Source organism: Muscardinus avellanarius, assembly GCF_963383645.1.
Source record: "Muscardinus avellanarius genome assembly, chromosome: 17".
Lineage (NCBI taxonomy): Eukaryota > Metazoa > Chordata > Mammalia > Rodentia > Gliridae > Muscardinus > Muscardinus avellanarius.
Window position 1 is genome coordinate 60,174,788 of NC_137803.1, and position 72,089 is coordinate 60,246,876.

The window sequence follows — 72,089 nt, forward strand, 5'->3', positions numbered from 1 at the left end:
TCCACTATTTTTGTTTTATTTGGGCTCGTATTTACTTATTTCCTTTTTAAAAATATAAGCACACACTTATTTATATATTTATATATTATGCCACATAAAATGTGCAAATGATATTTTATTTGCTTGCTCTCTTTGGTACATATTTTAATAGTTTAAAAATGGCTATTTCTTCCACTTCCTTTCTTTCTTTCTTCTTCCTTTCCTCCTTCCTTCCTTCCTTCCTTCCTTCCTTTCTTTCTTTCTTTCTTTCTTCGTTCTTTTTTTATTACTAGAGATTGAGCCCAGAGGCATTTTTTCCTACTTCCGAGCTCCGTCCCCAGATCTATTTTTTATTCTTTATTTTGAAACAGGGTCTAAGTTATGAAGGACCTCACTAAGTAGCTGAGGCTGGCCGAGAACCTGCAATCCTCCTGTCTCAGCCTCCCAAATGCTGGGATTATAAATGTGCACCACCACAACTGGTTTTTATTTTCTTTCTTGGTAAATTCTGAATGAGACAATTTCTCCTCAATTCTTATGTGTTTATTAGTAGTTCATATCTCTTGTGGGAATAGTTTACACTTTCTGAAATATTGCATCCTTCTCTTAAGACTATGCACGTGACCACCTACAAGAAAGTACGTCTCTTCCTTCTAACAAGAAAGGAGACCAGGAGGAACGAGAAAGCGGCGTGGCATTTGGATAGCTGTATTCTTGAGCGAATACTAGCAGAGAGTTTTTTGAATGTATATTTGTGAATGTGTAACTCATGACAGAAATTTTAAAAATAATAATAGTAGCAATTACTGCTTATTAAGAATCTACTGTAGCCAGGCATGGTGGTCACCTTTGTAATCCCAGCATTTGGGAGGCTGAGACAGGAGGATCACAGTTTGAAGACAACCTCAGCTACTACTTAGTGAGGGCTCATGCAACTCACTGAGACCTGTTTCAAAATAAAAGAATAAAAAATAGGGCTGGGGGTGATACAAGGAGGTAGAAAGCCCCTGGGTTCCATCCCCAGTACCAAAAAAAAAAAAAAAAAGAAAAAGAAAAAAAGAAAAGAATCTACTCTGTCCCACAAGCTTTGCGTTTAGGCTCTCATTTGATCCTCACAAGGACAATACCAAGTTGGCACATTAAGAAACTCTGGAGTATATTATTTTCCCACGAAGACTATATAAATCTCTTTTATATAGAATCGAGAATTTCCTCGATTTCCAGGGAATCGAGGTCTATATTTGACTGTAAATCCCATACTCATTTCTCTGGGTTGATCTGCTAGTGAATGCAGAGCAGATGGCCAGCACAGACTTCCCTGGAAGGTTGTGATAAGGGCTGGAATTGGACAGTGGAGGTGATTATAGTTTGAAAACAGTGAAACGCTATAAATAGTGAATTGTTACTTAAGCGTGTCCATCAGAGCCTGCGTGTTCAGGATGTTGGTCAATAACATTCAAAAAGTAGTACTAGTTAGCTTAACAAAATTCACCAGGTGCTCATGATGTCCCAGGCCGTGTTCTAAGCCCTTCGCCCAGAGCAACCCACTGACCTTCAGAACAGCCCCATGACGTAAATCCTATTTACAGTGCCCCATTTCTGAAATGAGCAGATCCAGTTACAGGAGAACTTAGCAACAAGTACTTCGGGAAAAATTGTCTCTCTAGTAACTGGCGGCATGGGTTTGAACCCAGGGAGTCTGTTTGCCATGCTTATTGCATACCCGGTCTACTGTACTCGGTTTAAATGAGACAGAGTCAGAATCAGTACATCTGAGCATTTGTAAAGTTTGTCCCTGCACTGAGTATTTTCTGCAAATTAAATGCTTACCTTATTCGAGACTAATTAGTAAAGAAAATGTACATTTTAATTTCAGTTAATTTTTTTTGTTTGTTTGTCTGTTTGAGTGGGGTACTGGGAATTGAACCCAGGAGCATTCTACTACTATATTCTTATAGGGAAATAAGAATATAATAGAAAAAACCACTGTAGTAGATGATCATGTATTGGCTTTGAAAACTAGCAGCGTTTTCTGAATGTATATTCCTAAGTTTGTGTGTGTACATGTATGCATATGTTTCCTGGTCACATCTTCCAAAAGTGATGACCAGCTCCCTGGCATGGATACTGACATGGTTGTTTAGGAATATAAAGGACTTAACAAAAAGAGACCTGTGGCTTGGCTGGCAGTGTGCCTTGGCCCAGAGTCCTGGCCTGCTGACCCCGTGCTGACATCAACATGTCCCCGTCCTGGCAAGATGGGGGTGTGTCCCTGTGGGGCAGAGAAAAGTCTTAACCCAAGCCTTTGATTCTGTATACTAGCTAAGGCTGCTGATGATTAAAAAGATGTATATTTCCGCTGGAGAGACTGGAAAACCGTGCAAATTTCATTTCGACTGAATGGTTGAGTCGGTTTGATGTACGTGTCCAGGTGAGCAAAGATTAACCAATTAGAGAGCTTTCTGAGAGACAAGCGGCTTAGCGACATCTTTCGGGCCGAGTCAGCTTGAGGAGGTGCATTGTGTAGAAAGCGAGCTTTCTCTCTTTTCTCAAGAAGATTTCACTGTTGGTGCCTTTGTTCTGAGTGTGCTTCTGGCCGCTGTCCAAACCCCTGTTCCTAATGAATTGTGCCTTCAGATTTAGGAAGAGCCAGGCTCCTTTGGGGAACTGGGGGAACTGGGCGAATGAGAAGCAGACCCACATTATCCGGCTGCCAGTTCTCACCAAGACCAGCAGGAAAGCCCAGGTCACTGGCTGCCCCGCCCCACGTGGCAAGGGCCAGAATATACTCGTCTGTCGTGGTCAGGAAAGACCTTAGAGTCTGCGTAACTGGAGAGAGATGTGTTGCTTTACAAATCGCTGCCTCTGTCGTGTGTTTGGGAATTAAGGGTGGTTGTTAAAGGTTCATCTGTTTGATTATGAGTGCAAAGTGACTTCCTGCTGACTGATTTAGATTTTGATGGCCCATCTTTGCTGATGCAGTAACTCTGCCAGCAACACTCGAGCACAGCCTGAACCCACTTCAGAGTGTGGCCGACCCGGCCGCAAGCAGGGTGCTCTCTGCCGAGTGTGCCGATCAAAACGCACTGACCTCATCTGCTTCCATCCTGTGAACCTCTCCGTAGGCTTCACAGCATCGGGGTCTGAGCAGGGGAACTGCAGAATACCTCCTCTGCCTAGAAAGCTCTTTTATGCAGTCAGGAAAAAAGTTCCCAGTCCCACTTCATAGATACCTGGGACTCAGGAAGTCCCAGGAATTCTTTTCATTTCACTTTCAACTGAAAGTTCAAGCATAAAACAACAAAGGCTCGCGTGCTGAAGATCAGGATGTGGTCCACTGGGTAGATGCGCGGTCTGCATCTCTTCTGCAGTTCTGTTACTTAACAGATCTATTTTCTACAGCAAACACAGAAGTGCTCCCTGTCTGTTGGTTATCCTTTCTGATGCTTCAGAAACTCCTGATCAGTGGTGGCTAGAAAATATTAAATGGAAAATTCAGAAATAAACAGTTCATAAGCTTTCAATTGCACATCTTTCTGCGTAGCGTGATGAGATTTTATATCATCCCAATGTATGTTACCAAGGATGTGAATCATTCCTTTATCCAGTGTACTCACACTGTATATGCTACCAGCGCAGTAATCACTTAAGGACAATCTTGGTTATCAGATGGACCATCTCAGCATCAGTGTGCTTCTGCCCAAATGGACCTGATTATGAATCGCCCCAAGGGAGCTGGGCGTAGTGGCACATGCTTGTAATCCCAGTAGTTAGGAGGCTGAGACAGGAGGATCACAGGTTTGCGGCCAGCCTCCGCTACTTAATGAGGTACGCCACAACTTAATGAGACCCTATTTCAAAGTAAAAGAATAAAACTGGGCTAGGGGTATAGGTTGGAGGAATAATGCCCCTGGGTTCAATCCCTAGTACCGAAAAAAAAAAAAAAATACCCAGAGGTACAGAAATAGTGACACTGGCAACTTGTATATGTCAAGGGGAAGCTGGGAAATATTGATGCTAAGTGAAAAGATGAAGTTTCTCTAGTTAATAAGGGAAGAAAAAAAATTATATGGAGCTCACTATGATATAGAGTACAAAATATTTTGGAAAAAAGAGACCATATTTAAATAACTTTTCTCAAAGCATATTGTTATGATTGTTTTATTTTATAGTTATTTTTAGTCATTGATCTTTTATTGTGCCTAATTTATAAGTTAAACTTTATTATAAGTATTTATGCAAAGGAAAAAATATGTTTTATATATGGTTCAGTACTACCATGGTTCTAGACATCCATTCAGGCATTTGAATGATCCCCATGGATAAGGGGGCATCTTACTATATTCATGAACTTTACTCTAAGAATTCTCAGATTATTCAAAGATGAATAACAAGTCCAAATGTGCAGTCTTATGCGAATAGGTCACTGTAAACTGCTTCTCTCTCTCTCTCTCCTTATTTTTTAAATATTTTTTGTTTGTTTTTCAATATAACTCCTATTTTTTCCCTCTAAGCATATCTATTTCAGGAAGTGTGGGGAGGGACAGAGCCTGCTGGGAAAAGTGCCTGGCGTGATAATGGCAGCCCCGATGGAAACAAGTCAGGGTTCAGCAGAATTTGAGTTTTACTGTTAAGCTCACGTGAGATTACCTATCCTAACACGATTTGGGCACCTTGTTTTTTCTAAATGTTCTATCCTTTGCACTAAAGCAGGGGAAAATATGATGTCTAGCCTTCTTTTCCTGGGAAAATCCATCACTGCCCTTCGTGCTTTGCCAACACAATCCTTGTTTTACTATTTATTGTAAAAGCTACAGTATTTGTGACTTGAGAAAACTATTGCCCCATCTGGGGTGGGTGTGATTTGACCCCTGTACTGAGCTCTTGGTGTGGGTATGTGCATGGCTGTGGACATATGTGGGTGTGTACGTGTGTGTATGTGCAGTGTGCGTGCTTGTATATGCATTAATTTGAAGTGAAGACGCTGTCAGAGATGTCAGAAATCATTACAAATGTTTATAGGGAATAAATTCTCCAGTTTTATCTCGCAGACCTGTGATAATTTTGGGTTTTCCATTTTGTATTAAAGAACTCATCTACTAATTTTTAAAAAATTATCTAGATTTGCTCAATAGTAAGATTTGAGATCTTTTGGTGCATGCTATTAAACCATTTTTCCCAAATTAATCATTTGCTTATAACTTCCTGAAGAGTAGATGGCTTATTTAAGTTGTAACCTTCCAAAGACTATACTTAGTTTCTTAGTTTATCTGTTAAAACAAGTAGAAAGGGCCAGATATGGTGGTGCATGCCTGTAATCCCAGCATTTGAGAGGCTGAGACAGGAGGATCATGGTTTTCAGACAGCCTCGGGTACTTAGTGAGGCCCTTTGCAACTCAGTGAGACTCTGTTTCAAAATAAAAAATAGGGCTGGGGATATATCTCAGAGGTAGAATGCCCTTGGATTCCATCCCCAGTACTGGAAAAAAAAAAAAAAAAGTAGGGCTGGGGGTATGACTTGGTTGTTTCCATCCCCAGTGCTACAAAAAAAACCCAAAACAAACAAACAAACAAACAAACAAACAAACCCAGTAAAATAGAGGGGTGAGGGGAGTTAGTGGTAGATGAAAAGCCTGTCTATCCCCTCTCCTAATTTTTGTAATACTGGGGATTGAACCTGGGGTCATTCTATCTCCTAGTTACACGCCCAGCCCCATTTTATTTTATTACTTTTTGAAGCAGGGTCTCGCTAGGTTGCTGAGAGTGTGGCTAAATTGCCAAGGCTGATCTTGAACCTGTGGCTTTCCTGTCTGAGCCTCCCAAGTACCAGGATTACAGGCATGCACCACCACAGCGGGTTAAAAGCCTGTTCCTTTAACACATAGAGTTCTGAAATGAAAGACCAAAACAAACAGAAAACTGACCAGAGCTATCATTTGTTTTCTGCAGTTGTTGATGAAGCTTTGTGGGGCACTTTTCAAACGGAACATTTTCTTGCTATCATAGGGAAACAGCACATGCCAGGGTGGGCTCTGATTTCTGTGGCTAACATCTCTATCTCCTACTACCGGAAGCAGAAACACAAATGAAGACTGATGTTGACTAGGCTGAAGATATAAAAGGGAAAAAAGTCAAACGTGTTCGTAGAAAAAACATACACACATAAAGGAATACAAGCAAGGCTACAGATTATCTGAACAAGATCAGTGTGTCGCACCCATGTTGATCTCCTGGTTATGATACTGTAGTATGGTTTTACAAGGTGGTGATGTTGAGGAAACTGGGTTAAAAAATAGGGGATTTCTAATATTTTTACAATTGCACTTGAATCCACAATCATTTCAAAGTAAAAAGTGTAATTTTTAAAAAAGAAAACAATAAGAAATAACTATATGCTGCATTACTTGAAAAATCAAAAGATATTTAGCATCGGTATCTTGAAAAAATTTAATTAAAAGAAGAAGTAGCTTTTTTGTTTTAAATAAAGCACTGGTGTGTTATCATAGCTTCTAAAAAGTAAAGCAGACTTGTATGTTTAGAGGCTGTTAGGTGAATTAAGCTTGACTTAGATTTTGGTGAGAAATATGAAGACAAGGTGATGGTGGGGTTTTTTTTCATCTACTTTTGTGAAAGTTGTGTGTTTTGCCTTATCGGCAACATCTAGGCAGAACTAAGACTTTTATGACTTTGGTTGGAAAAAAATTAAAAAGTTAGATAACCCCATTATCCTTTATGTCTAAACTAAAGAAATTTTGCCAATATAAAGAACGCACATATATCTGTGCTCAGGGATGAGAGCGAGAGGCTTCTGAGGATAACCATTGAGACTTCAGGAAGAAATATGGGTTGAGAGAAAAGGTGATCAGCCAGCTCTGCTGACTACGCCATGAATAAAGAAATTGAGAAAAGCAAATCTATCACCTAACTATGTCTAGGTATCTATGTATTGATTATCCCCAGTACATTACTCAAAGAATATATATTTTTAGCTTTTATGTAGAGATAATATCGAATTTATGTAGAGATGTATCGAATAATTTATGTAGAGATGTAGCGAATAATTTCTACATATAATATTTCACATAGAATATATTAAACATTATATTGGATATAGTTTAAAGAAATAATGTAGAGAGATCCTGTGTGCCTGTAATTCATTTCTCCCAATGGTAACATCTCACCTAACTATACGTCAACAGTGATACAATCCATGGACATTTTTTAGGACAACAGTGTTCTTTTAAAACAAATAAGATTATAGCTTTAAATCATTGAACCAAGTGTTGATTAATTTGCCGACATACTTTCCAAAAAATCATAGCCTATTCCCTGCAGATAACTATTTTTTTAAGTTTGCTTCAAATTTTACAGGTTCTAAAACTTTTTCTGCTTTCTGCCTTTCTCTTATACCTTCTGCCTGTTCTCCCTCTTTTCTTTTTCCTAAGTAAGCGTCCACAGGCTACTCCGATGGTAAGAACTCCTTCAGTTATATTCTGACATACACTCATGCCATTATAAAGCTGTGAGATGGATTATTTGTAGCCAAAATTCCCGAGATCAGATTTTCTATAAATGGAGTAAGTCGGTCCCCTAGGAAAGAATTTTACTCCCAGGTTTTCTAAATCTCTCTCAGCCAAGCCATAAGGATGACTTAACCTTGAGTATTTTGTTGTTACTGCAGTACTGGGAATTCAACCCAGGGCTTTGTACATGCTATGCAAGCATTAACCCACAACCCAGCCCTTTTTTATTTGATTTTAAGACAGAGTCTTGCTAAGTTGCTCAGGCTTACTGCTAACTGTAATCCTGTCTTAGGCTTTCAAGTGGGTGAAATAACATTTGGTTTTGATGTGCAATTTTGTAATATTTAAAGAAAGTGATGATTTGGAAGAAAAAGGGGTTTCCCTTTAAAGTTTTTCTCTTAAGAGAATGATTTGGAAACCTGATGGTACATGCCTGTAATCTCATTACTTGGGAGGCCGAGAAAGGAGAATCGCAGGTTTGAGGTTGTTAGAATTAGATTTTTGGGAAGTTGGCATGGTACTTTACTTCTGCACAGAAAGGCACACACACCATAAAACTGGGGCCGGTACACCATTGGCTAGGGAGAGACCTCACAATCTAAACCAGTTGGCGAGTTTTTTTCTTTGGAACAAAGGAGAAATAGGAAACCTATCCTTCTGATAGCAGAGCAAACAGACACGTGTGCCAGAGAGTTACAAAATGGATTTCTAAGCGACTGTTACAAAATGGGTACTGGTCAGTTTTTATATAACCTTATGACCTTGATAGGAAAGATCATTTTATTTCTTACAAGGCTAGCTAGCATATGGTAACTTAGCAAGATTCTGTTTCAAAAGTAAAAATAAAATGGGTTTGGAGTGTAACTCAGAAGTAGGATGTTCCTGAATTCAATACCCATTATGAGAGAGAGAGTGAGAGGGAGAGGGGGAGGGAGAGGGAGGGAGGGAGGGAGGGAGGGAGGGAGGGAGGGAGAGAGAGAGAGAGAGAGAGAGAGAGAGAGAGAGAGAGAGAGAGAGAGAAGAGAAAGAAAGAAAGAAAGAAAGAAAGAAAGAAAGAAAGAAAGAAAGAAAGAAAGAAATAGGAATGAGTGGTTTGGGGCAGGAGACGTGGGTACCATTTTCATCCAATTCAAACTAAACTTTAAGCTGCCTTTGATCTCCTGGTGGAGATGCCATTCACCCAATGGGAAAAGGAGCCAGCAAGAGTTTGGTGAAGTGTGGGATCTAGGGAGTGGGTGGCCCATGTCAGTGGCAGAACAAGGGAGCCAGCAGGGAATCAAACTCACAGTGCTGTTCGCCAAATGGGGTTCACTGGAAAGTTCCCGCAGGCAACCCTGGTAGTCTGATGAAAAAGAAGTCAGCCTGGAGTGTGTTGCAGAGTGAATTTGACATAAGAAAGTTTTCTGCCTTTGAAACTTCCTGAAGAAGCCAAGGAAGAACAAATAGCAACACCAATTGGGTGAACGTGCACTTTCATGTGAAGCTTGTTTATTCCTTTTTCTTTCTCTTTTAAGATTAGAGATAGGAGAGCTAGGGTCCTTAGCCTGGGCTCTACATCAGAATCAGAGTGTAGGTTAAAATTCAAAACCCCATACATCTCCAGTGGCAATGAAGTCAGGACCTTTGCAGGTGACCAAATTGCCATCTCCTAAGTATCAGAATGGGCCACTGGGAGGTGGGACCTCATCGGGGGCTAGGTGACTGGAGGCGTGCCTCAGAAGGGCTCATCTTCTCTTACTCTTTCCTCTGTCTCCATCATGGCTGCCATGATCTGAGTGGCTTCCTTCCACCAGCCCTTCATCTGATGTTCTGCCTCACCCCAGACCCAGAGCAAAGGAGCCTCCGTAGACTGAGCCCTCAGGAGTCCAGAACCAAACCCTGCTCCTCCAAGCTGTTCTTCCCAGGTGTTTTTGTCGCAGCAACAAAAAGCTAACTAGCACTGGGGCAAGTGTGGCTTACAGAGGTCGAGGAACTGGCTGCAGGTCCTACTCTCTAAAGTAGTAGAGCTAGCGTGGAAACTCAAACAGCCTGACTTAACCGCAGGCCCTTAACCAGGACGGCATCCGTCTCTACACGGCAGTTCCTGAGGCAAGCCCTCCTGGGTGACAGCTCTCCATACATCTCCTGCATGTCCGCCTGTCTGCATTTGGCCAGCAGAGCTACTAACTTTACGTGTTCCAAAACACATAGAGGATGTTTCGAGGATGTTTACACAGCATGGTCTAGAGGATATAGATAATAACTCTCTCCAGAGCAAGTGACAGACATGCGTAGTGCGTAGTTCTCTACCTTCCAGGGTCCTCTATTGCGTCATGACCTGTTGCGCCTGTGGGTGTCATGGGACACTGCATGATCCTGTGTGGAAATGGGAGCCAATTTAAATGCTGCTATCCTGGCTACTGTACCCGTATTCCAGGAGTCTAAGGTCTGTCAGCATCCATGACAGGGTACCTTACCTTCCTTTAGTTCTGCGTTAGAGTAGTGTAAAAGAACTGAACAGAAGAAAGGGAAAAATAGGTGACATCTTCTAGGGAGATGAGTTCATGGCACCTAAATGTGTTAAGTAAAATTCTAGTAGGCTGCTGGCTCGGCTAGGCGCCCACGCTGGGTCCCAGCAGACCAGGCTAAATCGACATAGAGTGGCTCAGGCTAAAGTTCTGAATAGAAAATAAGTTGCTAACTGACCTTCTAAGAAATCAGGAGAGACAACAGCCAAATCCCCAAACAGGCCGGGTTCAATTGGCATGATAATGAAATTCCTTCTGCTTTCATCTATACAAAAGGTAATCTGAATCAACTTAGTGTTAACACTTCGATTATTTTTACATGATTCTCCCTCCCCGTACCCACCTTTCAAGAAGAGCAACTTTGAGGTGATCAATTCACTTTATATTCTGACTCTACTTTTTTAGCCCGTCTCTGTCTATAATACCAACATCTTTGCTCAGCTCATTGGGACACTCATTCTATTTTATGGTGTCAAGCACTGTCTGATTCTGTCACTGCAAATAGGCTAGCTAAAATCTTTAAGTTAAATTGTTTGCACTTTTTTTGGTCTTTTGACACAGTAAAGGCAGAGAAAAGATTAAGCATAGACCAGTGATCCTCCCGGGCTTATTGGCAAAACCCCTGCCTACCTAGCTATTTCATAAAGGAATTTGAACGGGATGTTGGGAAGCTCTGTGTTAGGGTTTGGATATGGAATGGCCCCCAAAGGCTCATGAACTGGATACGTCATCCCCAACACAGAAATGTCAAGAGGTAAAATGATTGGATGATGAGGCTTGGAGGTAAATGCTAGATCAATCCACTTGTTGGATCATTAATTTAAATGGATTGCTGGGCAGTAACTGTAGGGAGGCATGCCGTGGCTTAAGGAACTAGGTCACTGGGAGCATGGTCTTGGAGACTATAACCATCCCTGGTCCTTTTCTCTTTCTGTCTCTACTGTCTCCCAGCTGCCATGAGCTAAGTAGTATTTTTTCCATGATGCCCTTCTGCCATGATGTTTATCTTGGAGCCAGCCAACCATGGACTGAGACCTCTGCAATTGTGAGCCAAAATAAACTCATCCTCTTCTGAGATATTTTGGTCACACTGATATAAAGATGGCTAACACACCCCACTTAGATCAAACATTCAGAGCGGAGATGCCCATTTCCCAACTGTAAGACGTGTCAGTGGCTCAAGGCCCGCCCGAGTCCCTCTCCCGATTTGTCTTAGGCTGCCTTGACCAAGGTCATGCCTGCCTCTAGGGGTCCATGGGGATAGGATGGGGAAAGAAGGGGTAAAGTGGAGGAGTGTATAATATTCTGCTGTCCTTGCTTTAAGACAAGACAACTCTAATCTCAGCTCCAGATTCCTGTAGGAGAGATCCAAGTATCTTTCTTGTTTTGCAAAAGCATCAATTTCAGCTTCTCCCTCTGCTCAGACTACTTTCTTACTTTATGGTGTCGATTCTGAGGGTCCTCTCCGGTCAATTTCCAACACATAATCTTAGTATATAAATCTTAGAGGATGTTGCCTAGGGAACCTGCCAAAGACAGAGCTCTTACAAATCATAATATGAAATAACATATCATACATAAAATGTGCTTATAAAGATTTTTTGTGCTTTAATTCCCAATATTTGGTATCTATAGGCTTAGAGAAGCCATTCAAAATATCATCGATAAGCTCAACAAAATAAGTGGATTTAAATCTTCACAATTACATGAAAGAAATTATACTTTTAAACATTAAAGTTTTGATGATTTCCTAGTTTGTTCATCAAATTGCTTTTTTTCTGACACATTATTAGACTAATAAGTAAAAAATGGAATCGAAAAATCCTTAGCTTATCATAAAATGTTCTGATGGAACTTTTAGCATAATTGAATTTGTTTTCTCTTGAGATACAAATATGGTGAGTGTTTCATAGATTACCTAAATGGAACAGTGGGAAGCGAGTCATGCCACTTAATATGTCCAGAAAAAAAAATGTATTAACCTTTTCTAAAGAGGGATGTGAAAAGCCCATAAGCATTGTTGAAATGTAAACGTTGTAACTGTGTAACCTCTCCAAAATAGACTCGGAGGGGTAAAATGATCGTGAATATAGCACCAACCCACACCCATCTATATTTTCACATTCTATTTGTTCAATTGACTTAAACCAAAGTCCAAAAACATTAAATGAAAAGTTCTAGAAATAAACAATTCATATGCCCTAAATTGTATATCATTGAGTAATCTGATAAAATCCAGTTCTGTCCCAGCCAGAATGTTAAGCATTTCTTTGTCCAGTGTATCCATAGTATACATACTGCCTCCCATTAAACACTCAAGAATTATCTCAATAATCAGACCAAGTGTCAAGGCGTCACAGTATCGGTTTTCAGGTACACCTTATTTTACTTAATAATGGCCTCAAATTTCAAGAATAATGATGATGGAAATTTGAATATGCCAAAGAGAAACCATAAGGTGCTCTATTAAAAGAAAAAGGTGAAAGTTCTTAACTTAATAAGGGGAAAAAAATAATGGTGTGCTGATGTGGCTAAGATCTACAGTAAGAATTAATAAAAAAGAGCATAGTATTAATAGGGTTCAGTTCTAATCCATGGTTCCAAGTATCCACCAATGATCTTAGAACAGGTTTCTTGCGCATAAAAAAAGAACAATTTCTTTACTTCTGAACTTTGAGTAATAAGAAAGTGAAAAAAAGGACAGAAAGAAGGGAAGATGAGTCAGTACCAGGACGATGCTATGACCTTATAGGAAAGAATCAAAACTTCTGTCAGTGATGTCATCAACTTTATTCTAGTAACTTAAGTTTGTACAAACATGACATCTGGTTCATACCTTTCCTGAAGCTAAAGGGTTAACATGATTGTTGATTATTTCTGATTCTAAAACTAAGTGATGAAATAAAATACCCCCCTCCTACTCCCCTATGGACCCCACAATTATAAGTTTTGTCCCCTTTTATAAGAAAATCAGATTTAAAAAAAAATCATGCTGTGGGAGGTTTAATTTTCAAATCATGTAGAAGGGAAGACTGTTTTTTATTACATAAAAGTAACTGTAGCACTGAACTGAAATATTTTAAACACTTATCTTTTGTTTTATGTGAGAAATGCACGTTTCTTGAGAATAAATGCATTGTATTTTCAAGTTTCCTTCTTATCATGCAACCAGTTGAACCAGTTACTTTAATCAAGAGATTCTTGTTCAGTCTAATAATCAACTCAATCATGTAAACAGGCAAGTTAAATGTGTTAAGATCTGCTAAACTTTTTACTTGGTTTTAGTAAATCTCCCACAGATAGCAACAACCTTTAAATCAAAATAAGAAGTCCCATAGATAATAAATACTGCTGATGTAAAAGAGAATTGGTTCAAAACCTTGCATAGCTTATCAGTAGTCAGGTAGAATAAACAGAGTTGCATTGTGCCTCAAACAATTAATGTATTGCTTCATATTTCTGATATCGTATTAGTCTAGTCATTAGAACAAAAATGAGATCATAGATTGAGAAAGCTTCTGCAGAGGAGCAGCAGAAGTTTCATCCATGAAAATGTCCTACAAAGGTGGCACTATAAAGACCTTCATTGTTAGGAGCCAGCTTCCCTAATTTCAGGAAACGCTACATTTTTCAAGTTGGAGATAGTAGGTTTTATTATTTTTACCTAATATCATCGCTACACAATTTTCGAGCAGAGGGAACAAGAGGCAAACATTTCAAAGAGTTGAAATTGGAGTGGTAAAAATGCAGGCAAATTACCTTAAGATCAGAAATCAACTCAAAGTCCAGTACCTTTTGTATGTATGTATGTATGTATGTATGTATGTATGTATGTATGTATGTGAGAGAGAGAGAGAGAAAGAGAGAGAGAGAGAGAGAGAGAGAGAGAGAGAGAGAGAGAGAGAGAGAGAGAAAGAGAAAGAGGGGGAGATTATAGATGATCTTAATAAGACCCTAAAATTCCAAACTATCCTAAGCAAGAAAATATATGTGGGGTGCTACAATGGCTAGAATATGAAAGGTCTTAATCCATGTGATTATGTGATTATACACAGGATAGTGACTGGGTGTCTGAAATGAATTGACTACAGTCAGGATTGTGTTGTAGCCCTAGACAATTCTGAGCATCCAAGTTTAGTGGCATGAACCTGTTGTCCCAGATATTCTGTTGGCCGAGGCAGGAAGATTTTGGAGTTCAGAAATTCAGGGGCAGCCTGCGCAACATAAGGAGACACCCAAAAGGAAATGAAGCTAGGCGTGGTGGTGTGCTGAGACAGGATGATGGCAAGTTCAAGCCAGCCTCAGAAATTTAGACCCTGCCCCTGAGTTTGAGAGAGAGAGAGAGAGAGAGAGAGAGAGAGAGAGAGAGAGAGAGAGAGAGAGAGAGGAGAAGGAAGAGGGGAGAGGGGAGAGGGGAGAGAGAAGGGAGGAGAAGGGAGAAGAGGGGCCAAAGCCATGCTCCCAGTATCCACTTTTTCCAGCTTTGACCCACCTCTGAACCTGGCTGCATTGTTTAGCACACAAGCTTCTCTGAGGGAACATTTTATATTCAAACCATAACAAACTGTGATTTTTGTGGACTCTAGACAAATACCCTCCTTATCGATTTGTAGAAACATCCATTTTATTGATTTCTAGATTTAGAAATGCCTCTTACATTTATTAAATCATAATCCATGTAATGAATGTAATAAAAGGACTTTTCTAGGACAGAAGATCTGTTTTCTTTTTTTTTTTTTTAGGTCATAGTTTTGGGCAGAAAGCTCTTGTGTGTTGATGTGTAGGCATACATCTGGTAATAATTTTGAAATGAAAAGTCAAACTTTGAGAAAACACTCTCTTATGTTTTACATACATCTCTACTTGCTTTCCCTCCAGATTCAACCTCAAATAAACACTGCGCTCTCAGCCAAGGACGAGGGAATCTCTCAGCCAAGGACAAGTAAATCCAGTCTTAGTCATGACTGTTTTGTTTCACCCACACGAAAGAAGCCCACGCTCTTTTCCCTCCATGTTTCGCTCTATTGTTTTTAATCTTTTAGCTTTGGGGAGATTCTGCCCAGCTTCTAAGATTCCCACATGATCCCTGAGCAAAGCCCAGAACTGCCAGAAAAAAAAATATTTTTCCAATAAGCTTCTGAAATTACCTGAGCAGTAAGGGGTTTTAACTATAAAAGCAATCTGGCCTCAAAGAGGTCTGCTTGGGAATTTTATAGCTGCAATGCACACTCACCCATGCTAAGTCCATCCTAAGCATCCAGGCAGACAGACCCTATGTCTACCTGTCCAGAAGCACAGACTGACAGGTCTCTTCAAATTCTTGACATTATATTAGGCACTTTATGAGCATTTCCGTGCATAGTCCTCATCAGAGCATGGCAAATTAAGTGATATCATATCCCCTTAGTGTGTGTCTGTGTAATAGGGGGATGGAACTCAGGAACATTCTACCTCTGAGCTATATGCCCCAGTTCATTTTTGTATTTTATTTTGTTTTTTCTTTAAATTTCTATTTTTATGTGGAACATATTCAAAACAGCATACATTCAGACTGTGCTTGTTCCTTCTCCCCTCCCCCTCTGCTTCCCCTTCCATCCCTCCCAACAATGTGTGTCCAGGCTGACCATGCTACATTCATACTTTTACACATATTCAGATATGGCTCCTTCATTCATCAACCTCAGCCTTCTTCCTCTCCTATCCATCCATTCTAGCTTTGCTGAGGTTTCCCCTCCATTATCTGGAGTCCCTCTGGTATCCCTAATAGTCCCTAGTTTGGGCATATTAGAGAAAACATATGTCCCTTCTCTTTCTGTGCTTGGCTGAGCTCACCTAACATAATGTTCTCCAGGTCTTTCCATCTTCTTGAAAATACATGATTTTCTTCTTTATAGCGGAATAGAATTCCATTGTGTGTATTTCCCATAATTTTGCAATCCATTCATCTGTTGATGGAGACCTAGGACTGTTTTTTTTTCTTTTATTTGTGTTTTTGTTTGTTTGTTTGTTTTATATTTTATTTTGAAACAGGGTCTCACTAAGGTGCTGAGGGCCTGGCTAAGTTGCTGAGTTTGGGCTCCAATCTACAATACTCCTGTTTCGGCCTCCCAAGTACTGGGACTCAGGCCTGTGGCAGCATATCCCCATTTCCAAGAGCATTTGGGGAACTTGATAAGACCACTTTAAGTATTGCATCTCATCCCAAATTCTAAGCTCTAAGATACTTGGAACTTTGTCATCTGTACTGAAGAGGCAATCTCTTGATGGGAGACAAGTTGAGAAGATTTCGAGCTTTTTACCTTCGAAGAAGGATTTGAAGCCTTCCCTGACATGCTTGTTTCACGTGATTCCAATTACAAGACAAAGTCACAGAAACACCCAAAGTGAAACCAAGAACACAACCTATGGCTGAAAAGAAGAAAGACAGTCGCAGAGATGATTCTGGGGTGATATCAGATCGTTGCTCCAAGGAACAGAGTTCTTTTACATTAAAGAAAATATGTTTTAGAATGCCTTTGAATTTCTTTTTTTAAATTTTTTATTGGTGCATTATAGTCATACATCTTAATGGAATACAAGATAGTGGAGGCATACACACACATCACCTAGAATGCCTTTAAATGTTCAAGGCATGTAGCTGGGTTTTGGAAAAATGTTTAAAAAACTCTACGATGGTAAAGCATTAAAACAAATGCATTCAAGACGGAGAAAGGCAAACCTCCCACGTCCTGTTAACTCCCCATCATGCTTGTTTGCACATGCCTGATTTGGGCAGCCAGTTGATTGTATTAGAAAACATTTCAAAATCGATCTGTCCCAGGTGTTTGTTTATGATTCTGTAGTAACCTTTGCTTGTGGATCAGAACTAGTCAGGGGAGCAAGATGTGTGGCATGTATGACGAGCCAGAAGTCTTGAAAACCAAGAAAACTACATTTTTTTTCTTTTTTGATTTGTGCATTGTAATCATACATCTTAATGGAGTACACGATGGTAGATGCCTACATGTGCACATCACCCACTTAGCCCTTCCCCAGTTCCTGCCCCATTGCCTCCCCCCTTCTTCCTCTCAGTTTGGCTTAATGATTGGCTTTGACAAGTTTGAGAATGTACATCGTTTATATTAGGGCGTTTCCCTCTCCCCCTCCCACCCCCTCAGCTAGGTTGCCCTACTTGCTCATCTGTGGTTTCTCCTTCTTCATTCAGAGTTCCTCCTATGACCCTTTTCTCCCTAGCTTTTGAGTATTAGAGCATCTCAGCTCTTATGTTTTGTGACTGACTAATTTCACTTAGCACAATGTTCTCCACCCATTTCCCTGTAAATGACCTAATTTTGTTCTTCTTTATGGCTGTGTAAAATTCCATTGTGTACATATCCCATAATTTTGTAATCTATTCATCTGTCGCTGGACATCATGGCTGATTCCATAGTTTGGCAATGGTGTACTGTGCAGCTATAAATATAGACACACGTGCAAATAACCCAATCAAAAATAGGCAACTGAACTAAATGGAGACTTCACAAAAGAAGAAATTAAAATGGCCAATAAACGTATGAAAAAATGCTCAACGTTATTAGCAATCAGAGATGCAAATCAGAACTACCCTGAGATTTCACCTAACATTCTAGTTGAGATGTCAACTAGAATGGCAATCATTCAAAACACAAACAACAACAGATGCTGGCGAGGATGTGGAGAAGTGGGAACTCTAAGACATTGTTGGTGGGATTGCAAATTAGTGCAACCACTTTGGAAAACTCAGAAGAATAGGAACAAACTTACTACATGATCCAGTAATACTACTTCTGGGTATCTACCCGAAAGAATGGAAAGAAACCCAAGTTTTTTTTAATCCTGAAGTGTTTCAAATAGCTAAGAGGAGGGAAAGGAAATTAGACTCCACTATTATCTCATTTAATCACTTCAACAGTCATAAGGGGATTATCTTCATTTTCCAAGAAAGGAAACTGCTGCTCAGAGGAGAGGACCCCGATGTCCTGTCACATCATAATTTGAGAGTGCAGCTCGGGACTCGGTGAGCCCAATGAACCAGTTCTGGTTTCCACAGGGAAGCCCCGGAGGTTGACAGAAGAATAAGTTCTTTAAAATCCGAGTGTGTTGGACATATCTTTATAATTAATAATGATTATGAATTTTGAGTTATGTTATTTTGGCATAGTGGTTTCACTAATTCCACTGAGAACAAAACCTTTAACATTTCCACTGTTTACCAGGATCATTCTAAGCCTCCTTAGTCCCTTGAAAAAAAAATGAAATTACAAGTTGATCATGTGGAAGAACTTTGTGGCCTTGTATGCTTGCTTTAAATGCAAAATCTTCTTAAAAAATAAAACATATAGCCGGGCATGGTGGCGCACGCTTGTAATCCCCGCGCTTGGGAGGCAGAGACAGGAGGATCGTGCAGGTTCGAAGCCAGCTGCGCACGCAGGCTTAGGAGACCCTGTTTCCAAATAAAAATGTAAAAATAGGTCTGGGAGTGTAACCCGGAGGTAGAAGGGCTTCCAGGAACCTCAGTACCATCAAAACAAAACAAAAAAAAAACAAAAACAAAAGCAAAAAAACCATATATTTGTGACAATTCAAACTCATACTGCAGCAGCCCATAAGTGGTTTAGATTCAGAGACTACAATTTGAAAGAAGCCTTTTTTTTTTTTTTGTAGTGGTACTACCTGAGGATTGAACCCAGGGGTGTTCTACCTCTGAACTATAGCCTGTTTTACTTTGAAATAGCATATTACTAAGTTGCAGAGGTCCTCAGTAAGTTGCTGAGGATGGCCTTGAACTTGTGATCCTCCTGTCTCAGCCTCTCAAGTACTAGGATTACCAAATATGCCATCATACCCAACTTGAGTTTTTGAGCCCTTAGAATAGATTGGCCTTAATTCAGAGAAGGCTTATTAGGTATGAATGACAGAGTGAACATTCATAACCCCTCTTTTGTGATTTTCAAAATGCCAACATTCATTAGCTCCTGATTGATTAGCTTTTCTGCGTCAGGAGGCAAAGGTACCTTGAATTACTGACAGATCATCATACCAAGATCGAAGCCAAACATCACAATTTAGGAGGCAAATCCACAGCATCAGGAGGGCCGGGCAACCCTGTCTAAACGTTTGACAGATTTGGCATTTTTCTCACCAAAAAAATTTAAACATGGACCAGGTTTGCCATCCTAGTACCTGCCTCGCAGATGTGGTCCTTCGCTTCACTGCTAAGAGATTTTTCTCATTGACCTTGGAGAATGAGTCCCATTCGGGGACAGGAGGCCTCTGCAGGGCTCTCAACCACACAACCTCCTTGAAGAGGGATGGCTGCGCTGCCTCCAGGGACCTGGCTGTGAGGCGGCATCATGGAAGCGTGACTGCACCAGCTAAGGACAGCTTCCCCAGGACTGGACAACAAGCAGAGTCCCCACGCTAAACCCTTAGGATGGGAAACACTGGTATGATAGGAATCACTGTCAGAGCAAAACAATTTGACTTTGTTTGTTTGTTTGTTTGTTTGTTTGTTTGTTTGTTTTTGCGGTACTGGAGATGGAACCCAGGGGCATTATACCTCCAAGATATACCCCCCAACCCTAATTTTTAGCTTTTTTTTTCTTCTTGAAACAGGGTCACACTGAGTTGTGAAGGGCCTCACTAAGTAGCTGAGGCTGTCCCTGAACAGTGATCCTCCAGTCTCAGCCTCTCAAATGCTGGGATTATAAGCGTGCACCACCATGTGTAATTTGATATTTATTTATTTATTTATTTTTATTTTTATATTTTTTGGTGGTACTGGGGTTCTTGGAAGCCCTTCTCCCTCCGGGCCACACTCCCAGACCTATTTTATATCTTTTTATTTGGAAACAGGGTCTCTTAAGCCATCAAAGCTGGCTCTGAACCAGCGTGATCCTCCTGTTTCCTCCTCCCAAGTGTGGGGATTACAAGCATGTGCCACCACGCCCGACGTGATATTTATTTTATTTAAGACACAAGACCACAAAAACCAGCCCTGGGTTCTACGATTTTTGCCTCCATGGAGAAAGCCTGGAAATGACATTATCAACCCAGTTTAATTGCACAGATTATAGGTGAGCTATATCTCAATAAAAATTGCAGCTTAGTGCCTCAAATCATATCAGAAGTAAAAAAAATAAAGATTTGAGAGCATTCTTGCTGAAGTAACATTACAGTTGTTTTTCAGCAATCAAACCAATGTAAGTGCCAATTTTTCAGCTTGTATGCCAAAAGGAAGGAGTCGGCCCTTGTCTCACAGAGAGACACTGTTAGCTCCTCTGGAACCTATGAAGCTAACTGTTCCCGTGGAATTCGGTCACTGCAGAAAGGTTGAGAGACTCATACTCTCCAAGTGCCTGAGATTCTTCTGGATATGACTCTGACTTAAATGATAAGAAAAAGTATCTATACAAGTGGAGTCCAAGATGCGAAGACCGTAAGGTAGACATCGTCCCGGTGTGTCTTTTCATTTTCTACGTGTTTCGCAGGTGCTTCTCAAGACTGGATTTACCCAAGGGAGCATAAATAAGTACACAGAACTCTGTATCCAAGAGGAACACATTCCAAGACCCCACCAGTAGATGCCTGAAACCATAGTATTGAACATATCTATATTATGTCTTGTCTGATACCTAGGATAAAGTTTAGTTTATATATTAGGCATAGTAAGATAGTAACAATAAAGAAGAACTATAAGATAAAATAATTACGGTAATATAGTATAAGAAAAGTTATGTGGAGCCAAGTGTGATGGCACATGCCTCGAATCCCAGTACTTGGGAGGCTGAGACAGGAAGATTGCAGGTTTGAGGTCAGCCTCAGAAACTTAACAAGATTCTTAGCAACTTAGTGAGACCCTGTTTCAAACTAAAAAATAAAATAGGGCTGGGGGGTGTAGTTCGGATGTAGAAGAGCCCTGGGTTCAATCCCTGGTAACATACATATATGCATACATACATACATACATACACACACATACATGCATGCACTACATGAATGTAATGTATGGTATCTTACTTTCTCAAAGAGTAGGACAAGCTAGGTGCAGGGGCGCATGCCTGCATTTCCAGTTCTTGGGAAGCTTAGACAGGAGGCTCTCAGGTTCGAAGCCGGTATACAGTAACTTAGTGCAATCCTTTTTCAAACTAAAAAATAAAACAGGGCTGTAGGTTTAGTTCAGAGGCAAGCATGCCTGGGTTCAAGCCCTTACAACAGAGAGAGAGAGAGAGAGAGGGAGAGGGAGAGGGAGAGGAAGAGGCCTCAAACCCACTTACACTACAGCATCCCGGCGAGGAGGCTTCTGAAACCTCTGTAAGAACTGGGTGACATGCATTGGGACCCTGGGTGCTAATTGGCTTCGGCTGAAATTTTTTGAATTTCTCTTTGAGTAAAAGAGCTGGGGATGACCTGGATGGAGTTTAAACACCCGCGGCCCTCTCCGGCATGGGGGATGAGGTGAGTCTCCCACCCCCCTCTTAGCGCACGTCCTCGTCTGTGCTTGAAGGATGGAACAGATGGGACCATCATACTCTTCACCTTTATTCATGAAATATTAATACAAATTTCATTTTTTGTGTAAAAATAATTCCTAAGAACTACATTAAGGATTTTTTCAGGCATTGGAATGTTTTTTTTGGGGGGGAAAGTGCTTGAACCCAGGGGTATCCTACCTCTGAGCTACACCCCTCAGTAAGTAGCTGAAGCTGGCCCTGAACCTGTGATCCTCCTGTCTCAGCCTCCCAAGTACTGGGATTATAAGTATGTGCCACTACACCTGGCTCATTGGAAGATTTTTGAGGGATGCTTTTTTTTTCCAGGAAAAAATAAAAGAATTATTAATTTTAAGCATTGGGCATAACTGAGAACCTCTTAGTTAGGAGCCTCTCCTGCCTCTCCCATGGGGCCTCTTTATTCTCTTAATGTGACAACTTGCTCTCTAGTTCTACTGGCCACGCCTTTGCACCCTGAGAATCTCCTGGGCCTCCGCCCTCCCACTACAGCCTCTGCTGAGTGAAATTCCCCACGTAGGCACCGACCAGCTTTGAGCAGGGGGAACCTGCCGGCATCTTGCTGCAGACCCTCTCCCAGGGTCTTGCTTCCAGGGTTTCTCCGTAGATGTCTAGGGGACCAGCTAGGCAGCATAGAGGAGTTAACATCCCAAGCACGATGTTTGACCAAGAGGGATGGGATCTGAGAGAGAAAGGTGAGCAGCTCTGCAGCACATCTCAGGAGCCTTCCCAGATGGTCCCCAGGCTGGTCCTGGGCATCCTTCATCCCTTTCTACTCCTGTGATCGCTTGCCAAATAAATGCCTGCCTCTGTGCTTGCAGAGATGCCCTGGCTAACGATACCATTTCTAGGCAGCATCTATGTAATACATGTCCATGGCAAATATAAATGTTACTTGGTGAACATATGCACAATGCCCACAAAGTTCTCAGACTACAGTGGGTTGAAGTTTGGATTCCATGCACAAAACAGATTGGCTACTCACCGCAGTGTCTTATGTTACGCCCTTTCTCTCCCCATATCTTTCTCCCCAGAAAGCAGGTATCTTAGCATTTTTATCTTCTCTTGCCTTGTGGTATCCTGTTTTTGTGCGTTACCAGAAAAATAATGTGACTCAAGGGAAGGCTGAAATGGGGCTAGATATGAGCTGCACTGGAGGAACAAGAGAAGTGGGGGGATGGCAAAAACCATCTCATGGCCAGAAGGAGCCAGGTGAGAGGAGATGATGCCTGCAAAGGTACTGACGAGAAGCTTGAAGTAACTGCCCATTCCATACTGCCCCAGTGAAGACCTAGCTCTGGTTGGCTCCGCCAAGATGAGAGGTGAAACCATCTGAAGGAGGGCTATGGGAATGAGATAAGCTCCCGAGTCCCAGCAGATACTTTACAAATACATCCTTTGCATACTTTGCTGTTTTCTTATATCAGGGCTTGGAAATCAATATCCCCAATTATGCAGCTCTGGACTTTGTGCTGGTTATTCGTGGTTGTCAAAGGGGCTGGATTGAGTATGACTTAGAAAATAAGCAGAATACATCTCTGCAAAGGTGTTTCCAGAGATAGCTGGTATGTGGGTCAGTGACCTGTCCTGAACATGGACTGTGCTGCCCAGTAGGCTGAGGGTCCACATGGAACATAAAGGGTTAAGAGAGGGGATGCTCAGTGCGCCCAGGCTTGGCCCTTCTTGACTGGGTATAGATTTTGCTGCTGCTGGTGCTCAAGGGCATGAGATTACACCTTTTTCCTCCCTTCAGTGTGAGAGCACACCACTGTTCCAGGAAGCTTCCATGGTTTCAGCCTCAGACTAGGGCTGTATCTTTGGTCCTTCTTGTTCTGAGTGAGGCTCCAGCCTCTTAGACTTTCCAGCTACAGGTTTCTCTCCCACTGCAGAGGGCCATTTTGAGATAGTGTAGCTTCTGATTGTGTGAAACAGCCTGATAAATCCCCTTTTAAAATTATATACTGATTCTCCTCTCTGGCGAACCCTGGACTCAGACTTCGAGCTGAAAATACTTAGGGCATAACAGATGCAGAAGAGGACTTGCTCCAGAGTTTCCTGTTATTGTTTGAATATAAAGTCCCCCAGAAGACCTCACGTGCTGGCAATGCTGACATGTTCAGAGGTGATTAAGTGAATCAGGGTTCTAACCACGATGGTGGATAAATTCATTAATGGATTAATAATCTGAGTGGGTAAGTGGGGTATGCTGGGGCAGGCAGGTCCTTGGGGGCATAACTATGGGGTCTGTTTGCATCGCTGGCCCTCTCTGGTCTTCCCTGCTGCCATGAGTTAAGGAACTTTACACTCTACCACCGGGATGTTTCTGCCTTGGAATCCCCTGACTATGAACTGAACCTCTGAAACCATGGGCTCAAATCAACTTTTCCTCTTTTGAGTTGCTCTTGTCAGGTATTTTGGTCACAGCGATGATAAGGTAACGGAAACATTCCCCTCTAAACCCAAAGACCACTTCTATAAAAAAGGAACATAATTGGCTTCAGAGGTCTTACTGAAATGTCACTAACTAGCGAAGATTAAACTCATATGACACAGAAGAAGCCTGACACTCAACCACCATACCGAGAAGCTAGAGGGATTCTGCCCTGAGCCATTGTCTTTCCTTTGGGCTTTCCCTTCAATATTGTTAACTACCCCTCTAAATTTGCCTGTATCCCCCACTTGCTTCTTCCCTTTAAGAGGGTATTTAATTCTCTACCCTGTGGCCTTGCTTTTATTTCTCTGTTTTGTGTGGGTCCCAGGAACACATGTACATTAATGAAATTTTGTGATTTTTCTCTGGTTAATCTGCCTATTATCACTTAGCTTCAGCATTTTCAATTACAAAACCATCTGAATTCCATGATTGACTTTCCCTCTTATCACTTCTCCTTGGATTCTTCCTGTTACCACCAAGACTCAGAGCATCTTCTCCTTTAAGTCTCCAGAGACTTCACGCTCCAGGCTCCAGGGCTGTACATGAAGCTGGGGAGACGCCTTCAATGCCCAGGACCTCAGCTGCAGCTTTAGAAGAAACCTGATAATTTTTCTTACTTTCTTCATCCCCAAAAAGTTCATAAAATTACAAACCGTGGAGCAACTGCTTGGTTTTTCTTGAGCACACAGCTCTTCCTAGATGGTAGAGGTCGACCAGAGGGAATGGGAAGCACAGATGATACCTGCAGTCGGGAGAGTCGTCAGGTGAGATGCTGCAGAGACCATGTTCAATGTCATGACTCTAAAATCTTCCTGTGCTTGCTCACAGGTTGCGATTCCTGCCTTCACGGGTGAACGACACACAGTATAGATTCAGGAATACTACCTATCAACCAACACTTTCTCCCCAAAAGACAAATGCAGAAGAAAGACTACAGGGAGTACTGATTACCCACAGGTTTGATTTGGTTTTGTAGGCTGGGATTTGAACCCAGGGCCTCACACATCCTAGGCAAGGGCTCTACTTCTGAGCGAAATCCCAGAACCACAAATATATTTATTTCTACTTAGGGTTATCTGAACTGGAGACAGATACAAAGGACTTTAGATGATCTTGCCTTTAATTTGTTTTGTTTCCGATGTTAAGACCAAGTAAATAAATTCTGAATACAAAGAGAAAACGTATTCGTTAGCATGCATGAATTTTCACTTTCTGATCAATAAATTGTTGTTTCTGGTAATTGTGTTTACAGCAGTCCTAGAAATAAAATTTTCATATGTTTCTTAAAAGGCTTTCAAGACCTGTCAGAAATTACTAGCAAAATTTGGGCTGTTAAAATTACAGGTCGAAGAAAGGCCCATTCTATTTCCTGTCTATGGGGAAATTTTCTTTTTATTTATAACTCATTTGTGCTTATTTCTTGAGGTCTTAGAAGCTACTCAGTTTGTTTCCACATTCTCTCTCAGATTTGAAATTCTCTTGAGTGAAGACAGTAAGTGTCTGAGGCTTGTGGAAAAACTCCTTCTTGTGAGTGGTTCTTAATGAAATAAAAACGATATCCAAATTATGTTCTGTTAGAAGAGAAAGAGAGAGAGAGAGAGAGATGGTATGCTAATCTACCCAAATATAATATACCTAACTTACCACGTGTTGACATACAATTTCAGGATTATTGGACAAACCTTATTGTTTCTCTCTTTCTTAATTATTATTTCTCCCTTTCTTAAGTCTTGGTAGAAAATGTGAGTTAGTAAACGCATGAGCAAAATAATGGCTTATTGTGATTCTAAAATTCCAGGAGGCTGCCTTTCACCTACTCATACAGATCCATCTATTTATACAATCTATTCACATCTACATATAGAAAAATATCTCCAATCTACTGTTTGACACTCAGTTTTCTTCCTGAAATGATTGGAGCAGACATGATTTTTGGAGTATGCCCTCCTTCCTTCTTCCTGGAATTATCACACTTTTTGTACTGGGCTTTTTCTCCTGGCCAGGGCCTCTGCCCAGATGTCCCGGAGCACCCTGGAGTCCAGACATCAGAAGACATCACATGTCCCTACTGATCTCCTGGCCGTGGTTCCATCATCTGTAAATGAAACTAACAATAACAGTAATGGCCAGCTCACAAGTTGCTAGGATTAACAGACACATAATAGCTAAAACTTACTCAGGCATCTTCCTAAGTGCTTTCCAGTAGCTGTCTCATTCCTCAGTAGTGTTCATGTCTCAGATAAGTATTATTATTATCCCCTTTGGCATCTGGGAACACTGATATTTAACATGGTGAGTTAACTTACCCAAGAATAATATATCTAACTTACCTAGCTGGTAAATACTGCAACTGGGATGTGACTTTAGGATGTCTGAGTCTCAAGATGCCCTTATAGTCACTATTCCCATCATAAAGCCGTGTTAATTAAATGTACAGCAGAGTATAGGAAACATAGTCCTTGCTCATTCTGTTTAATAATGGTCTTCATAACTATATGTGCATAGTTATATGTATAGATATACATTTTATATATATATATATATATATATATATATATATTCTTTTTAATACTAGGGATTGAACAACTCAGAGCCATTTAATGTGTATGTGTATGTGTGTGTGTGTGTGTGTGTGTGTGTGTGTGTGTGTATGTGTGTGTTTGTGTATATTCTTATATACCTATAAATAAGATTAGATACTATTTTTTTTTTCTGGTACTGGGGATTGAATCTAGGGCCATTCTACCTCTATGCTAACCCCAAGCCTTGGTTTATTTTTTTAGAAACAAGGTCTTGCTAAGATTTGAGGAGGGTCTCACTAAATTGCTAAATACACAGTTGGTCTTGAACCTGTCATTCTCCTGTCTCAGCCTCCCAAGCACTGGATTACAGGCGTGTGCCACTGGACCCAGCTATCATATCATATTCCTTAGAATTCCACCCATGCAGAACAAAAAGGAGGGCCACACAAACTCCACGGTGCCTTCCCGTCACTCTGGTTGGCTCTCACAGCATCCCGAGCCTTCCAGTGGGCACCGTCTTCTCTCGGATAATTGCTGGCTTACCAGTCTTTCCTACCAGCATGTAAGCCCATTAAGAACTTATTGAGAAGGCATCGCTCTGCTCCGCACCCTGAATGCCTAACAGGTTGGGGAATTCAGGAAGAAGCTGATGAGCGAGGAGCCTTACCAGTGTCTGCGTAAATGAAACAGCTCTCCCTCTCTTTGATCTTTTCTCAGGAGCAAGTAGCTTCCTCCACATTCCTCTTTGAAGTGAGCCTTCTACCCAAGCACTTCTCTGCCATCCTCTCCTGGAGATCAGCGCAATAAACACCATACAAATTGGCACATTTTCCCCTCACCAACCACAAACAAATTCAACACCTAGTAAGTTCTGTATTTTTGTTGTTTTTTTTAAAGAAGTGATATTTAATAATTTTTAATGCTAATGAAAACAAAATCAATCTCTTCAATCTCTTCATCTTAAATACATATGAATAAACTTCAGAATTCACGATCTTGATATCTATACTTCCAAAACAACAGGATTTTTTTATCATGTGTTTTGCAGTTTCTAGTAATATCCTTTATGTTGTTGTTGTTTGCAGTATGAGGATTGAACCCAGAGGTATTCTACCTCTGAGCTATACCCCTACCCCGATTTTTTATTCTTTATTTTGAAACAGAGTCTCACTAAGTTGCAGAGGGCCTCACTAACTCGCTGAGGCTGTCCGCAAACCACAACTCCCCTGTCTCAGCCTCCCAAGTACTGGAATTACAAGCGTGCTTCACCACGCCTGGCTTATCCTCCCATATTCTAAAGAAGAATCTGATTTGACATCATATCTTAGAAAGAGCTTGCAGCTGGGTGTTTCTAACAGATGGAGTTGAGTACTGTCACATTCTCCCAACTCCTTTCAGTATTGTTGAAACAATTCTGAGGTATGCATAACTTCATAGATTTATTATTAGCTCAACTCTTAGTCATTTGAAAGCATGATACTGTTGAGTGTAGTGCAGGCTGGAATTTTAAAAAATGACTCAGAATGAGTCAGGATGCAGCCAAATCACAAAGCCAAGACTTAATTAGAGCGCCCTTGTCTCCTCTCAGGCTACAGGCACTCACCACATTGCTTCTGGCATCGCTGGGCTATGGCGTCAGTGTCCAACACGGTGTCTGCAAAATCAGCTGCCCAAAAGCTACAGGGGTATGGGAAAGAAGATACTAGAACTTTTATTTATGGTTGCCTTAGTAGCTTTTAGCATCACATACTCAGAGAAGGATATGTATGATAGCTTATAATAAATATACACATATTAGAGATGCTCAGAACAGTGATGAGGGTCCCGATTAAAGAACAACAGCAAGGTTTCCATTGATAAAGAATGTCTGAGAGGCTGAGAGTCAGCCAGAGAGCCAGCTGTGTCTTATTGGCCAAATGTGATGTCAATCATTTCCTCCCCAGCCCCTGAAACTCCTTTCTGAGTGGAACATAGGGTTGGAAACACATGACCAGAAGTAAGAGCCCGAAGAGGAAGGGCCACTCACCCAATTTTAGTTTTTGTTTGTTTGCGGTACTGGGGATGGAATGCAGGGGCATTCTACCTTTGAGTTACACCCCCAGCCCTATTTTTTATTCTTTATTTAAAAACAGGGTCTCACTGAGTTGCAAAGGGCCTTGCTAAGTAGCTGAGGCTGGCTTCGAACCTCAATCCTCCTGTGCCAGCCTCCCGAATGCTGGGATTACAAGCGTGCACCACCACGCCCGGCTCTCAATTTTAGATTTTTTCTGAAAGATAACTATGTTTCAGTTTAGTTTCTTTGAAAAGATGGAAGATTTCCTTGGAAAATGACATCAGGTTATCTATGAAAAGAGCAAATCTCTATTTTGAGTCCTAGTCTCTTCATGAAAATTCTGAAATGATCTAAATTCCAAAGAATAATGTTCTCAGGAAACCTCGCCTCTTTTTATTACGCCGTAGCACATGCCGGCGAGGAGAAATGAACTTGAACACCAAATCATCTTGCAATAATAATTCTGAAGACTTTATCTCTATTTGATACAAAGAGAAGGGAGTTGAAGCTTTCCCAGCAGCCCCAGGGAAATGAGAACTAAAGTTGTTTTCCAGTTCTCTTCTGCTGCTAGCCTTGTGGGGGATTAAACCCAGGGCGTTCTACCTCTGAGCTAACACACCCCCCAGCTCTTTTTGATTTTTTGTTTTGCAACAGGATCTCACTAGTTTGCCGAAGGTCTCCCTGAGTTGCAGGGGGAGGTGAATGAGACTTTATGATGGAGATAAGAGGATAGGGTGGAGCCAGCTTGTGCAAATGTCACTGAATGGCTTGCTTTCCTGCTTTCTCTAAAGAAATGGTTGGTTAGAACAGCAGCTAATTGCCGCATCAGTGATTTTCCCCTGAGACTCAGACTCTGGGGCACTTTTATTTCCTTCCTTTTATGCCTGAAATTCTATTATTTAATGCAAAAATTACTAAATAAAGATCTTGACTTTTTTTGTACTTGGGATTAAACCCAGGGGTGCTCTACCTCTAAGCTACATGGTCTCACACAGTCTCACTAAGTTACTGAGGGTCACACTGCGATCCTCCTGTCTCATTTTGCCAAGTCCTGAGATTACAGGCACACACCACTGCTTCAAGCTTTTGATCTTTATTTTTTCAAGCAAAATAAGAAAATTTGAAGATTTTCTTTTCAATAAAAGAGTTCTGGCCCACGTGGAAGTTTCCTAGGGAAATGCAAGTGGCTTTTATTTTAAAATAATCTTTTTTAAAAGGATGGCTCAGTGTCCCACAGTCAGATATTTTGAATCTGGCTTCCACCAGGAAGAGGAAGGAAATCTGCAGTTTAACCCTGAGCAAAAGTAAAGTTACCCGGTAGCCTTGAAGATTTTGAATTGGGACCAGCTAAAATCATGCGTACTGTGAACCACAGAAACCTGGCAATAGTCAGGAAATAAATTCCAAAGGAGGCAGGGATGCATGGGGTGGAGCAAACTGAAGGACACTTCTCTCCTAATCCACTGGACTGCCCACACTTTTCACATGAAATGCCTAGGAACCCAATGGTTGATGGGGTGTGTCCATACAGCGCCTAAGTAGATGCTACAGCCTAAGGCAAAACTTTAAGTAAAGTGATTCAGCAGAAAAGGGGCAAAGATGGCGCCTGGAGGAAGCTACGAAGGCGTGGTTTCCCCATTCATTATGGGTGGGGAGACTGAGCAGTTTTCCCCTTAAAGGAGGTTCCGCACACATGAATGGCTCATGTACTGGCCTGGGATTGGCTGTAAACTACGTGCTAGTGATCTTTATCCCCGATAGGCTAGGCAATTTCCCATGGGAATTCCCCTTGTGGTTTGGTGCCATATATATGATTGCTTGGAGAGAAATAAATGAAATCTTGCTTGACTTGACTCCCGGCTCGTGGGTTTGTGTTTGAGTCGTCGGTACTCATCATCTCTTCGAGCCCCGCCGCTGTTGGGCTGGATTCCCGATAAATGGTAACCAGAGAAACTTATATTCAGCTTAGGGCATGAGGAAATGAGTCTTCATAGAACACTCTGAGAAGAATATTTTCAATAGCCTGCTGGCATTTCCAGGCCATACAATTTGCATTTTATGAATGGATGGAGAGGAATGTGTTGCTTCAGATGGGACATAGCTACGAATTTACCTTTGGGTTCACCTGGCCTCCGCTTGTCCAGATGTTCTTTGCCCTGGAAGGATGATGATACAATTTCAAGTAAAATCAAACTCAGTACTGAGTTTGTGATAAGCACCTTTGAAACTATCTGGGAAACCCCACTATGTTTTTTCCATTTATTTTCGCATACTTAAATCACAACGCAATCCCAAGACCAAAAGATGGTGTGCCTGGCTTGATAGGACAGGATGAGAAGGATACCAAGTCTGTGAAAACTTTCAAGCTTAATATTCTGCTTTTAAAGGTGCAGGGAGTGCATCGCAATATTCAAAACAGCGAGGCTGTATGGAAATAATTCAATCAGATGCCTCTGCCTTTTGATCTTCAGAAGAGACAATCTACATACCCTGTGCCTGAATTATACATTTTATTTTACCTTCCTTCATTTCCTAGGGCTTTGATCTTCCCTCTCTACCTCCTGAAAATCATTTCATATGGGCTGGGGCACAGCCACCTCTGTGGATGTGCAGCTACAGACGCAGACGGGCTGAAGGGCAGAGTGAGGATGGTAGCTCCGAGCAGACATGGCTTTATGTTTTCTGAGAGCAACGCATTAACACACGAACAAGAAAGGTACTGTCCATGAAAGGATGGCTCTAGGGGCTATAGAAGCAGCCTCCCCTGTTCCATAATGCATGGGCCCTTTTATAGCCATGAGCTCTGATTCAGATTTCTAAGCTTCCTTCCACGTCAATAGTTAGAAGCCCCATCACCTATTCTAGAAATAGGCATTTTGTTGTCCCAAGGCTATAAATAGGTTAGCGTTTACGGGGATAAAGAGTAAGATGGGCCCCTCTGAATGACTTTGATGTATATCTACAGTAGCTGAAATGGAAGAAACTACCAGTAGTAACCACACCCCAAGGACTATGTCGATATTCACTCCACATTTTCAGAAATGCAACTTGCCTGCTGATGAGCTAAGGAACTTAGCTGCCCTGTGTCTCCTTCGCTTGACTTCTCTGTCCTCTGAGCCATCTTTGATTCTTCTCTTTGTCTTGTGGAGCAAGGATTTATCGAGCCATTGTTATGAGAAGGTAACAAGGTACCAGTTGTGAGGAACACCACGTGCCCTAATAGCAGTAAGGGAATGGGAGCTGATGCGAGTGCATCCTTACCGCCTCTGCTGTCCCAGGCTACCAGATGAGGTAGATGTGCCTTTTTCCACATGAAGGATGTGGCCGCAGCACGTTCCTAACATCGCAGAGTACACACTGCATCCTTCCTCCCAAGGAGGCAGGCATCACGGGCCACCTACTCGCGCCTCCCCTCCTGCGGGTCTCGGACTCTGCTATGGTTTGATGTGGCTTGTCCCCGAGCTGCCCCATGTGTTGGAAGCTTGATCTCCAGTGTGTCGAGGTTGAGAGGTGCTGGGACATTGGAGAATTGGATCTAATGAGTGGTCCTTGGATCTTAGGTCCTCTAAGGAGGGTGAGTTGCAATAAAGGAGTCTCTCTCCCTCTCTGGTTCCTGTCTCTCCATGTGATCTCTCCCTCTTACTTGTTCTCCTGCCCAAATGATATATTCTCCAAGTCTATGTAAAAGCCAGTGCCATGTCCTCCTTGAGCCTCCAAAAGTCAAGCTAAAAACATCTTTCTTTTATAAAGTAAATGACCTCGGGTATATTGTTATAGAAAATGGACAAATACAGTCTTGTCTTGTTGATTCCACAGAATATTTTAATGTCTCTCTTCCAGTCTCTTTTCTCCCCTTCCATCAGTCCTGCATATGATGACTACAGTGATCTTATGCTGGTATAGTTTGGGTGGAATTTCTTTTCTGGCTTCCCAGTTTCTTGGTGTGGTTGGTCCAATTTATCATTCTAAGAGAAGCTAGGACTAGCCTGTAAGGTTTAACAAACTTTGTATATGATTTTCTATTTTTCTTTTTGTAGTGCTGGCAATAAAACCCTGGGCCTCCTGCATGCTGGGAAAACAATATTTGTTTGCTTTTAATCACATTCTACTTCTCCCTTTCCCATGCCTTTCTTTACATTGATCGCTATCCCAGAAATCCCAACCTCAGCTCTTCTGAAAAGCCTCCCCATGCCAGCTGTGGTGGCATACTTGGGAGGCTAAGACAGGAGAATCATAGGTTTGCAGCCAGCCTCGGCAACTTGGGTACTTCCCAGCTTAGTGAGATCCTGTTTCAAAATAAAAAATAAAAAGGACAGGGATTGTAGCTCGAAGGTAGAATGCCTATGAGTTCAATCCCCAGTAGAAAAAAATATAAGAAAAAATAGGTGTTTGAAAGATACTATTTATCTTAATAGACTTACCCATTCATCATAACTGAAGGGAAGTGTGATACTGTACAGTAATAAAGTCAATAGCATATTTCCTGAAAAGGCAGAGTTTTCCATCATAGCACCTTCATGATAAAAATCACTTGCCTTTTTGCTCAAATATAAATTTATTTTTAAGAAATAAAAAATAGTTAGAGCCAGGCGTGGTGGTGCACGCTTATAATCCCCACACTTGGGTGGCTAATACAGGAGGATCGCACAGGTTCAAAGCCAGCCTCAGCTACTTAGTGAGGCTCTCAGCAACTTAGTGAGACCCTGTTTCCAAATAAAATATAAAAATGGTCTGGGAGTATAGCCCGGAGGTAGGAAGCCTCTGGGTTCTACCCCCAGTACCACCAAAAAAAAAAAAAAAAAAAAAATAGAAAGCCCAGCATGATGGTGCATGCCTGTAATCTCAGTACGTGGAAGGGTGGAACAGGAGGATTACAGGTTTGAGGTCAGTCCCTGAAACTTATGGAGACCCTGTTTCAAAATAAAAAGTGAAAAGCAGTGGTTCTGGAGTGTAGCAGGAGGCAGAAAGTTTTTGGATTCAATCCCCAGTACCATACACATACCACCACCACCACCACCACAACAACAACAACAACAACAAACAAACCAACAACATCAGCCAGATGTGGTAAGAAAGACAAAAAAGAACGAACAAAGGTGGGGACACTGGATTGCTTGAGATTATTACCTATAAATCTCAGAATGGAATGGAAACAGTGAACAGATCCCAGCATGCATCAGTCTCCACTGTGTGAAAGCCCCTTCTGGCCACCCGCGCGAAGCACACCAGCCAGAGTTGGCACCGGCCAGAGTTGTCAGAGATGACAGTGTGCTCCAAGGAGCCGTATGAAGTACTCCAGAAACCCTATTCCTCTGCATATGTTTGTTTTACTTAAGAGGATAGAATTTGCTTTCAAGACTAACCTGGCAGGAAGACCACCATGCACCACTTAAAGAGGGGGACACATTCTGAGAAATGCAGTGTAAGGAGATGCCATCCTTGTGTGAACATCAAGTTCGCTCTCAAGCTGAGGCGGCAGTGTCACTGGACGGGGTCTCGTGTGACCACTGGTGTATCGGCAGGACGGCTGTCCGCTGATGTGTCTGTCTGCAGGCCATTGTGCTGACTGCCAAGTTGCTGGAGCTCTCTAACCTTCGGCCTCCTCATGGCAGTTGGCACTGAGAGCCACCTTGCAGGCATCTACAGAAATAGACATCAGTCATATCTCAGTGTCCTTGGGGTGTGGTTCCAATATTCCCCATAGATGCCAAAATCTGTAGATGCTTATGACTCTTACATAAAATGACCTAGTATTCGCATACAGCCTACACACATCCTACTGGGTGTTAGAAGTCATACCTAGATTATTCATTATAACTGACAATAATGATATGTAAATAGCTGTTACACTGTACCATTTAGGGAATAAAGACAAGAAGAAAATCTGTACATGTTCAGCACAGGTGTATGGTTTTATCGTTATTTTCGATCTGTGATTGATGGAATCCACAGGTGCAGAGCCTGTGCACAGAGCGGGCTGCAGAGCCAAGTGTTCTTACTAAGGGCTTTCTTGGTTTCTGGCACTAAGGGAATGTTCGGCAAATATTACCCGTTGGGTGTTGATGACGATGCTAATAGCCATGTCCCTTCGTTCTCAGCTCTGGGTAAGAAAGGATGCTGTTTTCCTGGATTAAGGTACTGAATCTGGGTGCTAGCGTCACTTATAGTTTGTTCCTTTGGCTTCTACAGGCCCCTTGGTCCTGTCTATCAATGTAATATTTTGATCCCTTTGCATCTCTGCCTCTATGGTCTCTGGGTATTGGGCGGTTGTACAGACTATGTAACGTCCAGTGTTATGAATTCTTCATCAAACATAAGTACTTCCTGCCAGGTTTTATAGCACACACTTGTAATCCCAGTACTTGGGAGGCTGAGACAGAAGCATTGCAGGTTTGCAAACAGTCTCTGCAACTTAGTGAGATTCTCTGCAACTTAGTGAGACCCTATTTTAAAATACAAAACAAAATATGACTGGGAGTGAACTCAAAGGTAGAATACCCCTGGGTTTAATCTCCAATACCATAAAAAGTATTTCCTAAAAAATTCCTCATTGGTGGTTATTTTTCATTTTTTTATAATTTTCTACTTTTGATATAAATATTTAATCTTGAATTTAGTAAAGAGATAAAGCTCTCCCTGAGGCTGAGTTGAGACCAAGTATCATGTATTAAAGTACAGACCTCTGCCGGGCGTGGTGGCGCACGCTTGTAATCCCCGCGCTTGGGAGACGGAGACAGGAGGATCATGCTGGTTCAGAGCCAGCCTTGCTGGCTTAAGAGACCCTGTTTCCAAATAAAAAAATATAAAAAAGGTCTGGGAGTGTAGCCAGGAGGTAGTAGAAGGGCTTCCAGGAACCCCAGTACCACCCCCCCAAAAAAAACGTACAGACCCCATATATGAACATCCCTTCAACTGACAATAATGTCAATGCTAAATCGCCATTTTTCTCGGTCTAATTTTATCAGTTTTCTCATCTAGTCTCTAGAAGATTAAGTAGAAATACTCTGAATTTACAGATGAAGACACTGAGTGGCACAGAAGCTAAGTAATTTGCTCAAAGATCACACAGTGGGAAGTTTAAATGTTTACAACCAGATAAGATAGAGGTATTTGCCTCTACCACATGTGCTTACACCTAAGTGTATGTAGCCTCCATTTATAACTGTTAAAATACCTTTACTCTCAGTTACGCTTAGCATTATATTGATTCAATGAACTGCAATTTGATCGATAGTAAAGCATCTATTGTGGTATTTTTCCACTTGATTGTAATTCATTGCCTAACATTTTATTTCAGTTGGTCCCATCAGGTAGCTTGTTAATGATATAATGAGTGACTTAAGTGGGGGATGAAACTATAAATCCTAGAAAGGATTTAAATCAGGCTCTCATCCAGAGAAAAAGAAGTCTATACTTTACCCATGAATTGAATCAAAGATATAGTAAGAGTAACAGTCACAATAGAAATTTGCACAGCTTAAGATGTCCCTAATTAACTTGGGCGCAAACGAATTATCACAGCTCGGAAATTGCCTAATGAAAAACATAACCAATAAAGAATGGGGAAAGTCCATTTCTGTTATTGGAGAGAAAAAGAATGCAGTTATCAACATTCTCGTGCCTTTGTAACCAATACTGAATGAATGGTAAGGCTTCAGACAACTGGACACGCGTGTCGATTAGACAGGAGGAGAGGGGGTGTCAGCCATGTCTCCATCACTATGAATGGAGATAATTAACTCATTTGGGCCTCCACTTGGCGGTTCCAGTCTGTGATCGATTGGTGCCATTGCTTTGGGCCTGCAGCAGCACATCAGGACAGAAGTGCCTGGCAAACCCAAACTTATGATCTCATGAACAGGAATCAAAGCCAGGATTTCAAATCCCTTTCATGGACATGCCCCCAATGACCTAAAGACCTCCCATAGAGCCCACCTCTCAAAGGTCTCAGAGTCTCCCAACAGCACCGCCCTAGAGACTGAGCCTTTGACACACAGACCTTTAGAAGACACTCGTGGTCCAAATACAGCAGAGGCTCTGTCTTCACACAGAAACGCATGGACACAACCCAGCTAAGCAATGGTGGAGAGCAGAGACATTTTCTGAATAGCCAAGTTGTTTCTTTTATATAAATTCAGCCATACAGACAGCCCGAGGCATTGCCATTTTAACTACTCTCTGATTATGTGGGGACCTGGGCTGGTCCAAGGACTGTGGTTACTGAGCTTGCTGGTCCTCATCTTCCCCTATACTCACAGTCGAGTTCTTACTGTGAAAATCTTGTTTGTTTTCCCCTAATGGTCTTAGAGCCCAGTGTGTACCAGGCACTGCCCTGGACACTTTGCTGTGCTGTTGTTTAATTCTTTAAATAACTTTACAACACAGGTGTTACTGTCCTCTTTATGGAGGAAGGAGCTGAAGTTCCCAGAAGTTACTTTACTTAGGGCCATAGAGCTGGCCCTGGCAAAGTGGAGACAGGTATCTAAATCTGCGTTTGCCCACAAGAATTCATTGCCTGCCTGAATACAGGTGGACAGTCACATTTCTTGCATTCTCTGTATAGAGTTCACCTTCTATTTCCTAACTTAAAAAATTAAGCTGGGTGTGGTGGCACACATGTAATCCTATTACTTGGGAAACTGAGACGGGAGGATCTCAAGTTTGAAACCAGTCTTTGTAACTTAGCGAAACTCTCAGCAATTTAGAAAGACTTTTCCATAATAAAAAAAGGGCTGTGGCATAGTTCAGAGTTAGAAAGTCCCTGGGTTCAATCCCCAGAAACACACACACACACACACACACACACACCATCAACAAAATAACAATTTAGAGAGAAACCACAAATATTGCATCCTTTTATTACTCTTTTCTATAATTTCTCCCTTCTGTCTCCCAGCTTTATTGTGTAGGTCTAAGTGGATTCACTGCTACTCTTTGAAAATTTGATAAGGAGTCAGAGGAAATAAATATCTGACTGAGAATGCTCTAATGGCCCTTTAGTTACTTGCAGAGTACAGTTACTCCTGGAAAGGCCATCACTGTGGAGTCCCCTCCTGCGCAGATGTGATGTGCATAACTGGATCCATTAGAGCAGTTTGGTTCCTGAACCCACAGAAGGAAAGCAACCTTGTGTGATGCAGAAACGTTCTTAGAGCCATAAAAATGTTTTCACTACAAAGTAGATATTGTTTCATGAGTCAAAGAACAAGAAAAATGCCATTATTGTAAAACACATGAAAGCTATTGAAAATAGGAGGAGAGTCTACTGTATTTTCTACACATTATTTTGGCTACTAATGTAACTTCATGGTTGGGTCTTTGGGCTGTGTGTGTGTGTGTGTGTGTGTGTGTGTGTGTGTGTGTGTAGTGTGTGATATGTGATACTGAGGATTTAACCCAGAGGCATTCTACCCCCAGGCCTTTTTATTTTATTTATATTTTTTCATTTTCAAACAGAGTTTGTTTGAAAGTTGATAGGGCTTCACTAAGTTGCTAAGGCTGGCCTGAAACCTGAGTTCTTCTTGTCTCAGTCTCCCAAGTCCTGGGATTATAAGCACGTACCAGCATGCCCAGCTAATCTTGCACTCTTAAACTTGCAGAATTCCCTTTTTCTTCTCTCACTTTAGAGTGGGTAAGGTGGTAGGTTGAGGAAGGTTGATATTCTCAGACTCTGTCTGGCACGGTTGCTCCAGTTCTCTTGGTTAGCATTCCCTAAAGGGTGAATGAATGAATTGCTGCCCAGTTTCATGTTTGGCTGCCCCAAAACACATGGTGTATTGGAGTGACAGAGAGAGTGTCAAAGCCCTCCGGGAAATCTAGCTCCTCCGGCTGTCCCTCCTGGTCACTGACAGTGGAGGCCACGGGATCCCGAGACAGAAGCCAGGGGTGAGCGAGGCTGGCTGAGTGCATGCTGGGGGCTCACTCAGGTGGCTTGCCGACTGCGGTGCCCCTGCAGGTCCCCCTACCACACACCGAAGTCAACCCAGTTCCTGCCACCTCTGAGGTCTCCATCTTCTTGTAAAACCAGTTGATTGCATTCCAACAGTTGACAAAATGGGAACCTGAATCTCTTCCTCATTTAGCCAACAAGTGTTGGGACCCAGGCTCTGTGTATTTTCTATTTTCTACAATCTTCCAGTGTAAGTCCAGGGCAGCTGTGTGTGTGGGGTGTGGTGTGGGTGTGTTGTACGTGTTGTACAAACAGATGCAGGAGGGTTCTAATACAGCTTTGGGGGTCACAAAACATTCTCAGGGTGCATTTAAGCTCTGGGAAGTGGACTTCCTTTGCAAACAGGTAACCAAAATAAATCTCCACTTCCAGAGCTGCATATGCCAAGAGGGGGAGGTAGCAAGTTAGCAAAAATTCAGCGGATTACCTTGTACTCCTGTTTCCTAAGGAATGTGTGTTCCGGAAGAGAAAACATTAGCATCCTATCCATCAAAGTAGCAAGTACATTGTTTTATCTCCTTTCCCTAGAAGTTTCAGGAATTTCCACCACATCCTGTGGGAATTGAAACAGCCTTCACAGATAATATGTTGTGTTTTTTTTCCTCTATCTTATCAACCATACATTCTTTATGCATATGCTTGTATCAAGGGAAGAATCGTTATTTAAAATGATATTGTTTGGGAAATCAACAGTTTGACATTGTTTAATATACTCTTTCTTAAAATATTTATAGCCAGAAAAATCCCCCGTGTTTCTTAATAGCTATTTAGACTTCTGATTCATAAACTTAAAATATGATTTACACAGCTGCAGAACTGAATGACTGATGTGTCTGACTGAACATACCGTGATTCAAGATAATGATTGGACACCCCCATCATATGTACACCCGAGCTCTTCTGCATCGACAAGGCAGATCTTGGGCATGTATTAGAAAGAAAGTTGAGGGAATGTTGGTATGGGGATTGCACATTTTAGTCAGGCAAGAGGTGGGTAACAATAGACAGAAAAAGTCTACATACAGTGGTAACAGGGATGTGGAGTCAGCAGAAACTAGTTTGTGCAAGCAAAGAGCAGACGGTATCTGAAGATAAGAGCAAACACTAGCCGTAAAGTCTGTGGATGGCCATGGATAGCCACCTGCCCGGGCGCAGAGTTGAAGGCACGGTGCTCAGACAGACAGAGTCCAAAAGCCTGAAGGCGGATTATTTTCCTCTCTCTTGCCAACTGGTATCATCGTTAGCTAACAATATCCACGGGAGCTCACTAGTTTCAAAACAAGCAACTCCCTTAAAAAAATATCACCACACTGGGCCAGAAGTTATTGTGCATGAACTTTGGGGAGACATACATTTAAACCACAGAAGTAGCCATGCTCAAAATTTAAAAATATGTATTATGGCTGGGCGTGGTGGCGCACGCTTGTAATCCCTGCACTTGGGAGGCTGAGAAAGTAGGATCGCATGGGTTCGAAGCCAGCCTCAGCTACTTAATGAGGCCCTCAGCAACTTAGTGAGACCCTGTTTCCAAAAAAAAAAAAAAAAAAAAGGTTTGGGAATATAGCCCAGAGGTAGAAAGCCTCTGGGTTCTACCCCCAGTACCACCAAAAAAAAAAAAAAAAAGTATTATGTATTATTGAATAGTTCAATATTACAGATTTATTTTTTAATCGTGGAAAAATTGCATAGTATGTTATTGCCTGTCTGGTCATTTCTATCGTCCAGAATGATAAATTTGGGGACTCTACTTAATACATTGTTTGGCATAACAGGCTCAAAAACACTAACTCAGAAAGCCTTTAAAAAAAATATGACTTGTGTTTAATTCTATGGTGGTTTATGGGCAAATAGGGCCCACAATATTTTACAACATTTGTTTTATGAAGCCTCGGTGTTTCTATTCATTTATTTATTCATTCGTTGGTTCTGGGTACTGAGCCCAGTGCTATTCTGCCTCTGAGCTATACCCCCAGTCCTGTTTTATTTTTTAGTTTAAAACATGCTCTCACTAAATTGCTGAGGCTGGCCTGGAGCCTGAAATTCTTCTGTCTCCGCCTCCCAAATACTGGGATTATAGGCCTGCCCACCAAGTCTAGCGTCATCATTTTCTTTTAAATGTTGACTACAAATTACTTTAGGCTGGGCAAGGTTTTTACATTGCTATAAACGTTCCTCTGTTCCCATTCAGTTTAATCTTTGCAGATCCACAGATTTCATCTGCATCTGACTCCTGTTATCTATGTATGTACCATCTATCTCTCCATTTTTACTCTCTGGATCCAAAATCCAAAAGGGCTCAATAAGAGCCGGGCGTGGTGGCGCACGCTTGTAATCCCAGCATTCGGGAGGCTGAGACCGGAGGATCGCGATTCACGGACAGCCTCAGCTACTCAGTGAGGCCCTCTGCAACTCAGTGAGACCCGGTTTCAAAATAAAGAATAAAAAATAGGGCAGGGGGTGTAGCTCGGAGGTCAAATGCCCCTGAGTTCCATCCCCAGACCCGCAAAAAAAAAACAAACAAACAAAGGGGCTCAATAAATGCATAGAATAATCTGACTTTTTCAAAGGTTTACCCATGACTCTGTGTGTGTGTGTGTGTGTGTGTGTGTGTGTGTGTGTGTGTGTGTGTACGAGTATGTGTACGAGTTTGCACCTACAATAAGCCAGTGGCCTGGGAGACCAGTAGGAGATCTTCATTTGGAGTAAGCCAAGCTCCGCAGTCAGCGCCACCTACAGGACTTACCTGTCATAGCACAAAATACAAATCTGGGACTCTTGTTCCTAAAGCAGGAGCAAAGTACTGTTAATGACCCAGCCCCCCCCCCAAAAAATAGACTATTGAACTGAATAGATACTTCTTAAAGGAAGAAACACAAATGGCCAGTAAATCTATGATAAAAAAAAAAGAATCATCAACATCATCAGCAGGGAAATGCATGTCAAAACTATCCTGAGATTCTGCCTAACTCCAGCTAGAATGGCAATCATCAAGAACATAAACAATGGTAAATGCTGGTGAAAATGTGGGAAAATAGGAACTCATATGTACTGTTGGTGGGGTTGCAAATACTAAGTTATTTAATTATAGAATGATTAAAATGTTAAACAAAATTCCAAGCCGCGTGTGATGGCAGACCTCTGTAATCCCAGTCCTTGGGAGGCTGATGCAGGTGGACCACAAGTTCTAGACCAACCTCAGCAACTTAGAGAGACCTGTTTCAAAATAAAAAGCAAACTAGGACTGGGGGGAGGTGGCCTGGCGGTAGAATGCCCTTGGATTTAGTCCTCAGTACAACACATACACAGTTCTTAAAAGGATTCAAAGAAAACATGTAGACAATCAGAAAAACTGAAATAAACTTGCTCAGATTTTCAAAACTGGCCTTTTTTTCCAGAAATCAAATCCTGTCTGCCTAGACAAGACTCACTCATATCATCTCTGTGGCCTAGAATCGTTGGGATTCCTATTAGTTTTCTGCAGTTTAGGTAGTTGTAAAGTACCTGTCCAAGATGATGAGACCACAGTCCCTGTAATCATAGGACCCCGAAGAGTGCACCCACATTCCACTGAAAGGTTCCATGTGTGATGGTGATGATTTGAATGTTCCCCCAAACTCACAGTGAGATTCAGTCCTCATTACAAAGTATTAAGAGATGGGACTAGGCGGGACGTTACGACATGATTCATGAGTAGGTCACAAGTCTCTAACTTCTTGAATGGATTAATGGATGGGTCAGCTGACTAGTTATCTCTAGACAGGGTCTGTTATAAAAGCCAGTTTAGCCCTGCATCTTTTATGAAGCACCTTTTTTTTTCTTTTAACAATTTTTTTATTGAACATAAATAGTATACATTTAAACTATATTTGGTGCCCTCTCCCCCTGCCCCCATTTTCCCTTCCCCCCTCCCACCAATGGTTGTCCAGGTTAACCATGTCTTATTCATAATTTTACACATGTTCAGATGTAGACCCTCATTAATCAAGATCGGCCTTCCTCCTCTCCTATCTTTCCATTCAAACTTTGCTGGTATTTCCCCTCCATCATCTGGAGTCGCACTGGTATCCTTTGTGTTTCCTAGTTTGGGCATATTAGAGGAAACATATGTACCTTCTCCTTCTGTGCTTGGCTGATCTCACTTAACATAATGTTCTCCAGGGCTTTCCATCTTCTTGCAAATGATATAATTTTGTTCTTCTTTATGGCTGAATAGAATTCCATTGTGTGTATTTCCCACAGTTTTGCTATCCATTCATCTGTTGATGGTGGTCTGGGTTGGTTCCATATTTTGGCTATTACAAATTGTGCTGCTATGAACATAGGTATGCATATGTTGCTGTATTTCTCTGACTTCAAACCCTTTGGGAAGATACCCAGGAGTGGTATAGCTGGATCATATGGTGGATCTATTCCCACCTTTCTTAGGAATCTCCACACAGATCTCCATAGTGGTTGAACTAGTTTGCATTCCCACCAACAGTGTAAAAGAGTTCCTCTTTCCCCACATCCTCGCCAGCATTTGTTGTTGTTTGATTTCTTTATGCTTGCTACTCTGACTGGGGTTAGTACCTTTTAGCAGGAGGAAAATGGTGTTCCCATCGACAAGAAAGCCCTTACCAAATGAACCCAGCATCTTAAATCCTTTGAAGATGTACATGTTCAAGACTGGATCCCCAGGGGCATAGCATTGGGAGGTGATGGAAACTTTAAAACGTGGACCTTCCTGGGGCGGGGCACTGACGGCGTGTCTTTGAAGGAGACCGTGGGACCCTGGTCTCTTTCTCTTCCTCTTTATCACTTGTTGGCCTTGAAGTAGGTGGCTTTGTTCTGCCATGAGCTCTCCCATGACATGCACCCTGCACCTGGAGGCCTGAAAGTAGTGAGTCCACCAGTCACAGACTGGAAACCCTGAAACTGTGAGCCAAAATCAGCCTTCTCTCTTATTTAGTTGATTATATCAGCTATTTGTTGTAACAACAAAATTTTGACTAATGCACCAGATGTCACCCCTCCATCCTGGATTTTCCATCCTCAAGAACTATAAAAAAATATCTTTTATTTATAAATTACCCAGTCCTGCTTGGCATGGTGGTGCAAACCTGTAATCCCGGTATTTGGGAAGCTGATACAGAAGGATCACAGAATCAGGGCCAGTCTCAGTAACTTAGCGAGACTCTGAGCAACCTAGAGAGACCCTGTTTCAAATCAAAAAGTAAAAAGGGCTGGGCATGTAGCTCAGAGGTAGAAAGCCACTAGGTCCAATTCCCAATACCAATAAATAAACAAAAATAACCCAGTCCCAGGTATCCTACTTTAGTAATAGAAAAGACTAAGACATCTAGTAACCCTTTATGCCCACTTTTCAACCTTGGGCAGGTTTTTTCAGGACACCCCCCACAGTGACTCCTGTCTGTGTGTGTTGGGATGGCTGGGAAGAGCTGTGCTGCAGTTGAGTGGATGGGCTTGGCCTCCCCAGACCTTGGCGTTTGCCTTCAGGATACCCAGGCAGCTCACGCCTCTTTCCTTAGGGCCTGAGGAGTGCGGACTCTGTGAAGGGTCCAAATAGCCTGAAGCCTATTAAATGCTTTGAATTTTATCAATGTTTTGCACCTTGCTCAAGGTCAAAGGGGCTGGGTCTTTTAACAAAGTCATTTCCTACTTAGTGATGGGAGACAAGGATAAGAGGCACTTGCAAGGAGAGGAGAGGACCTGCTTCGTATTTATCTACACGGTTATGGGAAACTCAGCTTCTCTTCTCTGTTTTCTTTTCTTTCCTCTTCTTTTCATAGTGGAGAGATTGAACCCAGCGGCATTCTAAGGTAAATGTACCCTAACACTTTTTCTTTCTTTCTTTCCTTCCTTCCTTCCTTCCTTCCTTCCTTCCTTCCTTCCTTCTTTCTTTCTTTCTTTTTTTGTGGGTCTGAGGATGGAACTCAGGGGCATTTGACCTCCAAGCTATACCCCTGCCCTGTTCTTTATTCTTTATTTTGAAACCGGGTCTCACTGAGTTGCGGAGGGCCTCACTAATCAGCTGAGGCTAGCCATGAACCACGATCCTCTGATCCTCCGGTCTCAGCCTCCCGAATGCTGGGATTACAAGCGTGCGTCACCACACCCGACTTTTATTTCTTATTTTGAAACAAGATCACACTAGGTTACTGAGGGTCTTGCTAAGTGGCTGAAGCTAGCCTCTAAGCTGCCATCCTACTGTCTCAGTCTTCCAAGTACTGGGATGACAGGCATGCGCCATGAGCCTGCCTTACTCTTAACTTTCTCTGGGGAATTGAAGCACCTGTACAATCGGTAGCGTTACCTTTCACTTTTCAGAGGAGAAAATTGAGAGATTAATGGATTTTCCCACGGGAAACTTGGAGAAACAGAAATTAAATGCTGGTTTATATTTGGACTATAAATCCAGAAAGGAGGGCTGTGTGGGGTCTTGGGCCAAAGACCATAATCAGAGCTCTGGGGAACTGGGAGTAGAGGTGAAATAAGAGGAAGAAAGGTGGTAGGAGATGAAAACTTTACATCTGACCTTCACCTTTGAGCAATGACACCAAATGGCTTATGTCCAAGTGGGATTCATCACTGTGTGGAAGACAGGCTGAGGAGTCAGCCAGACAGCTCAGCATCCTTCCCCAACCATTGGAGCTTTATGAGCTGCAAGGCCAGGGTTTAACACTGCTGAATTTTACACTCTTGCATGCAAAATAACAGCCTTAGGCAAGAATACTTCTTGGGCCTTTGCCAGCACTGTGAAATGGTTGATTACAACAGTGACTCTAAAAAATTCACAAGGTAATTGAGAGCCGCAGCATGTAAGTGAAACTGGCGCGTTCCAAGCGCAGAGTGCCTGGGAGCAAGTTCCGTCCAAAGACTGACTCAGCTCCAACGTGAATCTGCCAAATACCTGGCAAAATGTACTCTTCCTCAGCATCTATTTCCCTGGTCAGAAAACATGGAAGACCAGTGACGCGTGTAGGATGTAATTCCCTGTTAAGCCCTTTAAGGACATCTTTGACATTGGCCCTTTGTGTGACTGAGAGGCAGAAAGGTTACATATGTGTTGTGTCTGTGGATGCCAGAGCCCGGGGGCTAGTTACTGCTCAGCTGTCTGCCCTGGTTAGTGGGAACTTCAGCAGCCCCAGCACCATCAGCCAGTCTCCCCAGTCACGGCAGTTTTTCTCCAACTCCTCACCTTCGCAGTTGATTAAAAAACCTCAGCTGTAGGCTGCTGAATGCAAACCTGCAGCTAAGCATAAAATAAAACCAAAGTCGGCTGGGAGGCGGAGTGAGCGCTTGAGAATCCTGGAACTGGATTGGTGCCAGCTTTAGCTCCATGTGTAGAAATAAGCTCTCCCAGCCAGCCTCCGCCAACATCATATACAGTGTGTGTGTCCATCTACCTACCCTGGGAAAGAAAGAATATACAGTTATTAAATCAACTGATAAGCCCAAAGTTCCAGAGAGACCCTTACTTTCTATTTATTTATTTGTTCATTTATTTATTAGTTTGTTTATATAATACTGGAGATTAAACCCAGGAGCATTATATCTCTGAGCTACACCCCCATATTTCTTTGTATATATTCTTATACAAAGAAAATACTATATATATATATTCTTCTTTGGTGGGATCAGAAGAGAAGGCAGGGAAGACGCAGGTGGGCAGTGTTGGTTACAGAAGCATGTGGAAGTTCTGCTCTAGTTCTTTCTATCTGCCGTAGTTTGCATCTACAGTGCTATCCAAGGCCCAGGTATTAAAGGGTTGACCCTAGCCCATGGGGTTGTTAGGAAATGATGAAAAGTTTAAGAGGTGAGAACCAGCAGGAAGTTCTAGACCCTGGGGGTGTGCCCTTTAAGAACACTGTGGAGCCCAGTCTCCTCCTCTTCCTCTCTTACACCTGCCCATGAGGGGAACCGGTGTCCTCTACTGAGTGCTCTTCCCGTGAGAGCTGCCCTGCTATTGATCCAAGTAATGAGGGCATTGGGACTTGAACGTCCAAAACTGATTCCAAACAAACCTTTCAGCTTTGCAAGTTGGTTGCGCTGGGTATTTTCTTATAGCTGTGGACAGCTGATTAAGTCACCTTTGCTTCTAGTACAAAGCAAGAGCATCGTGAGAGTGAAGATCGCCGCTGTGTGCACATCAAGCAAACCTGCCAAACCAAATACCTGTTGGAACAGAACGTGCTGACGGCCGCAGTGGAGGAGGGAGGCATAGGGTGTGCGGAAGCGCGGCCAGCCTACCGAGACCAGCTGGTACATCAGGTGAAACCACGGGAGCGATGGCCCTAGAGCTGAGGCTGAGAGGCAGCTGGCCACGTGGGTGTTGGGCGTGGTGGACAAGGTGTTCCTGGAAAGGCCGAGAGAATGCAATGCTTCTGGGACTCAGCCTGCCCCTGGAGTCCCATTTTCTGCTAAAATGGACGGGGCTGCTGCCCAGGGTGCAGTTCCCATGCTGAGGAAGGCGCCAGCCCGGGAGGGGGAAGGGCTGGAGGTAGGAGTGGGATGCTTGGCTACATGTGCCTCGAATGGTCAGGTTTCTAATCTATCCACTCTGAGGGACCCTTTTGTTTTTCTAGTTGCCATAATGTTGCCTGGCAGGCAGGAGAGTTCCCTGGCATGGCTGTAGCCCTAGAGCGTACCAGAGAGTATTTGCCCTAAGAGCTGTGTAAATGAAACAGCTTTCCACCTGGGCATGGTGGCGCAGGACTGTAATGGAGGCCGAGACAAGAGGATCTCAGGTTTGAGACCAGCCTCAACAATTTAGTGAGACTCTCCGCAACTTAGTGAGATCCTGTTTCAAATTAAAAAAAAAAAAAAAAGACAAATAAAAGCTGGGGCTGTAGCTCAGAGTTAGAATGTCCCTGGGTGTTTCAATTCATAGCGCCAAAAAGAAAGGAAGAGAGAAGAAACAACTTACTAAGCCAGTTTAACAGGTAGCAAAAGTCTGAAGTGAGCCTACTCAGTTGTGTCCAGAGTAGAGGGAGCTGGACTCTGAGTTAGCAAAGGGAGAGCATCCTGGGTCTTGGGTCAAAGGGAGAGCATCCCGGGTCTTGGGTCAAAGGGAGAGCATCCCGGGTCTTGGGTCAAAGGGAGAGCATCCTGGGTCTTAGGTCAAAGGGAGAGCATCCCGGGTCTTGGGTCAAAGGGAGAGCATCCTGGGTCTTGGGTCAAAGGGAGAGCATCCTGGGTCTTGGGTCAAAGGGGGAGCATCCTCAGGCGGTGCCAGCCCCTCCCGCCTCCTACCTGACCCTCTGCTCTGAGCCTGGGAGGCCGAGGGCCCCGGAGGCGCAGGGGCTCCGACAGCAAGGGGGGGCATCATCAGTTTTCACTTGAACATGGGAGGGTCCTTCAGAGCTGGCAGCCGATGGGAAGGCTGAGCAGCCGCCGGACCTGAATGTACCACATCACCTCGTAGATGCCCCGAGGCCGGGACCTCAGAGTGGACCCCGCTAGACGCTCAGTAAATGTCTGCTACAGGAATGTGGAGTGAGTGAATGAATACATGAATGTCTCCGGCCCTCACAAATGGTCCTGGGGAAGGCCGGGCCCCCACGGGACGGGAGGGGAAGTGCGGGTCCCGGGGTAAGGAACTCCCGCTCAGGGTGGGACCTTGAGTTTAGAGGAATTCCGCAGGGCCGCTTGAACTGTCATTCTCAGGACCGGCTCGGCTTCCCTCAGGGTGGCGATGCTTGGAAAGCAGTTATTACGCTGATCGCTGGCAAATAATTAAGTTGTTTAGAGCTTTAAAAGTTTGTTCTCTGACTAATTAGACTTTATGTCTCTAGCTGTTCACTGAACATTATTCTAAGATTGCGGTATGAGCACCATCCTGCCAGGAGCCCCGGGCTTCACTGGATTGGCATTAGTACCCACTAAGGAACATTTTATGGTGTATGCTGAAAAACTCCCAGGATAAATGAACCTGAGACATATGTGAGAGCCCCATAAAACAAACACCATTGGACTTCCGTCCTGGATGTTTTCACACTCAAAATTAAAATGCTAATATAGCACCCTTTTGCCCAACACATAAAATGCAGCAAGCAGTGTAGAAAAATGTCATCTTTTTATCACCACCTGATGTGCCAGAAAAAAACACACAACTCTAATATATACTGTGTGGCAGCTAAACAGAAATATGTTTTATAGCTCCATCTGTGAACTATCCTTCAGTTGAAATCCCAGGACACTCCTGAAATTTTCAAATATCAGTTGGTCAATGTCATTTAAGAAAGAGTCTTTGAAAATTTACATTTATTTAAAAAACTGATAGTCACCAGACAATAGATGATAGTGATGATAATTCTTTTAAGAAAAAAAAAAACAGCCAAATGAAATGTATTGTATGCTTTAAATGTTAGCCATATGCTATAAAATAGAATCAGCTCTCAATTTATATGACATAATACCCGAGGTAATAAACTTATAAAGAAGAAAGGTTTTATTTTTGAGTACAGTTTGGGAGGTTTCAGTCTGTGGTCCCTTGGCACTGTTACTTCGGGACGGCGGTAGTACAGTATATCCTGGTGAAAACACCTGGCAGAGTCTGGCTAGGCTGCTGAGGAGGGCTTCAGCCTGTGATCCTGCCATCTCAGCATCCCAAGTTTGGATTATGGGGGTGGACCACCTTGCCCAGCTTCCTTAGATTTTTTAAAATTAAGATGGCAAGATTCTGGCCAGTTCAAAGTACCACATTATGATTGAAACCTCCAAAGTCTATTTCCCAACTTTAGCTATGATATTTGAGAATAAATCTTGCTCTTAGAAAATTTGTAGCTCCATTGTAAATGTCATAGAGGAGACCTGCTCAGTTCTTGGCAGCCAGAAAGAAAAGAGAGCGATGGCTGGGACCCTGAGTCCCTTCAGGGTCATGCTCCCATTGGGGAAGAAAGATTCATTTCTCAGCCCATCATGTTTTATATTCTAGGTTATTAATATATATAAATAATGTACATATGCTATTGTTTAGTGGTGGTCCTGGGGAGTGAACCCAGGGGCACTCGACCTCTGAACTACACCCCCAACCTTTTCTTAGTTTTCATGTTGAAACAGTCTTGCTAAGTTACTGTGCACTGGCCTCAAATCTAAAACCTTCCCGTCTCAGCCCATAGATACTGGGATTACAAGCATGTGCCACTGCACCCAGTTTGTTCTAGGTTCTTAAAAATAATCATAGTACTTGGGTGGCTACTATCATATGGGTTAAGGATGCCACAGACGCCTGAATAAATGAATAATACTGTAATTTATAAAATAAAATAAGGAGTCATTAAACACTGCTTGTAAGATGATCCAGTGAAAGTTTTGAAATTATAGTAACATCCTTGGAATAGGTTTTTATCCCTGGGAGTGGCGCCATCACCATCAAAAGGTGGACTGTGCATAGAACACCACCAGGTATCATGGAGATGGGTGCTCATCCCAGCCATACTTCATCAGCATCACCACCTTTATAAAATATACACGGTATTCATGAACTGCTTGAGAGCAGGCTTTATTTTTCAAATAAAGAGCAGTTTATTTTTCAGAACTAGAGCTGGATAATATATTTGAATGTTCAAATCATCACATGGTGGCTTGAGCTGCCACGATCTTGGCTTCTTCATAATAAAACTAATTCTGAACTGAGTGCAGTGGTACAGTCCTATAATCTAGAATTTGGGAGGCTGAGACAGGAGGATCTCGGGTTCATGATCAGCCTGAGGAACTCACCAGGACCCAGTTTAAAAAAAAAAAAGAATAAAAGGGCTGCAGGTGCAGCTCTGAGGTAAAACGCCTGTTCCAATCTCATATAAAAAGTTTCCTGAAGAACTCATTTGAATGATCAGCATTTATGTAACTGAATCAGGAGGGTTGTAAGCCCATCAGTAGATAGATCCATCGTGATAGATTTACCACCAGCCCAGGTGGTAACACAAGTGGGTGGACTGTGGCACAGAAGGTGGGTCCTGGGGGCCTGGCCTTAGGAGTGAGCTTGTGTCTTTGAATCCCTTGCTTTCTGGCCCTCTCTGCTTCTAGTCTCAGGATGTGAGAGCAGAACTGTTCTTTAGTCCTCTCTCTGCTCCCCATTGTCAAGGTCTGAGACCTGAAGACCCTGGCCTCGCATGAACTGAACCCCAAATTTCCAAGAAGACCTTGAGCAAATAAATCTTCCTTTCTTGTTTGTGTGATCGGTTGCTTTGAATTATACCACCCTGAATGTGCCCGATCTCATCTGAATTATAGCAGTGACAATGTTGACTAAGACACTGGCCCTGGATTCAATCCCTGACACCTCCCCCCACACCCAGAAATGCAAGCTAATAGAAAATCAGCATGAGTTAGGGAAACGTGGCACCTGAAATCTGAGGAACTGGATCCCTAGGCTGCCTGGAAAACACAGAAACTCCCCCTGAATCATCCAAAACCCAAGTAATCCGTAATCCACAGGCTGCAGATTAGCCAGAGGCCAGGGGGTGTGGCTGGCATTTCAAAACTTGAGCAGCAAAAGCTACAATTACCACAACCCAGTCTCCCAGGAGGCACAAGAAGAATTGAAGATGTAAAGGAATCTTGAGAGAAGAGATGTTTACTGAGTGAGGTCTTAGGTGTGCCAACGGGTATACATACCTGTCTCTCATAGCAACCTTTCAGGCCAGGTATTATTATTTTCTTGTCTTTCTTTCTTTTTTGTATTTTGTCCCTGGAAATTTAAACCCAGGGTCATTCACACTCCTGCCCTTTTTATTTATTTATTTATTTATTTATTTATTTATTTATTTATTTTTGTTTGTTTGTTTGAAACAGAGTCTCACTAAATTGCCGAGGGTCTCACTAACTTGCTGGGGTTGGCCTCGAATCTGTGATCCTCCTGTTTCAGCCTCCCCAGTCCTGAGACTACAGGCATGCACAACCATACCTGACATATTAACCGATTAAAAACTTCAGCTTGGGAAAGTTCAATAAGTCGCCCAGGGTTAAGCACAGAGCTGAGGTGAAGCAGTACCCTTCTCTTATTGATTACTGAAGAATACAGTACATTCAGCCATCCCATGTCAGCGGGAAAGACCAATCCCTGCGTTCTGGTGAGGGCCTCCTCGGGAGCATGCGCCTGACAGGCAGCAGAGGTTGAAAGACAGAAAAGGCTCAGCCCAGCAGGGTGTGCGTCGCAAGCCTGTGGTCCCAGTACATGGGAAGCTGAGACAGGGGAACACAGGTTCAAGACCTGCCTCAAGAATACTGAAACTCCCAGTAATCTAGTGAGACCTTGTTTAAAATTTTTTAAAAATAATAAAAATTAAAAGTGCTGAGGTGTAGCTTAGGGCCTGGTTTCAATCCCCAGTACCAAAGGAAAAAGAAAGAGAGAGGGAAGTAGAAAGGGAGGGAAGGAGTAAAAGAAAAGGCCCAGCCCGCGAGGAGAGTCAGAGATCGCAGCAGCTCTTCTCCGTTATAGCCAGGAGCCCCCGTGCAAGCCTCATTCTTCCCCGTCTCTATCACCGGGGTCCAATGGTGTCAAAAATAGAAAGACAGCTGCCATGTAGGTGTGCCTAACTTGTGCCAAGTATCCTTCAGGTCTCTAGAGAATCCGAGGCAAACAGGAACTAGAAATAACAAATATATCCAGAGATCAGACCACAGGACTATTTGGAATCAGCTGCAGTCGAAAGAAAAAATTTTTTTTTTTCTGATGTGACATTGGTAAGTCCCCTCATGCCCAAATATGCATCACGTAGACAGTAAATCTGCCCAGTCAATATACACCACCAGGACCCGTGTGGCAGCTTGGAACAGACCCGCCTAGGGAGAGCTGTCCATCATCCACCTACGGCAGAGAAGACGGCGGCAGAGCCACCGTAGACACAGCCCAATCTGATTTGAAGAGCAGGCTGTGTTGATGTGGTCGACACAGTTCTCAGTGAGTCCTGGAGCTTTCTGCCGGCTGCCGCTCGCTGCCGCTCACGCTCTGATTTCAAGGGGAGAAATCACTTTACCTATTGATTTTGTTTATTCCATCTGGCAGGCAAAGGGATTAGCAGGCAACCTGACATTTGCAATTTCACTTCTCATTATGCTAACAATCCCCCCATTGTGTTCGGGAACACTGGAACTGCTTTGTTTTTTATCAGTGTTTTTCTTCTGAGACTGTTTTCACTTCCTAAATACTATTTATTGGTCTCTCTCAAGAAGAGTCTGTTGCATCAAAGTCACCAAGGCCAGTCAAGAGTGTACTTGTATGAAATTTTAAAAAATATTTTGATGATAGGAGACTGAGAGAGAGGATCCCAGGTTCAAGGCCAGCCTCGGAAACTTAGCAAGGCCCTCAGCAACTTATTGAGACCTGTTTCAAATAAATAAAATTGGAGCCAGGCGTGGTGGCGCACGCTTGTAATCCCAGCATTCGGGAGGCTGAGACTGGAGGATCGTGATTCATGGACACCCTCAGTTACTTAGTGAGACCCTTTGAAACTCAGTGAGTCCATGTTTCAAAATAAAAAAAAAATAGGCTTGGGGTGTAGCTCAGAGGTAGAATGCCTCTGGGTTCCATCCCTAGTACAGCAAATAATAGAATAATAATAATAATAATAATAATAATAATAATAATAATAATAATAAAACAAGCAACAACCCAGAGTTAGAAATACCCCTGGGTTACATACATAGTACAAAATAAATAAATTTTAAAAGTATTTTAGCTGGGCATGGTGGTGCATACCTGTAATCCCAGTTCTTGGGAGACTGGGACAAGAAGGAGGATTGCAGGTTCAAGACTAGCCTCAGCAACACAGTATCACTCTCGGCAACCCAGTGAGACCCTGTTTCCAAATATATATATTTGAATGTTTCAAAAAATATATATATATATATACATATATATAATGTATATAATATATATAATGTAATAGCTAGGTGTATAAGCTGTATAGCTCAGAGGTAGAATGCTCTTGGGTTCAATCTCAAACACACACACACACACACACACAGATATAGTGCAGCAATGTTACACAGAACAGTTGTGCCTGACAGAAGGAACAGCCAGGCTGGCGGGCCGCCGGCTGGCTGGGCATTCCTTCTATTTGCTGAGGAATGTCCTCACCAGAAAGCCTCACCCCCTCGTCAGTTAGCTAAGCTGTTCTTCACCCCCATCCCCAACATGGCTACCAAGAGAACCAGCGACAAGCAGTGTCTACTCGTTATTGTAGACAGTGATAAATGCCAGGGAAGAGAAGGCCACGTCCATGTCCGGCATTCCGTGGGGGCCACGTCCTCTCCTCCCGGGCTCCCACCTGGCACAGACGCTTCCCGGCAGCCTCCTGGGCAGCAGCTGTCCGACCACCTAACAGCTGAGGCTTGCCGGCCACTGCTCGTCTGCTACGGCCCGAGGTAACAAGAAGAGCAGTGCCCAGGGGACAGCGCCAAGCAGAACCAACAGACAGCCAGCTACAGCCTCTGGGAGGGAGAGGGGAGGGCTCCCTAGGGTTGCTGAATTCTTGTCAGCGCCTCCGGAAGGGCTGGCCCATTCTGCTTCCTCATGTACTTGTCGGGCTCCTAGATGCTTGTCTTACCCCCTCCACCTGTCAGATTTGAAGCAATTTGTGCCGAGGGTACCACACATTTAATACTGTTTATTAGCTATTTCCCCATGTCAGTCCCTATATGGGGCAAGGGACACTGAACACCAACAAATAGCCCTTGTCCCAAAGAATATTCTAGAGGGTGAAAGAGTCCATAGGCAAATAAATGATGCAATAAAAATGATAATGGGGCAAGAATGAAGTGCTTAGAATCAGAGAGGAAGGAAGTTCAGAGTAGTTGTTTGTTGGATTTTATGGGGATTTGAGCAGTAATGATAAAACTTCTCCCTGGCTGTGTGTGTATTTGGGGCTTTCTGGGGTAGAGAGCACACCAGTGATCATGCATTAAAACTGAAAGTTTCCCCCACATCCATGTGTTAAAAGGGAAAGCATGGTCCCCATTGAAGCAAGATTCAGAGGGGGACTTTTAGGAAATGACTGATCACTAGGGGTCTGACCTCATCAGGGAACTAACCCATTTAATTAATTAAATGGATTAACCCATTGATGGCGGACAGAGTACTAGAAGAAGTAGTTCTGTCTTGGAAGGGTTTATATTTCCCTAGCCCAGTCTCCTCCCATCCATCTCCCTCCCTCTCTCTCTCTCTCTCTCTCTCTCTCTCTCTCTCTCTCTCTCTCTTGCTCTCTCTCTCTCTTCCTCTTTCACTCTCTCCTTCCTTCTCTCCATCCCTCTCTCCTCCTTCCCTTCTTCCTTGCTAGATACCATGGGCTGAGCAACTTACCTTCACTCTGCCCATCCCCCATCCTCCAAAAGTTTCTGCTATGGAACCCCCTGACCACAGACTGAAAAATCTGAAACCGTGCACCAAAACAAATTTTTTCCCTTCTTTTTTTGTGGTACTGGGGAATTAACCCAGGGGCATGCTACCTCTGAACTACATTCCTAGCCCTATTCTTTATTCTTTATTTTGAAACAAGGTCTCACTAAGTTTCAGAGGCCTCACAAGTTGCTGGAGCTATCTGCAAACTTTGATCCTTCTACCTCAGCCTCCTAAGTACTGGGATTACAAGTGTGCATCACCATGCCTGGCTAAATTTTTTTCTCTTCTAAGTGGTTCCTGTCAGGCATTTTGGTCGCAGTGACCAACTCTGACTAACACCCCAGCTGTGTCTTAATAGGAACGCTAAGGTGTCTTAATCAGGGTTCTCCAGAGATACAAAAACAATGATATCTAATAAGGTATTGGCTTATGTAATTACTAAGTCTGAGAATTCCCATGATCTGCCATCAACAAGATGGAGACCAAGAGAGCTGGTGGTATAGACCTGAGCAGTCAGGATTGAGAACTAGGGCACTGGAATCATAGAGGTTCCAGTGTGGGTCTGAAGGCCTATTAACTAAGAGTTTGGCCTCAGGTAAAGATACAGACCCAGTTCAATCATTCAGGTAGCTTTAATCGTACTTTCTTCTGCCTTTTTGTTGTATTCTGGGTCTCAGTGGATTGAAGGGTGCCCACTCACACTGCAGCTGCGGACTTTACGCAGACCAGCCACTTACATGCTGATCTCCTCCAAAGACATTTTAATAGGAAAACCCAGATGTAATGCTCAATCAAATATAGCTGGGTGTGGTAGCACACACTTGTAATCCCAGAATTCAAGAGGCTGAGATGGGAGGATCATGGTTCGTGAACAGCCTCAGCTACTTAGTGAGGCCCTTTGCAACTTAGACCCTGTTTCAAAAAAAAAAAAAAAAAGAATGAAAAAATAGAGCTGGGAGTGTAGCTCAGAGGTAGAATGCCCCTGGGTTCCATCCCCAGTACTGTGAAAAAAAAAAATCTGGACATTTTATGATCTGGTAAAGTTGGCACATAAAATTAGCCATCACTCTAGGAAAGTGCAAGCCCTTGCCCCAGCCTTGCCACTGTGTGACTGTTAATGGAAAATGAAATAGAAACCTGGCCTGGACACTCTCTTCCAGCATATAAAGCCAGAACTGGAGTGTCCCCGAAGCCCACACCTATAATTCCCATACTTGCAAGGTGAGAGGTTGAGGCCAGCCTCAGCAACTTAGTGAGGCCCTCAGCAACTTAGTAAGACCATGTTTCAAAATAAAAAAAAAATAAAGTAAAAAAATAAAATAAAATAGGACTGGAATTGTAGCTCAGAGATAGAGTGCCCCTGGGTTCAAACCCCAGTACCACAAAGAAGGAGAAAGAAAGAAGAGAAAGGAAAAGAAAAGAGCTAAAGGAAGCTTTCTTTTTGTCCATGGTAAGTGCCAAAACCCAGCCTGATTTCCAAATCTGTGGAATGCCAAAGTCTGCAGAGCAGCAAGGGTTTGTCAAGCCCAAGGGTAGCAGGACTGTCAGCCCTAGCTCTATTACACCATTTTGTTGCAGTCACATTAGAATGTTAACAGGGGAGCTGGAAGCCTATGAAATCTCTTTTTATTTTATTGCTGAGCTACAGACCATCCTAGCCCTTTTTATTTTATATTCTGGAACAGGCTTTTGCTAAGTTACCATGTGCTGGCCTTGTGGAATTTATTTTCTGATATATGACAAGCTCTTCCATTTCTGTAGACTACATTCGTCTTAAAACTCATGAGGATGATCATTCAGTTATTTCCTATGTGTGCCAGTCAGCATTCTTGCAGCTATAATCTAAAATATTGATTATGTAACTTAGAAGAAAGAAGTTTTATTTTCTTATGGTTTCAGTTTCAATCCATGGGAGGCTGGGGACTTCAGATCTCAGGGAATACGGGAAGAATCAGAGAAAGGGAAAGCACATGGCTGTGTTCCTCACATCACAGAAGTCAGAAGCAAGAGAGAGAAGAGAGGGAGGAAGAATCATTTATAAAATCTCTAAGGCTGCACCCCAAGAACCCACATCTTGCCAAAGCCTACCAGCCTACTGTTATCCACCGCTTGGGTTACAACCCTCAAGACTCAATTATGTCAGTTCCAAATACCAATTTATGAGCTGTTCAAGGAGCCATTCTATATATAATCATATATTCTACCCCTGGCCCCTGAAGGGCTTGTGCCCAGCTCAGAATACAAAATTCACTTAGTACTCTTCAAGGTTTCCCATAGTCCTGCATCACTGAGGAGTCTAAAGTCTCTTCTGAGACTCAGGGTGAATTCTTGTGTGACCTATCTTGTAAAAGTTAATGGAGATTTTTTAAAAAGCAAGTTACATGCATCCAATATACAATGGCAAGGTGTAAATATTTACATTCCCAAAGGAAGGAATAGGAAGATAGAAAGAAACAGAGCCAGACAGTAACGAAAGCCAGCAGGCCAGCATTTGATCTTGCAGCTCCAGTTCTGGCATCCGGAGCACGAGGTGGTGAGATGCGATCTGCAAGGGCCCTTGGCAGCTGATTGCAATGGGTGCTTTCTTTCTTGTTCTGGCTGGCCCCATGGCTCACAGCTAGCAGCCTTTCCTCATGGTCGTTCCACATTTCTGGCATTTCTAAACCTTGGGGATGTCTTGCAACCTTGATATAACTCTCACTACTTCACAAAGTGCCCCATCGGGGCTTGTTTGCAGGAATCCCAACCCTACCACATGCTACCTGGCTTCCCTTGCCTTCTTTCAAATATGAGGGGAGGCCTCCACAGCCTCCTTCTCTAGCAAAGCCAGCACTACATGGGCTCCAAGATGGGTCGTCAATAGAAAAGGTAGCCGTGCCCTCCTTAATCACTGATGCTGGGGCCCTCTAAGTCACAGCTTCTGAGACTACTCCATTCAAGCCACCACTGGCCCCAACTCCACCTGCCGCCTCCATCATGCCCTTGATGGCCCCAACTCCACCATGGCCACCGTTTCCTCCTTTCAGTCATCTTACTTTCTTCCATGACATCGTCTCTCTGAGCCCAAACTCCGCACCTGCCTTTCCCACCAAACTTTAAACCTACAGAGTCTTTCTGCCTTACTTCCACTCCCAAATTCAGGGATCAGTTTGCTAAATGGAAACATCGACCTTCATAATGCAGTTTGGATATTTTGATGTTTTGCTATTTCCTTTGCTAGTTTATTTACCCATCTTTACATTCAGCCTGGCACAGAGTTTCAGGACATGGCAAAATGTGATAATTTTTTTGCCTAATGTAATGCATGAGGCCTCTACTCCATCGCCCCACAAAGTCTTTTTTTGTCCCTATCATCTCCTGAGCACAGTCTCTAATGTCTGCCTTTCTAGCCATATTCTGCCCCTTCCAGTTTCTCTCACAAACCAGTTCCCAAGAGTCACAAGCCACATGATCAAACCAGGGCATCAGTACCACTCCCAGGACCATGTTTTGATCCAGCCAGCATCCTTGCAGTTATAATCTAAAAGACTGACCATGTAACGTAGAGAAAAGAAGATTTCTTTTCTTACACTCCATGTGAGGCCGGGAACCATGATTTTCAGAATACAGCAGAAAGAAGGAGAATACCGTGGCTGTGCTCACATCACGAAGACCGGAAGCAAGAAAGACTGCAGGGGGAGGAGGAACAAAGTATAATCCCCGATGCCACACCCCCAGGTACCCACCTACACCAGGCCTACCAAACTACCAGATGCCACCCAGATAAATCCATACCGAGTGGATTTATCCACTTCTGGGATTACAGCCCCCAAGACTCAATTATATCAACTCCAAACACCAGTATGAGTTCTTCAAAGGGCCATTTTATGTCTAACTATAACAGAACCTGTGTGCAATTAAGACCTGTAATCATGACTGCTCATGCGAGAAGTACAGTCCTGTGAGCTGACAGCCCGAAGGGGAATAAACACTGAGAGCAGCTTTGGAGTTTTAAATCAGAGAAAGAGAACCAAATTTAGCGAGTTCGGCAGCACACTGGCTCGTAGTGCATACCAAACACATAAACCAAAATTGTGGAGGAGAATAATTCGCGTTTCATTTTGTCAGAATTAAAACATACCGTGAAGTGTCAGCACAAAGCTTGGAGGCACGGTGACATCCTTTACATGTAAACAGCACAGAAACAGATGTACAACCTGGCACTATCCAGCCCAAAAAAGCAATCTGGGGCCTGGTCTGTCTCCCAGCATGAGAATGAGGCTCATCACTGTTGCCGACTAATCTCAGTTGGGTCCTTAGTGTCAGCTCCCGGTCAAATCCTCAGAAAGATGGGGCAAAAGGCAGGTGGAGTTCTGCAGAAGGCTATCTGCAGCAATTCTTTCCCCTCTATGAATTCCCTAAGTTTTTAGGTACGACGCTTGGGAAAGAATTTGAGGTGGACAAAGGCTTCTTGAGCCAATGACAATTTATTACAGGAACCCAGAGAAATTTATACCCTTCACCAGTGAGATTAATAATAGGAGAAAAAAGAAAGGGAAGGGGGGCAATCACAGCAAAACAATAGTAAATTACATATAAACAAAGTAAATGACTAGTCCAGCATTTAGGATATTAACTCCTCCGATATCGCAGCAGGGCAGGTCCAAAGGTAAATTCCAAAGGTAATACAGGCACGCCCAAGGCCCAGGGCTTGGAGAATACGCCTTCTCATGGAATCTTCTTTTGCTTTCTTTTTTGAAGTTTCCATCTATATCCATATGACAAGCATGGGGAGATGTGGCGTCCAGGGAGATGCGATGGGCGTCTCTCAGATCTCATCCGCTTTGCCTTCTGAAGTCTGAAAGCTTACAAAAACTCACAACACAGCTTGGCAAATAAGACACCACAAATAACACTGTGAAGTTCTTGGATTTAGTTGTCAGATGTATTTCCTTGACTGCTGAACACTCTTTTTTAGACAAAAAGCCTATTAGAGGCTTATTGGTCTCTAAGAATCCATTTCCTTATCACAAACCCTCTGCAACCTGCTTCTAACTTTCTAATTCCTTTCTTTCCCAGTCGGGACGTTCTTATGATAAGCTCTTCTTCATGAAAAAGTGCTTTCTTACTCTTACGGTATTTCCTTTCCTTCATACATATATATTTAGAATATCTGTCCTTTATTTTGTCATTTTCATTTCTAGCCATGCGGCATTCTCCCTGTTTCGGGGAACGCTCACGCTGGGCGTGAAGGTCAACAATCTTTCTCCTTGGCTCTATTGTATTTTGGCAACTAAGTTGTTCATCAGTTAAATTGCTTTGAAGTCACACACAAAATTTTATCTTCTCTGTCTCTAGGCAGGATCTCAAGGGTAAACAAAGTTTCCTTAAACTGAGCTATCGGTTACCGGAGTTAATAGCTTAACCTAAGTTAGTGATAGTGAGGGTCAGAGACCCTTTGTAATTGCTGCAGTTGGAATGCTTATCACAGCATCTGAGTTCTGGCCAGTTTTTTCCTTACTATTGAGCAAAGCCAAGGACGTTTATTTCCACGGACTCAATTTCTGATCTCACATCATCAGAGCAATTCGTGTAGAGAGTTAAAAGAATACCAAGAGAATAATAGTTATGAAGGATATCTAAAGTGGGGGATATTTTTGCCAGAGAGACCCTCTTTCTCGGGGCGTTCTGCCGATAAACTATGTGGAGTGGGGGTCTTCAACACATAGATGCCGAGGCAGCAGGATGTCTTGGCACATCACCTTACAGCTTCAGGGCACAAAAGCAGAGGTTGGGGCTGGTGGGAGTCCAGGAAGAATATTCAGTGTCCTAACACCTGGGCAATTCCCTTCTGAAGTGGTTCCAATCCTTTGGGAAAAACAAGCAATCTCCCTGAACCATTCGCAAGACCATCTGAGAGTAAAAGGATTAGGTCTATGCACACGTTCTTTATCTTACTGCACAGCAGAAAAAGCTGAACGACTTTCAGAACTACAACTGCTAAATGACATTAGCCAGTCTCAGACAGTGGAGGGCCATATGTTTTCTCTCATATATGGAAACTAGAGAAGAACTGAGAAACAAGAGAGACTTCAAATAAACGAGGAGAGAGACCAGTAGAATAGTGGGATGGGGTTGGAGGAGAGAAATGAGGAGGGGAAAAGGGAGACTGGGTGAAGAAAAAATTCAAATAATGCTATGCGCATATATGAAGATGTCAATGCCGATTTGAATTATATATGTGGGAGAGGGAGAAAGTGGGGGGATGCGTAAGGAAATACACTAAGTACTCGGTGCTTGCATATCTCCATCACTTTGAACCTCACTATGATACATAATTACATTGCGTCAATAAAAGCATAATAAAAATACTTAAAGGTGACGAAGAGGCTTTAAAATGAATTTTACAAAAGAAAGCTCTGTGAGAGTGAAGAAATCACCTTGAATCTTAATCCTACTTAGCCTCGTTTTGTGTTCTACAAAGAGCAGAATAAAATGACAGCTAAGATTAAACAAACAGTAACTGTGGAGGCCTGACCCTTACCCGTAGAGCCCTGGTTCTCTGCCGGGTGTAACTGGGAAGATCCAGACTGAGGCTCCAGGTGGACCTGAGGGTCTGAGAAGTCACAGTGACTGTCAACTCCTGGAGTCTTTGTGAGCAAGGGGTGCAAAAATGGCCTTTGGGCGGCAGGTCTGCTGGATCCCTTCCATCGATGCCCACTGCTCTCACACTCATTCCTAACTGCTACTTAAAATGATGGAGAAAGCCCCATTTTGAAGAGCTGTGTCCTCCGCCAATCAAGAGTAAATGGAAACTTCATAAAAGAAGATTCAATACAGGTGGACGTAGTTCAAAGAAAATATCTGTTGAACACTTGCGATGCTATGTTAGACAACCAGGGACCCTGTGTTGAAGACACTGCCTTAGCCTGAAGGGACTTAATTTATAAGAGGACCCAGACACCGAAATTCACAATAGCCATCTAATACGTAAAGGCATTCAAGACCAATACGTGAATATGTGGGAGCCCAGAGCCCAGGTCTGGGGTTTGTAGATGCTTCCAGAAGGAGGAAGCCTGAGCTGGGTGATGGGAAAGAAGCCAAACAGACAGAGGGATTGGGAGGTGTGGGCTGTGTGCTGTGGCCGGTGAGAGGAAGTCAAAATAGCTAATAGAGAAAGAGCTGGGTGTTCTCAGAAGCCCTAGTGTGTTCTGAGACCCAGTAGGCACATGCTATTACTGGCTCCTCACTTGTGTAGAAGATGATGCCCAGAAAACTTTAGGACCAAGGCAGGCATCCAAGGGATATTTCTCCTCACTTTTCTGCATTATCTGCCACGGTCTTCTAAAGCCTGCACACTTGCAGCATATCCTTCCTTGTTCTCTCTCCTCCACAGTACCCATGGTGGAAGTTATGCTGTCCACAACCAGCTACGGAGGTACAATTTAAACATGTGTGAACACCTCATGGCAGAGTACGCTTGTCATGCCACCTTGAGTTGGGTTTTTATTGTCTTATCTTGATATTCTCTATGGCAAAGCAGAAAAGGCATGGTGTGCCAGGTGTGTTGATATATACCTATAACCCCAATATTTGGGAGATGGAGACAGGGGGATCCCAGGTTGAAGGCCAGCCTCAGCAACTTGGTGAGACCCTGTTTCAAAAAATAATAATAGGCCGAGTGTGGTGGCGCACGCTTGTAATCCCCGCGCTTGGGAGGCAGAGACAGGAGGATCGCGCAGGTTCGAAGCCAGCCGCGCTCTCTGGCTTAAAAGACCCTGTTTCCAAATCTAAAAAAAAGTGTAAAAATAGGTCTGGGAGTGTAGACCGGAGGTAGAAGGGCTTCCAGGAACCCCAGTACCACCAAAAAATAAATAAATAAATAAATAAATAATAATAATAATAAAAATAATAAAAGTAAAACAGAGCTGGGAGTGTAGCTCCTGGAGGTTGAAGGTTCCTATATTTGACCTCCAATGCCAAAGTAATAATCAAGAAAAAGAAATAAAGAAAAGACACAAGGTGAGTCAGATAACCCTGGGTTTGAGTTTCTCCTCTACCACTCATCAGCCAGGTAGCCTGGCACACAATTCCTTAGCTGTGCACTTTGGTGGTTACCCCTGATTTTTCTGAACTGGCATGAGAATAGCCTACACAGGCAGCTGTTGGCCAGGGAGGGCTCTCAGCAGCTCTGAGTTCCATTGCATTGCCTTCTCCTCGCTTTTCTCCCAGCCAGGTTTATCAAGAGAATAGTATTTCTCTGAGGGGAGCCCATAAAGAGGGCAGGGTGGCATGGGAGGAAGATGCCCTAGGCACTGCATGGGTGAGGTCTGTTGGCCCCATCTCCCATACTTCACCTTCCAAGTCCCACAGAGGTCCATGCCAGGCAGTGCAGGCAGCTCTAGTGGGATTCCCTGCACTTGCAGGAATTGCTTTGAATTGGAGCATCTTCTCTAGATGTTGGTCCCCCTCACACACTACACTCTTTCAACAGCTCACCTTCTCTGCTTCCTGCATGATTTCTTATGGGGTGGTGCACATTTGTACCTTTCCACCCAGAGCAAACATTCCATTTTCTTAGCCCTAATTCTCTAAGCAACTTCCCCAGGACCCCATCAATAAGTTGCATCCCCCACCCTCCTTCAATAAGTGGCGTAGACACTGTCATATTGTGTGTACTCCTCTCTCTGTCTGGCTCCTGCCCTCATCAGAGAATGATAGCACCACTGTCTGTGGCGCTTCTGCCTTGAGTGTCCCCAAGGCCCAATGTGTGAGAGATCGGTGCTATCAGGAGGGGGTGGGACTTCCAGGAGGTCAGGCCTGGTGGGAGGTCTTTGCCAAGGACCTTGGGGAGGCCTCATTCTCCCTTTTGCTTTCTAGCACTGCAGTGAGCAGTTTTGTTCCCATCTACTGCTGCTGTGATGCACTGCTTCACCATAGGCCTAAGCACCAAGACCACCCAGTCGCGAGCTGAGATGATGGAAACTGTGAGCCCAAATACCTTTTCTTTTTATTTTTTTGTGGTATTAGGATTTAAACCCAGGAGAGTTGTACAGCCGAGCTACATTTCCTGTTTTTATTTTGAAACAGGGTCTCACCGAGTTGCTGGGGGCCTCAATAGATCGTCAGGTTTGGCTGTACAGCTGCGACCCTCCCAACACAGTCATCCAAGCATTGGGATTACCGACACGCACCACTGGCTACCCTTTACTTTTTATAAGTTAATTTATCTCAGGTATTTGATATAGTAACAAGAAGCTGACTAACAAATATGAGCAAGGGACCTGGTAGAGGCCTGCAGGGAGAAAACAGAATAGCTTCTGCAGTGCTTTCTTCATTCTCAGTTTTGGTACAGTGACTGCTGCTTCTCCCAGCAGCAAAGCTGAGAAAAATCAAAGTATGCGAACTAAATTTCACAGCAATTGATTTTTGTCAAGCTCACTTTACCTTTAGACTTTGTTTTTGATCTATTAAAATATTTTTGTCATCATGTGTCAAAAGCTTTAGTGATTTTGGGTAATTATTCAGGCCAAGGTAATTTATTTCATAGCAAAGACAATAATACATTCAATATATCAATCCCAAATAACTTTAATACTAGTTGGTTCAGTAGCTACCAGGTCATCAGAGGATCTATGTGCTTTCTGCATACAAAAGATGATGCCGGGCATGGTGGCGCATGCTTGTAATCCCAGCCCTTGGAAGGCCGAGACAGGAGGATCACACAGGTTCGAAGCCAGCCTCAGCTACTGACTGAGGCTCTCAGCAACTTAGTGAGATCCTGTTTCCAAATAAAATATAAAATAGGTCTGGGAGTATAGCCCGAAGGTAGAAAGCCTCTGGGTTCCAACCCCAGTAACACCAAAAAAAAAAAAAAAAGTAAGGATGAAAAACATCTGGAACACAGCTGGGAGGGAGGCATGAAGAAATTTTCTCAAACAACTTTGTATAGGAAATCAACTCAATTTCCAAAGGAAATGAGATGCTAGCGTTGTTTTTGTTTTTGTTTTTGTTTTTTTGCGGTACTAGTGATGGAACCTAGGGGTGTTCTACCTCCGAGCTACATCCGCAGGTCTATTTTTATTCTTTATTTTGAAATAGGGTCTCCCTAAGTTGCAGAGGGCCTCACTAAGTAGCTGAGGCTAGCTGAAAACCTGTGATCCTCCTGTCTCAGAGTCCCAAGTACTGGGATTACAAGCATGAGCCACCATGCCTGGCAAGAGGATCCTTATTATTCAAAACTGAAGACCTTGCTGGGCATGGTGATTCACACCTCTAATCCTAGTACTTAGGAGGTTGAAACAAGAGTATTGCAGGTTCCAGGCCAGCCTCAGCATCTTAGTAAGACCCCCAGCAAGTTGGCAAGACCCTATCTCAAAATGTAAAATGAAAAGGGGGTGGTCAAGGAGCTTGAAGATATAATCTCCTGAGTTCCATCCCCAGTACTATAAAAAAAAAAGAAACAAAAACCAAAGTCCTCAAATAATGGTTTTACTTCAAAGTATTTCCAAGATATTGTATATCACTTTTTAGAGGGAGTACTGGGGATGGACCCTAAGGCATTCTACCTCTGAGTGACACCTCCAGCCTATTTTTTATTCTTTATTTTAAACAGGGTCTCACTGAGTTGCAAAGGGCCTAAGTGGCCGAGGCTGACAGCAAACCACAATCCTCCTGTCTCAGCCTCCCAAGTCCTGGGATTACAAGCGTGTACCACCACGCCAGGCTCAAAACTCTTTTTCTTTAGTCAAGGAATATGCAGATAGCCTGAGAATAAAGAATGTAGCACAAAAAGAGCCTTGGTACATGGATGTCCATGTCAATCAGCTTTCAGGATTTTCAAGGCGACTTGGCTCAGTGCAGGCTCCCCACTAGTTTCTGTAGTTCTCCTCTGCCTAGTTCAACTACTGATTCATGGTCCCAAGACTCTAACAGGGCCAGCTCCTTGAACAAACTGCTTTTTCTTCTCCTTTACTTACGCTCCCATGCCACCCAACCCTGGCTTATTGAACCCAGGGGTGTTCTAACTATAGTCTATACCCTAAGAGTTTTTAAAATTTTATTTTGAAACAGGGTCTTGCTAAGTTGTTGAGAGTCTCACTAAGTTGCTGAGGCTGGCCTCAAACCTGCAATCCTTCTGTCTTAGCCACCCAGGTACTGGGATTATATGAGTGCACCCCCAGACCAGTCTCCTGAGACTCTTGATATAGCCTCTATCTAAGGTTTGGTCCTCCAGAAGCCCACCCCGAGGCCCACGTTTGAGTGTAAGTAGTTTCTTTGGGAGGTGAGCCCAGAAAACGCAATAGGGAGTGGAGAAGTGAGACAGGAAGAAAAAAGAAGCACATACATGCTCCGTGGCTATAAACAACTTACCATTCTCCGTAATTAGAGCATCAATTCATCTGGAGATACAGTCAACAGCTGTCCTGTCTGAGGAAACTGGGGTGCACATGGATTTCTCCCTGGCAATCAGCATTTCCTGTGATGGCTCCAGCATTTCTAGGCTGCTTTGTGATAACGGCAAATTGAGCTCTTTCCACGGTTGAAGATGCTCCGGCAAAGAAACTCGGGCACTTGCAGCTGGACGTCCAGCAAACGGCACTGACAGGGACACAGAGCAGGGCCCTGCAAGCTCTGCAGCCATCATGATGTCTTCCCATTTGCCGGGACTACTCGAAAGGCTTTGCTCAAGCCCAGCTAATGAGGACAAACATATTCCCTTTAAAGTGTCGACTCTGACTGATTATTAGTGGCTTTGCAGGGAATGATTCTGAGGTTATTTTAAAGGTGAACAGGACATAGGCCCTATGCTTGATGAGAAGTCTCTCCTAAAAGAAAGGTGGGTGAAGATGGCGTTGGCTATCTAGCTAGATGTGTATTTTCCCGAATCCTAGACTCACTCCTGAAAGTGGTGAGCAGAAATCCCCTGGGCACTAGTTGAAACAGAAAAAAAATGGCCAAAGAGAAATAGATGGGTGTTCAGGACTGTCTTAGTCTTTTCAGGCTGCTGTAACAAAAACACCATTCTGGGCGGCCTATGAACACAATTATTGATTCTCACAATTGGCGAGGCTAAAATTCACAGATGTAGGTGCTGGCAGATTTGTTGTTTGGTGGGGGTTTATGGCTCACAGATATCTTCTTTCTGTGTCCTCCCTTGGTGGAAGGGTGACCTAACTCTTGGAAGCTCTTTCAAAAGAGTCCTAATCTCACATGACCTAATCACCCCCCAGTTTCTCTTAATACCATCCATCGGTGTTCAGGGTACAATGTGTGAATTCTGAGAAGGCACGAACACTCAGATCATAGTAAGGACTCTGCTGGAGGAATCCTCCCCCCCTTCAAATCAAACACTCTGGTCTCCTTCAGAGCGGTCACGGGGACCACACCCCACAGATCCATCCAAGTCCCATATTACTTCTTTGGCATCATCTGGGCTTAGAGATAGTAGGGACGTTTGCTTAAAGGCAACAGAAAATGAATTAGCCCAAGTAACAAAATTGAACATGAAGATGAGATGTTTCGAGTGACTTTTTAAAAGTTTCTATTGGTGCATTACAGTTTTCCTAGGTTGAATATCAGTTTTGTTTTCTTTAATATGTGCAGGATAGGGAGTAATCGGGATACAGGAGTTATTCCAGATGATGAGGAGAAAGCTCGGGGGAGCTAGGGAGGAGGAGATCCAGGGGTAGGGGTGGAGGAAGACTGAGGTTCATTAATAGAAATACTACCATAGACTATGTGTGTATGTGTAAATATATGCCACGGTCAATCTGGGAGGCAGGGAAAGAGGTGGGGGGCATGAGCATGGATGTTCTTGTCAACATGACTTACATTATGATGTGATTCTACCATGCACCAATAAAGCACAAAAATTAAATATATATATATAATCAGTTAATCCCTTTGGTCATGGAGGAGCCAGTGAGCATTGGCTTCAGGCCCACCGATGTTATCTGTTCTCAGGAAATATGAAGATGAGGGAGGGGCTGCCCAGACCCTCAAAGCCCCACAGAGCAAGAGGCAAGATTAATAAGCTCCTGACCAAGGTCCCACCGGAGGGCAGTACTGAAGGACTCAGACCTTCTCGGCTTTCACCCTGCCCCGCCATTGCCAGCTGGGTGACCCAGAGATGCTCCTTTGGTCCCTTTGCGCATCAGTGTCTCTGCCTCCTCCCTCGCAGGGTTGTTTGACATTTGTGAGCGACGTGAAGCGGAGCGCTGCCCCACTGCGCATGCCCACGCGCAGTGCCTGCGAGGTCGCCCACCAGGATCACATCCTTTCCTACCTGGAGGACCAGGGACATGACAAGGAGGAGCTGGTGTTGGTGATAGGCTCCGCAGAGGAAGAGAATTTTGCCAAATGAAGTAAATGTAGGCTCTCCCAGGCAGAGAGCGAGCCACGGGCGGAGCAGCGGAGGGAGACAGGTCTAGGCAGCGCCTCTGAGCGGGCAGTGGGAGGACTTGGTTTCTGGGGGGAAAATCTCAGACTTTTGGCTAGACAGTAGACATAATAAGAACTGTATTTAATTTAACTTATGTATTTAGTTTTGAACCCATGGGCGTTCTACCTTGGAGCTACAACCCCAGCCATTAGTTGAAACTCACTAAGTGGCCGAGTCTTATTAAGTTGCTGAGGCTGGCCTTGAACCTGCGCTCCTCCTGTTTCAGCCTGTCAAGCACTGTGATTACAGGTGTGCATTGGATAAATTTTTTTACTAAATGTTTTTCTGTCCATAGGCCTTGACAGGCAGGCAACTTAAAGTACAATGTCTGGCCAGCCTCTGTTCTAAGGCATTGTTATTTTAGTTGGCAGGTTGGCCTTTTGCCTTCTTTCTGAGTTGCACACCTACCCTATTTTATTTCTTATTTTGAAACATGGTTTCAACACTTTGCTGAGAGTTTAGCTAAATTGCTGAGTCTGGCCTTAAGCCTGCAATCCTCCCATGTCCTGGGATTATAGGCGTGCACCATTATGCCTGGCTTAAACTTGAGTCTATGAGATTACATGAATCACTATAAAAATTCCACATTCCCTTTGCTCTAAGTTTACCAAAGTAGTCCTGAATACCAGTAAAAACACAGCAGCTCGAGTTTCCTACGTGAGCCGCCCCCATCTGAGCCCCCACAGCACCCATCCCGTGGAATACCTGACCTGGCTGGGAGCCACTCTGGACCCTGCTCTTCTCCAGGCCAGGTGCAGCATGTGGTTGGCCTGGCCAGAGGGGCGGGGAATGCCCTGTGCACTGGGTCCATGCAACCCATGCAGGAAAGTCAGCACTACTGAACACAGAGAGAGTAGCGGAGTTTCCAGTTGAAGGGAGTACAACACCAGACATGAAGCGGGTGCAGTGGCGCACGCCTATAATCCAGGTACTCCAGAGTCTGAAACAGGAGGATTGCAGGTTCAAAGCCAGCCTTCAGCAACTTCGCAAGACCCTGTTTCAAAACAGAAAATAAAACTAGGGCTGGGGGTGTGTAGTTCCAAAGTAGAATGCCCCTGAATTCAATCCCTAATACAAAGAAAGAAAGAAAGAAAGAAAGAAAGAAAGAAAGAAAGAAAGAAAGAAAGAAGAAAGAAGGAAGAGGAAGGAAAGGAGGGAAGGAAGGAAGGAAGGAGGGAAGGAAGGAAGGAAAGGCGGGGGGAGATGAGCAGGTGCTATCCGCAGTAATAGGGTCTGGAGCTGCTGAGGCCAAGGTCAGGTATGTTACAGCCTTGCCTCTCTGAGTTAGACTAGTGAAGCCCACACCCAGAGGAGAAGCAGCATTCAGCTGAAGACCCATTCACAGGATCGCAAAGGGCTTCGGGAAAGAACCGGAGGAGAGGGTGAGGTGGCCAGGGAGCCTCTGGGGCAGAGGGGAAGTGCCTGTGTTTTCTTCTTGGTGGCTTACATGTTGAAGGGAATGAAACTATTCCAGGTGTCAATCCTTTCTCTGCTGAAAATGGAAACATGTCCTGACTTGGTGGAAAGTGGAGGCCTGATTAGAAGAAGAACAAGGCCAGGGTGTGGGGATTCCCAAGGAGGGTGGAGACAGGCTCTGCCCAAGGCCAAAGCTACCCACAGACACGGGAAGGGGCCCTTTCATGGTGCACCCCTGCCTGCACCACTGTAATCCCAGCACTTGGGAGGCTGAAACAAAAGGATCATAGGTTCAAGGCCAGCCTGAGCAACTTAGCACGGCCTTCAGCAACTCAGTGAGACCCTGTTTCAAAATAAAAGAGCTGGGGGTGTAGCTCAAAGGCAGAATGCCCCTGGGTTCAATCCCCAGTACTGAAAAGGGAAAAACGTGTATGGGGTCTGAACACAAATGAGTGAGTTTTAATCACTCTACACTGGGTTGGGGTGTGGCTTCAGCATAGATTAAAATGCGGGCGGGGGGGGGGGGGGGGGGACAATATCCTTGAGCTGCATGGAAATTACTCTCCTCCATCTCTGCTCACATCAGAGAATCTTCTGACCTCAGGATGGAAAAATGCCAAAGGCAAACTTCTAGGGCAGTCACTTACCGTCAGGAGCAACCGCAATGAAATCATTTCAGAGAAATGAGTGGTCTCAACCACTGGAGCAAAGGATTTCAAGTTTTCCTTCCATAATGGCTTCTAGCAACTAAAGCTCTTCCCAGGAAGTCTCCCCTGCTCTCTGATCACACCCTCTCCCATCTGCAGTCAGCAACACTGCCCAGTGCTCCAGAGACAGCTGCGGCTTTAAGGGGATGCAGGGATGGGTGTTTTTTGTTTTTGTTTTATTTTTGTTTTTTCGGTACTGGGGATAGAACCCAGGGGCATTCTACCTCCGAGCTACACCCCCAGCCCTATTTTCTTCTTTTATTTTAAAAGATAGTCTTACTGAGTTACAAAGGGCCTCACTAAGTAGCCGAGCCTGTCCACGAACCACGATTCTCCTGTCTCAGCCTCTGCAATGCTGGGATTATAAGCGTGCACCACCACACCTTGTAGGAAGGATTGTTTTAACTGTTCTCACCCCCAAACATTACGCTAAGTATCTGAGATAATGTATATATCAAACAGCTTCATTTACCCATTCTACAATCAATACACATATCAAATCTATACTAATATTTTACTTGTCACCTAAAGATAAGCTAACAAGCCAGGCATGGTGGCACACTCCTGTAATCCCAGTATTTGAGAGAATGAGGAGGATTACAGGTTTGAGACCAGCCTCAGCAATCTAGCAAGAGTCTAGGAAATCTAGGGTGAGACCCTGTTTCAAACAAAAAATAAAATAGATTTGGGGGTGTAGCTTGGAGGTAGAATGCATCTGGATTCAACCCCTAGTATGAAAGAATGAAAAAATAAGGAAGAAAAGAAGAGAGAGAAGGGGGAAATAAGAAAGGAGGAAGGGAAGGAAGGAGGAAGGAAAGAAGAAAGAAAGAAAGAAAGAAAGAAAGAAAGAAAGAAAGAAAGAAAGAAAGAAAGACTAAAAGTTCCAGTGTGGTTGTGCATGTTTATAATCTCAGTACTTGGGAGTCTGAGACAGGAGGATAGGAGTTTCAAGACCAGCCTCAGTAACTTAGTAAAGCCCTATTTCAAAAAACAAGAAGTACAAAGGGCTAGTGGTGTGGCTCAGAGGCAGAATGTCCTTGGGTTCAATCTCCAGTACCAAAATAAATAAAACCAAAGAAAGAAAAAGGAAACCTAAGAAAGAAAAAAGGAAGGAAAGAAGGAAAATAAATTTTAGGTAGGCATGGTACCAAGTTCAAGGTCAGCTTCAAGCAATTTAGGGAGGCCCCCAGCAACTTAGTAAGACCTTGTTTCAAAATAAAAAATAAACAGGGCAGGGATGCATCTTAGAGCTAAAACAGCCCTGCCTTCCTCCCAAGTACAAATCAAATAAAGAGTAATAAACAAATGAGGGAAGTAATGTTCTAGGTACTTAAGCAGTTCAAAATGGCGACATGTACACTGTTTACCAGGATGGAACCATACTTCAATGTAAGGAAAAAGATTACGCACACTATGGTGATACGCACATTAAAACACACTGGAAAGAAAGGACCAAAGCTCCAACAATCTTTTGTGTCAGCAACTAAAATTCTGAGTGAGTTTTTTCTTATTTTTTCAACATTTTCATTACATGACTTGATGCATTATACTAACACGCCATCCTGGTGCAGCCCGTGACACACATAAAAACAAGTAAAACATCCACATACAACCTGTCATGATCATTTTAATTTCACATGTCCGGGAGAGGATGAGTTTTGTATGAAACAAAGGGCGAAGTGTGTTCGAGCACGTCACATAAACCG